The sequence below is a fragment of the Panulirus ornatus genome, chromosome 2 (assembly GCF_036320965.1).
Source record: "Panulirus ornatus isolate Po-2019 chromosome 2, ASM3632096v1, whole genome shotgun sequence".
Lineage (NCBI taxonomy): Eukaryota > Metazoa > Arthropoda > Malacostraca > Decapoda > Palinuridae > Panulirus > Panulirus ornatus.
Genome location: NC_092225.1, coordinates 53,257,202 through 53,329,290, shown reverse-complemented (window position 1 = coordinate 53,329,290; position 72,089 = coordinate 53,257,202). Strand labels below are relative to the sequence as shown.

The 72,089-nt window shown below is 40.4% G+C and overlaps 2 protein-coding genes across 2 annotated transcripts in view; one reads left to right on the top strand and one right to left on the bottom strand.

Moving 5' to 3' along the window:
* Positions 1-13,130: 13,130 nt before the first annotated feature.
* LOC139756450 (uncharacterized) lies at positions 13,131-60,906 on the bottom strand. Its single transcript, XM_071675910.1, has 5 exons — positions 60,384-60,906; positions 49,340-49,524; positions 43,803-43,961; positions 25,922-26,091; positions 13,131-13,536 (listed from the first exon to the last, which is right to left on the bottom strand). The coding sequence occupies exons 1-5, from the start codon at positions 60,808-60,810 to the stop codon at positions 13,410-13,412; spliced, it is 1,068 nt and encodes a 355-aa protein (XP_071532011.1). The 5' UTR covers positions 60,811-60,906; the 3' UTR covers positions 13,131-13,409.
* Positions 60,907-64,995: 4,089 nt separating this feature from the next.
* The window catches only part of LOC139756437 (uncharacterized), a 69,438-nt gene continuing 62,344 nt past the window's right edge, over positions 64,996-72,089 (top strand). The window contains exon 1 of the mRNA XM_071675891.1: positions 64,996-65,210. The gene's annotated coding sequence lies outside the window, so the exon portion shown is untranslated. The remainder of the gene's footprint in view (positions 65,211-72,089) is intronic.

Genomic DNA, 72,089 nt, shown 5'->3' with positions numbered 1-72,089 from the left:
GATGGAACAATGGAAGCGGAAGTGAGTCACAGGATGGGGAGGGGGCAAAGGTTCTGGGAGCATTGAAGGATGTGTGGAAGGCGAGAACGTTATCTCGGAAAGCAAAAATGGGTATGTTTGAAGGAATAGTTATATGGTTGCAAGGCATGGGCTATAGATACGGTTGTGTGGAGGAGGGTGGATGTGTTGGAAATGAAATGTTTGAGGACAATATATGGTGTGTGGTGGTTTGATCAAGTAAGTAATGAAAGGGGTAAGAGATGTGTGGTAATAAAAATAGTGTGGTTGAGAGAGCAGATGAGGGTGTGTTGAAATGGTTTGGACACATGGAGAGAATGAGTGAGAAAAGATTGACAATGAGGATATATGTGTCAGAAGGGGAGGGAAGAAGGGAGAAGCAGGAGACCATATTAGAGGTGGAAGGATGGAGTAATAAAGATTTTGAGTGATCGGGGCCAGACCATACAGGAAGGTGAAAGGCATGCAAGGAATAGAGTAAATTGGGACGATGTGGTATACTGGGGTCGACGTGCTGTCAATGGATTGAACCAGGGCATGTGAAATGTTTGGGATAAACCATGGAAAGGTGTGTGGGGCCTGGATATGGAAAGGGAGCTGTGGTTTCGATGCATTACACATGACATCTAGAGACTGAGTGTGAATGAATGTGGCCTTTTTTTCATCTTTTCCTGGTGTTACCATGCTTGGGGGGGTGGGGGGGATGCTATTTCATTTGTGGCAGGGTGGTGATGGGAAGGGATGAAGCAGCAAGTATGAATATGTACATGTGTATATATGTATATGTCTGTATGTTATGTATGTATACATTGAAATGTATATGTATGTATAAATGAGTGTATGGGCATTTATGTATATACATGCATACATGGGTGGGTTGGGCCATTCCTTGTCTGTTTCCTTGTGCTACCTCACTGACATGGGAGACGGCGATTGGGTATATAAAAAAAAAAAATGAACAAAGTATGATAGTGGATAGTAGTTTGTAGGCAGCCAATGATCAGGGAGTTATATTACTGGTACTACCCACCTAGGTATCAAAAGGGTTAGTGATGGCTGCATAGTAAGCTGAGCTTCTCTGACCCACTTAGATGTCTCATTTTTCTGCCTCACCCACATGTGAACTTCAGGTATTCTTTTCAAAAATATACAGTCACATTTGATAATACTTGACTCACACAGCTCATTCTTCATAACTAGATTTTCTTGTGGTGAGTACTATGCACTAGCCATGCCTTTTGGCAAAATTTTAGGAGTAATAGATAGAAGCAGTAGGTAGGAACATTAGACAGGAGCATTTAGACACATTAGGTAGAAGTAGTCAGAAGGAACATTAGGTGGAAGCATGAGGAAGAAGTAGAAGGTTGGAACATTTGGTAGAAGTGGTTGGTAGGAACAGTAGGTAGAGGCCTCCAAAAATACTGTGCTAGAGTTGCCATATGCTAGTGGCCTGTTAAGGATGAGGCACTAAAGGCTAAGGAGTGGCACTGGAGTTCACCAGGTAGGGAGACTTGCTGTGGCCACCTATTTATCTATATCAGAGAAATAGAAAAAGTATGATTACTGTTAGATTATGTAGCTGATATGCATGAAAGTATATTACATTTCTAATCTTTTGAAGATATTGAGTAGTCTCTTCAACAGTATTACATTAACTTGTACTAATGGTGAAAGTTTGATAATGTGTTATGAAAATAAGCAATTAGTCTGAAAAATAGATGTGATTACTAAAAGAAGTTTGTCAGATATCTGATTACCTCTTTAGTTAAAACTTAAAAAACAGTATCCACTTCCTGGTAAAAAAATAGTACTTCCATAAGTGGTCTAATATGACACTGCTCTAATCAAGTGATGAAGAGAAATATTCACAATTTTTTGCTTTGTCCATCAATGTAGTAAGATTTTCTTCTGTGTCTTCAACACTCCTAGTGGTTATAGATGCAGATAAATTGATATTCCAATACAAAGGCACATTAACTCCATTACTTACCTCATGCACTTCTTCACATACTACCCATCAGTGAATGATCTCCCATCTTCAGCAAAATATTTTGCCATGTGACAACTAGGCTTCACAGCCAACAACTTTACTATGACATGTTTATTTTGCTTTGTCGCTGTCTCCCGCATTAAAGAGGTAGCGCAAGGAAACAGACGAAAGAATGGCCCAACCCATCCACATACACATGTATATACATACACGTCCACACACGCAAATATACATACCCATACATCTCAAGGTATACATATATATACACACACACAGACATATACATATATACACATGTACATAATTCATACTGTCTGCCTTTATTCATTCCCATAGCCACCTCGCTACACATGAAATAACAACCCCCTCCCCCCGCATGTGCACGAGGTAGCGCTAGGAAAAGACAACGAAGGCCACATTTGTTCACACACAGTCTGTAGCTGTCATGTATAATGCACTGAAACCACAGCTCCCTTTCCACATCCAGGCCCTACAGAACTTTCCATGGTTTACCCCAGATGCTTCACATGCCCTGGTTCAATCCATTGACAGCACGTCGACCCCGGTATACTGCATCTTTCCAATTCGATCTATTCCTTGCAGGCCTTTCACCCTCCTGCATGTTCAGGCCCCGATCACTCAAAATCTTTTTCACTCCATCCTTCCACCTCCAATTTGGTCTCCCACTTCTCCTCGTTCCCTCCAACTCTGTCACATATATCCTCATGGTCAATCTTTCCTCACTCATTCTCTCCATGTGACCAAACCATTTCAAAACACCCTCTTCTGCTCTCTCAACCACACTCTTTTTATTACCACACATCTCTCTTACCTTATTATTACTTACTCAATCACACCACCTCACACCACATATTGTGCTCAAACATCTCATTTCCAACACACCCACCCTCCTCCACACAATCCTATCCATAGCCCATGCCTCGCAACCATTTAACTTTGTTGGCGCCACTATTCCTTCAAACATACCCATTTTTGATTTCCGAGATAATGTTCTCGACTTCCACACATTCTTCAATAAATGAATAAAATAATACATATATATATATATATATATATATATATATATATATATATATATATATATATATATATATCCAAACCTGCTGCCTTGCCGGCTTTCATCTTCCGCAAAGCTTTTACTACCTCTTCTCTGTTTACAAAATCACTTTCCCTAACCCTCTCACTTTGCACACCACCTCGACCAAAACACCCTATATCTGCCACTCTATCATCAAACACATTCAACAAACTTTCAAAATACTCACTCCATCTTCTCACATCACCACTGCTTGTTATCACCTCCCCATTTGCGCCCTTCACTGAAGTTCCCATTTGCTCCCTTGTCTTACACACTTTATTTACCTCCTTCCAGAACATCTTTTTATTCTCCCTAAAATTTAATGATACTCTCTCACCCCAACTCTGATTTGCCCTCTTTTTCACCTCTTGCACCTTTCTCTTGACCTCCTGTCTCTTTCTTTTATACATCTCCCACTCAATTGCATTTTTTCCTTGCAAAAATCGTCCAAATGCCTCTCTCTTCTCTTTCACTAATAATCTTATTTCTTCATCCCACCACTCACTACCCTTTCTAATCAACCCACCTCCCACTCTTCTCATGCCACAAGCATCTTTTGCGCAATCCATCACTGATTCCCTAAATACATCCCATTCCTCCCCCACTCCTCTTACTTCCATTGTTCTCACCTTTTTCCATTCTGTACTCAGTCTCTCTTGGTACTTCCTCACACAAGTCTCCTTCCCAAGCTCACTTACTCTCACCACCCTCTTCACCCCAACATTCACTCTTCTTTTCTGAAAACCCATACAAATGTTCACCTTAGCCTCCACAAGATAATGATCAAACATCCCTCCAGTTGCACCTCTCAGCACATTAACATCCTAAAGTCTCTCTTTTGCGCGCCTGTCAATTAACACGTAATCCAATAACGCTCTCTGGCCATCTCTCCTACTTACATACGTATACTTATGTATATCTCGCTTTTTAAACCAGGTATTCCCAATCACCAGTCCTTTTTCAGCACATAAATCTACAAGCTCTTCACCATTTCCATTTACAACACTGAACACCCCATGTATACCAATTATTCCCTCAACTGCCACATTACTCACCTTTGCATTCAAATCACCCATCACTATAACCCGGTCTCGTGCATCAAAACCACTAACACACTCATTAAGCTGCTCCCAAAAGGTTTGGATGGTATTGCAGTGGAATTTATTAAAAATGGGGGTGACTGTATTATTGACTGGTTGGTAAGGTTATTTAATGTATGTATGACTCATGGTGAGGTGCCTGAGGCTTGGCAGAATGCATGCATAGTGCCATTGTACAAAGGCAAAGGGGATAAGAGTGAGTGCTCAAATTACAGAGGTATAAGTTTGTTGAGTACTCCTGGTAAATTATATGGGAGGGTATTGATTGAGAGGGTGAAGGCATGTACAGAGCATCAGGTTGGGGAAGAGCAGTGTGGTTTCAGAAGTGGTAGAGGATGTGTGGATCTGGTGTTTGCTTTGAAGAATGTATGTGAGAAATACTTAGAAAAGCAAATGGATTTGTATGTAGCATTTATGGATCTGGAGAAGGCATATGATAGAGTTGATAGAGATGCTCTGTGGAAGGTATTAAGAATATATGGTACGGGAGGCAAGTTGTTAGAAGCAGTGAAAAGTTTTTATCGAGGATGTAAGGCATGTGTACATGTAGGAAGAGAGGAAAGTGATTGGTTCTCAGTGAATGTAGGTTTGCGGCAGGGGTGTGTGATGTCTCCATGGTTGTTTAATTTGTTTATGGATGGGGTTGTTAGGGAGGTGAATGCAAGAGTTTTGGAAAGAGGGGCAAGTATGAAGTCTGTTGGGGATGAGAGAGCTTGGGAAGTGAGTCAGTTGTTGTTCGCTGATGATACAGCACTGGTTGCTGATTCATGTGACAAACTGCAGAAGCTGGTGACTGAGTTTGGTAAAGTGTGTGAAAGAAGAAAGTTAAGAGTAAATGTGAATAAGAGCAAGGTTATTAGGTACAGTAGGGTTAAGGGTCAAGTCAATTGGGAGGTAAGTTTGAATGGAGAAAAACTGGAGGAGGTAAAGTGTTTTAGATATCTGGGAGTGGATCTGGCAGCGGATGGAACCATGGAAGCGGAAGTGGATCATAGGGTGGGGGAGGGGGCGAAAATTCTGGGAGCCTTGAAGAATGTGTGGAAGTCGAGAACATTATCTCGGAAAGCAAAAATGGGTATGTTTGAAGGAATAGTGGTTCCAACAATGTTGCATGGTTGCGAGGCATGGGCTATGGATAGAGTTGTGTGCAGGAGGATGGATGTGCTGGAAATGAGATGTTTGAGGACAATGTGTGGTGTGAGGTGGTTTGATCGAGTAAGTAACGTAAGGGTAAGAGAGATGTGTGGAAATAAAAAGAGCGTGGTTGAGAGAGCAGAAGAGGGTGTTTTGAAATGGTTTGGGCACATGGAGAGAATGAGTGAGGAAAGATTGACCAAGAGGATATATGTGTCGGAGGTGGAGGGAACGAGGAGAAGTGGGAGACCAAATTGGAGGTGGAAAGATGGAGTGAAAAAGATTTTGTGTGATCGGGGCCTGGACATGCAGGAGGTGGGGCAGAAGAGGGTGTTTTGAAATGGTTTGGGCACATGGAGAGAATGAGTGAGGAAAGATTGACCAAGAGGATATATGTGTCGGAGGTGGAGGGAACGAGGAGAAGTGGGAGACCAAATTGGAGGTGGAAAGATGGAGTGAAAAAGATTTTGTGTGATCGGGGCCTGGACATGCAGGAGGGTGAAAGGAGGGCAAGGAATAGAGTAAATTGGATCGATGTGGTATACCGGGGTTGACGTGCTGTCAGTGGGTTGAATCAGGGCATGTGAAGTGTCTGGGGTAAACCATGGAAAGCTGTGTAGGTATGTATATTTGCGTGTGTGGACGTATGTATATACATGTGTATGGGGGTGGGTTGGGCCATTTCTTTCGTCTGTTTCCTTGCGCTACCTTGCAAACGCGGGAGACAGCGACAAAGTATAAAGTATATATATATATATATATATATATATATATATATATATATATATATATTTTTTTTTTTTTTTTTCATATTCGCCACTTCCTGCATTAGTGAGGTAGCATTAAGAACAATAGGTCACAGTGATGTGTGTGATCTAGTAATTGCAGATAACCATGAAGAAAAATGAAACATAATATAATAAGCCCAAATGCACTTTCATGTATAATTACATCATTATGGGAGATATACGAATCTACCCAAAGTAATTTTACACAAATGTGCACTTGTGCTTATTTTGTTTCATTTCTCCTTGTGGATATCAGCAAATAAATATACACATCCCTAGAGGTAGGGGAGAAAGAATTCTACCTCCGTATTCACTGTGTTTCACAGAGGGTGACTAAAGGATGAGCACTCCCTGCTTGGTTTCTACTTCTGTTCCTTCTGTCCTACCTTTTCCTCCACACACACACATGTACTTATGTATGTCCCTCATTTTAAACCAAGTATTACTAATCACCAGTCCTTTTTCAGCAGACAAGTGCTCAAGCTGTTCATTCCTCTTAATCTCACAGAATATCTCGTCTCCATGTATACCCTCAACTGCCCCATTACTCACTCTTGTATTTAAATCACCCATCATTAATACCCAACCTCTTCTATCAAAACTGCTAATGCAGTCACTCAACTTCCACCATAAATCACTTGCCTCTCATCAGTTTCCTTCTCCTAGCCAGAAGCTATCATCATGAATACTCACCCCTCTTGCAATCCACTTTCATTTACATAAATAAGTTGTGTATAATTATCTCTAGTATTTGTTCTGCAATGCATTTACTATTGAATCGTTACAACTGATTAAGAAACCCCTCTGCTTGGATGACATGAAATTCACTAAGCACTCTACTTTTGTTGCATGGATTTTGAACACCTTCATTGGCTTGTGTAAGGCTTTTTGCTAGTACCCAAGCTTGGGGAAGATGGCATATTCATTAGGTTTCTCAAAACCATTTTGTTGGAAGAAATCTGATTAAAGTTCTCCCCCTGACTTTGGACCTACCCTGTGTGGTTCTGGAATTCCTCCTCCAAAAGAATAAGTTTTCCGTATTCTTCAGTTGTTTTTACCTTGGGATTAAATCTCTTCTAAATATTTTCTTTCTATTGCTCCTCCAACATGTTGGGTATACTTTCATGTTCATGGGTCAGACGATGAGGATAGAAATGCTAATTTATAAATTTGAAAAATGTTTTTTTCTTTAAGATGGTCTTTTTCAAAAGCAGTTTTTACTGTTTTTGTACCCTGGCCTGCCTTTCCCTCATTGTTTACAAAAACCTGTTCTATTGACCTTTGGCAGTTGCCTTGAGTTGGTACCTGCAATATGCAAAGTGTTAGCTCCTGGTAGTTATTGGAAGGCAGATCAATAATGTCAGCCTGGTAGAAGTTGCTGATTGGAGGAGTGGCTGTGTTAATGAGCATTGCCTGTGGACACCTTGCTTGTTCACAATGGGTGAAGGCTTTTGTCATCTTGCCAAATTATAAGAGCGAATCCTAACCTGTTAGGTTTTCAGCTTCCAAAACCTACATTGTTGGTTAATTTGACCCATTTCTATGAATAATACAAGTTCAATAAGGACAAAACATTTTTTGTCCTAGTTTTTCATTACAAGATTCAAATTTTTAACTCCAGTTGAGTGTTACATCTACATTTCATTATAATTTTAATCATAACTGCCATTAAGGTTTTCTTTATATGGGAGTGATTAACTTTCATTCTGTGTTAAGCTTCCTGCAATATCGAGCATTCCATTTAGTCAGTTTTCAATATATTTTCAGCAAATCTTTAGCTTGTTCCATCCCATTATTTCAAAATTACTTGTTGACTGACAATTATGTATGTTCACTGTTACAAAATATTTTTTGTGTATGAGTATAGTAAAAAGAAAATTTTTTAAAATACAGAAACGACAAAAACTTCATAATGTTTTATTTAGTAATTTCCACAGCACTGTATGAGCTACTTTACTAATGCCATATTCATATAATTTACAGTAACAAAATCATAAAGCACTTATGTTACATACCATTATTATTCATTTCTGATATTTCTGATATGTCCCCCTACAGTAAGGTAATGCACAAGTTTAAATCCACTGGAAATCACAATAAAAGTCAATTCATATAGAAAATACACATGTGCAAAACCAATTATTCTGTCTCTGAAATACACCAAATATTCTTTACACACAAATTAGCTTGTGTAGATGACAAATTGTTGGTCATCAGGTGAGGGCATCTCAACTTGTACATACTGCTGAGTTGAGTTGTAGTCTGTTTCGTACTGTGGTGTTGTACTTGCAGCTGCTCGCATATTGTTTCTGTGGCAAGAAAAGATATAATTGTGACTTGAATATGTGAAACTCCTAGTTACAGAAATATATACATACTTGTAAATTTTTCCATGCTTGTTTGCCATTTCCCATGTTAGAAATGTAGTGCCAGGGACAGAGTAAGGAAAGGCCTCATTTGCTCTACAGCTAGATGTCTTGTGTAATGCTCTGAACCCACAGCCCCTAGGGGTAGGGAACAAAGAATTCTCCCTCTATATTCCCAGCACGTCGTAGAAGTGACCTACTGGATTAGAAGTGGGGAGCTAAAAATCACCCTTCTTGTATTTCAATTTCTAATATATACATATATGTAACAGGAGAGATTGAGTGTGGGATGGTAAAAGGGGAGGGGAGTGGAAGAGGAATGGGATGTATTTAGGGTAGCAGTGATAGTATATGCAAAACAAGCATGTGGCATGAGAAAGGTGGGAGGTGGGCAGATTAGAAAGGGTAGTGAGTGGTGGGATGAAAAAGTAAAGTTTTAATGGAAGATAAAAGAGAGGCATTTGGATTGCAAAGGAATGGGAGATGTATAACAGGAAGTGGCAAGGAGGTCAAGAAGCTGCAAGGGTTGGAAAAGAGGGCAAATGAGAGTTGGGGTGAGAGAGTATCACTAAACTTTAGGCAGAATAAAAAGATGCTTTGGAAGGAGGTAAATAACATGCATAAGACATGAGAACAAATGGGAACATTGGTGAAGGGGGCAAGGGGAGAAATAATAATAGATAGTGATGAAGGAAGAAGGAAATGGAGAGAGTATTTAGAAGGTTTCTTGAATGTGTTTGATGATAGAGTGGCAGATGTAGGGTGTTTTGGTCAGTGTGGTGTGTAAAGAATGGTTTGGTAAAGAAAAGAAGAGGTAGTGAAAGCTTTGGCAGAGATGAAGCCCAGCAAGGCGGCAGGTTTGGATGGTATTACTGCAGAAATTATTAAGAAGGGAGTGACTGTGTTGTTGATTGGTTGGTAAGGATATTCAATGTATGTATGAATAATAGTGAAGTGCCTGAGGATTGGCAGAATGCATGCATAGTGCCATTGTACAAAGGCAAAGGGGATAAAGGTGTGTTCAAACTATTGAGGCATAAATTTGTTGAGTATTCCTGGGAAATTGTATGGGAGGATACTGACTGAGAGGGTGAAGGCATGTAAAGAGCAACAGATGGGGGAAGAGCAGTGTGGTTTCAAAAGTGGTAGAGGATGTGCGGATAAGGTGTTTGCTTTGAAGAATGTGTGAGAAATACTTAGAAAAGCAAATGGATTTGTATGTAGCATTTATGGATCTGGAGAAGGCATATGATAGAGTTGATAGAGATGCTCTGTGGAAGGTATTAAGAATATATGGTACGGGAGGCAAGTTGTTAGAAGCAGTGAAAAGTTTTTATCGAGGATGTAAGGCATGTGTACATGTAGGAAGAGAGGAAAGTGATTGGTTCTCAGTGAATGTAGGTTTGCGGCAGGGGTGTGTGATGTCTCCATGGTTGTTTAATTTGTTTATGGATGGGGTTGTTAGGGAGGTGAATGCAAGAGTTTTGGAAAGAGGGGCAAGTATGAAGTCTGTTGGGGATGAGAGAGCTTGGGAAGTGAGTCAGTTGTTGTTCGCTGATGATACAGCACTGGTTGCTGATTCATGTGACAAACTGCAGAAGCTGGTGACTGAGTTTGGTAAAGTGTGTGAAAGAAGAAAGTTAAGAGTAAATGTGAATAAGAGCAAGGTTATTAGGTACAGTAGGGTTAAGGGTCAAGTCAATTGGGAGGTAAGTTTGAATGGAGAAAAACTGGAGGAGGTAAAGTGTTTTAGATATCTGGGAGTGGATCTGGCAGCGGATGGAACCATGGAAGCGGAAGTGGATCATAGGGTGGGGGAGGGGGCGAAAATTTTGGGAGCCTTGAAGAATGTGTGGAAGTCGAGAACATTATCTCGGAAAGCAAAAATGGGTATGTTTGAAGGAATAGTGGTTCCAACAATGTTGCATGGTTGCGAGGCATGGGCTATGGATAGAGTTGTGTGCAGGAGGATGGATGTGCTGGAAATGAGATGTTTGAGGACAATGTGTGGTGTGAGGTGGTTTGATCGAGTAAGTAACGTAAGGGTAAGAGAGATGTGTGGAAATAAAAAGAGCGTGGTTGAGAGAGCAGAAGAGGGTGTTTTGAAATGGTTTGGGCACATGGAGAGAATGAGTGAGGAAAGATTGACCAAGAGGATATATGTGTCGGAGGTGGAGGGAACGAGGAGAAGTGGGAGACCAAATTGGAGGTGGAAAGATGGAGTGAAAAAGATTTTGTGTGATCGGGGCCTGGACATGCAGGAGGTGGGGCAGAAGAGGGTGTTTTGAAATGGTTTGGGCACATGGAGAGAATGAGTGAGGAAAGATTGACCAAGAGGATATATGTGTCGGAGGTGGAGGGAACGAGGAGAAGTGGGAGACCAAATTGGAGGTGGAAAGATGGAGTGAAAAAGATTTTGTGTGATCGGGGCCTGGACATGCAGGAGGGTGAAAGGAGGGCAAGGAATAGAGTAAATTGGATCGATGTGGTATACCAGGGGTTGACGTGCTGTCAGTGGGTTGAATCAGGGCATGTGAAGTGTCTGGGGTAAACCATGGAAAGCTGTGTAGGTATGTATATTTGCGTGTGTGGACGTATGTATATACATGTGTATGGGGGTGGGTTGGGCCATTTCTTTCGTCTGTTTCCTTGCGCTACCTTGCAAACGCGGGAGACAGCGACAAAGTATAAAGTATATATATATATATATATATATATATATATATATATATATATATATATTTTTTTTTTTTTTTTCATATTCGCCACTTCCTGCATTAGTGAGGTAGCATTAAGAACAATAGGTCACAGTGATGTGTGTGATCTAGTAATTGCAGATAACCATGAAGAAAAATGAAACATAATAAGCCCAAATGCACTTTCATGTATAATTACATCATTATGGGAGATATACGAATCTACCCAAAGTAATTTTACACAAATGTGCACTTGTGCTTATTTTGTTTCATTTCTCCTTGTGGATATCAGCAAATAAATATACACATCCCTAGAGGTAGGGGAGAAAGAATTCTACCTCCGTATTCACTGTGTTTCACAGAGGGTGACTAAAGGATGAGCACTCCCTGCTTGGTTTCTACTTCTGTTCCTTCTGTCCTACCTTTTCCTCCACACACACACATGTACTTATGTATGTCCCTCATTTTAAACCAAGTATTACTAATCACCAGTCCTTTTTCAGCAGACAAGTGCTCAAGCTGTTCATTCCTCTTAATCTCACAGAATATCTCGTCTCCATGTATACCCTCAACTGCCCCATTACTCACTCTTGTATTTAAATCACCCATCATTAATACCCAACCTCTTCTATCAAAACTGCTAATGCAGTCACTCAACTTCTACCATAAATCACTTGCCTCTCATCAGTTTCCTTCTCCTAGCCAGAAGCTATCATCATGAATACTCACCCCTCTTGCAATCCACTTTCATTTACATAAATAAGTTGTGTATAATTATCTCTAGTATTTGTTCTGCAATGCATTTACTATTGAATCGTTACAACTGATTAAGAAACCCCTCTGCTTGGATGACATGAAATTCACTAAGCACTCTACTTTTGTTGCATGGATTTTGAACACCTTCATTGGCTTGTGTAAGGCTTTTTGCTAGTACCCAAGCTTGGGGAAGATGGCATATTCATTAGGGTTCTCAAAACCATTTTGTTGGAAGAAATCTGATTAAAGTTCTCCCCCTGACTTTGGACCTACCCTGTGTGGTTCTGGAATTCCTCCTCCAAAAGAATAAGTTTTCCGTATTCTTCAGTTGTTTTTACCTTGGGATTAAATCTCTTCTAAATATTTTCTTTCTATTGCTCCTCCAACATGTTGGGTATACTTTCATGTTCATGGGTCAGACGATGAGGATAGAAATGCTAATTTATAAATTTGAAAAATGTTTTTTTCTTTAAGATGGTCTTTTTCAAAAGCAGTTTTTACTGTTTTTGTACCCTGGCCTGCCTTTCCCTCATTGTTTACAAAAACCTGTTCTACTGACCTTTGGCAGTTGCCTTGAGTTGGTACCTGCAATATGCAAAGTGTTAGCTCCTGGTAGTTATTGGAAGGCAGATCAATAATGTCAGCCTGGTAGAAGTTGCTGATTGGAGGAGTGGCTGTGTTAATGAGCATTGCCTGTGGACACCTTGCTTGTTCACAATGGGTGAAGGCTTTTGTCATCTTGCCAAATTATAAGAGCGAATCCTAACCTGTTAGGTTTTCAGCTTCCAAAACCTACATTGTTGGTTAATTTGACCCATTTCTATGAATAATACAAGTTCAATAAGGACAAAACATTTTTTGTCCTAGTTTTTCATTACAAGATTCAAATTTTTAACTCCAGTTGAGTGTTACATCTACATTTCATTATAATTTTAATCATAACTGCCATTAAGGTTTTCTTTATATGGGAGTGATTAACTTTCATTCTGTGTTAAGCTTCCTGCAATATCGAGCATTCCATTTAGTCAGTTTTCAATATATTTTCAGCAAATCTTTAGCTTGTTCCATCCCATTATTTCAAAATTACTTGTTGACTGACAATTATGTATGTTCACTGTTACAAAATATTTTTTGTGTATGAGTATAGTAAAAAGAAAATTTTTTAAAATACAGAAACGACAAAAACTTCATAATGTTTTATTTAGTAATTTCCACAGCACTGTATGAGCTACTTTACTAATGCCATATTCATATAATTTACAGTAACAAAATCATAAAGCACTTATGTTACATACCATTATTATTCATTTCTGATATTTCTGATATGTCCCCCTACAGTAAGGTAATGCACAAGTTTAAATCCACTGGAAATCACAATAAAAGTCAATTCATATAGAAAATACACATGTGCAAAACCAATTATTCTGTCTCTGAAATACACCAAATATTCTTTACACACAAATTAGCTTGTGTAGATGACAAATTGTTGGTCATCAGGTGAGGGCATCTCAACTTGTACATACTGCTGAGTTGAGTTGTAGTCTGTTTCGTACTGTGGTGTTGTACTTGCAGCTGCTCGCATATTGTTTCTGTGGCAAGAAAAGATATAATTGTGACTTGAATATGTGAAACTCCTAGTTACAGAAATATATACATACTTGTAAATTTTTCCATGCTTGTTTGCCATTTCCCATGTTAGAAATGTAGTGCCAGGGACAGAGTAAGGAAAGGCCTCATTTGCTCTACAGCTAGATGTCTTGTGTAATGCTCTGAACCCACAGCCCCTAGGGGTAGGGAACAAAGAATTCTCCCTCTATATTCCCAGCACGTCGTAGAAGTGACCTACTGGATTAGAAGTGGGGAGCTAAAAATCACCCTTCTTGTATTTCAATTTCTAATATATACATATATGTAACAGGAGAGATTGAGTGTGGGATGGTAAAAGGGGAGGGGAGTGGAAGAGGAATGGGATGTATTTAGGGTAGCAGTGATAGTATATGCAAAACAAGCATGTGGCATGAGAAAGGTGGGAGGTGGGCAGATTAGAAAGGGTAGTGAGTGGTGGGATGAAAAAGTAAAGTTTTAATGGAAGATAAAAGAGAGGCATTTGGATTGCAAAGGAATGGGAGATGTATAACAGGAAGTGGCAAGGAGGTCAAGAAGCTGCAAGGGTTGGAAAAGAGGGCAAATGAGAGTTGGGGTGAGAGAGTATCACTAAACTTTAGGCAGAATAAAAAGATGCTTTGGAAGGAGGTAAATAACATGCATAAGACATGAGAACAAATGGGAACATTGGTGAAGGGGGCAAGGGGAGAAATAATAATAGATAGTGATGAAGGAAGAAGGAAATGGAGAGAGTATTTAGAAGGTTTCTTGAATGTGTTTGATGATAGAGTGGCAGATGTAGGGTGTTTTGGTCAGTGTGGTGTGTAAAGAATGGTTTGGTAAAGAAAAGAAGAGGTAGTGAAAGCTTTGCAGAAGATGAAGCCCAGCAAGGCGGCAGGTTTGGATGGTATTACTGCAGAAATTATTAAGAAGGGAGTGACTGTGTTGTTGATTGGTTGGTAAGGATATTCAATGTATGTATGAATAATAGTGAAGTGCCTGAGGATTGGCAGAATGCATGCATAGTGACATTGTACAAAGGCAAAGGGGATAAAGGTGTGTTCAAACTATTGAGGCATAAATTTGTTGAGTATTCCTGGGAAATTGTATGGGAGGATACTGACTGAGAGGGTGAAGGCATGTAAAGAGCAACAGATGGGGGAAGAGCAGTGTGGTTTCAAAAGTGGTAGAGGATGTGCGGATAAGGTGTTTGCTTTGAAGAATGTGTGAGAAATACTTAGAAAAACAGATGGATTTGTTTGTAGCATTTATGGATCTGGAGAAGGCATATGATAGGGTTGATAGAGAGGCTTTATGGAAGGTCTTAAGAGTATATGGTGTGGGAGGTAAGCTGCTAGAAGCAGTGAAAAGTTTTTAATCAAGGATGTAAGGCATGTGTATGAGTAGGAAGACAGAAGAGTGATTGGTTCCCAGTGAATGTCAGCCTGCAGCAGGAGTGTGTGATGTCCCCATGGTTGTTAAATCTGTTTATGGACGGGGTGGTTAGGGAGGTAAATACAAAGGTTTTCGAAAGAGGGGCAAGTAAGCAGTCTGTTGAGGATGAGAGGGCCTGGGAAGTGAGTCAGTTGCTGTTTACTGATGATACAGCTCTGGTGGCTGATTCATGTGAAAAACTGCAGAAGTTGGTGACTGAGTTTGGAAAAGTGTGTGAAAGGAGAAAGTCGTTGAGTAAAAGTGAATAAGATCAAGGTTATTAGGTTCACTAGGCTTGAGGAATAAGTTAACTGGGACGTAAGTTTGAATGAAGAAAAATTGGAAGTGAAGTGTCTTAGATATCTGGGAGTGGACTCATTAGAGAATGGAACCAAGGAAGCAGAAGTCAAAACATTATCTCAGAGAAATAGTATTTCTAACAATATTATATGACTGCCAGGCATGGCCTATAGATAGGTTTGTACGGAGAAGGGTGGATGCATTGGAAATGAAATGTTTGAGGACAATATTTGGTGTGAGGTGGTTTGATCAAGTAAGTACTGAAAGGGTAAGAGAGAGGTGTGGAAAGAAAAAGAGGGTGGTTGAGAGCAGAAAAGGGGTTTGGACATATGGAGAAAATGAGTGAGGAAAGGTTGACGAAGAGGATATATGTGTCAGAAGTAGAGGGAATAAGAAGTGGGAGACCAAATTGAAGGTGGAAGGATGGAGTGAAAATGATTTTGAGCGATCAGGGCCTGAATATACAAGATGGTGAGAGGCAGGCAAGGAATTGAGTGAATTGGAATGATGTGGTATACCAGGATCAATGTGCTGTTAATGGACTGAGCCAGGGCACGTGAAATGTCTGGGTAAACCATGGAAAGTTCTGTAGGGCAGGGATGTAGATAGGGAGCAGTGGTTCCGGTGCATTACACATGACAGTTAGAGACTGAGTGTCAACGAATGTGGCCTTTTTGTCTGTTTTCCTGGCACTGCCTCACTGAAGCAGTGGGTAATGATACTGTTTCCTGTGGGGTGGGGTAGCAACAGGAGTGTATATATGTATATCCCTAGGGATAGGGGAGAAAGAATACTTTCCTTGCATTCCCCGTGTGTCTTAGAAGGCGACTAAAGGGGATGGAAGATGTGTGAGGAAGTACCAGGAGAGATTGAGAGCAAATGAAGTAAGGGAGTGGGGTAGGAATGGGATGTATTTAGGGAAGCAGTGATAGCTTGTGCAAAAGATGCTTGTGGCATGAGAAAGGTAGGAGGTGGGCAGATTAGAAAGGGTAGTGAGTGGTGGGATGAAGTAACAGTGTTAGTGAAAGAGAATAGAGAGGCATTTGGATGATTTTTGCAGGGAAGTAGTGTGAATGACTGGGAGATGTGTAAAAGAAAGAGGCAGGTCAAGAGAGAGGTGCAAGAGGTGAAAAAGAGAGTTAGGGTGAGAGAGTATCATTAAATTCTAGGGATAACAAAAGATGTTTTGGAGGGAGGTAAATAAAGTACATAAGACATGAGAACAAATGGGTACATTGGTGAAGAGGGTTAATGGGGAGGTAATAACAAGTAGTGGTGAAGTGAGAAGGAGATCGAGTAAGTATTTTGAATGTGTTTGATGACAGAGTGGCAGATATAGGGTGTTTTGGGTGAGGTGGTGTGCGAAGTGACTGGCTCAGGGAGAATGGTTTGATAAAGAGAGAAGAGGTAGTGAAAGCTTTACAGAAGATGAAAGCCAGCAAGGCTGCAGATTTGGATGGTATTACAGTGGAATATATTAAAAAAGGGGGCAATTGTGTTGTTGACTGGTTGGTAAGGATATCATAAAGTGCCTGAGGATTGGCAGAATGCATGCAAAGTGCTATTGTACAAAGGCAAAAGGGATAAAGGTGAGTTCAAATTACAGAGGTATAAGTTTGTTGAGTATTCCTGGGAAATTATATGGGAGGGTATTGATTGAGAGGGTAAAGGCATGTAAAGAGCAACAGATGGGGGAAGAGCAGTGTGGTTTCAGAAGTGGTAGAGGATGTGTGGATCAGGTGTTTGCTTTGAAGAATGTTTGTGAGAAATATTTAGAAAAACAGATGGATTTGTATATAGTATTTATGGATCTGGAGAAGGCATATGATAGAGTTGATAGAGATGCTTTGTAGAAGGTATTAAGAATATATGGTGTGGGAGGTAAGCTGCTAGAAGCAGTGAAATTTTTTTTATCAAGGATGTAAAGCATATGCATGAGCAGAGAGAGAGGAAAGTGATAGGTTCCCAGTGAATGTCGGGGTGTGGCAGGGGTGTGTAATCTCTCCATGGTTGTTTAATTTGTTTATGGATGGGCTTGTTAGGGAAGTGAATGCAAGAGTTTTGGAGAGGGGCAAGTATGCAGTCTGTTGTGGAGGAGAGGGCTTGGGAAGTGAGTCAGTTGTTATTTGCTGATGATACAGCACTGGTGGCTGATTTGGGTGAGAAACTGCAGACGTTGGTGACTTAGTTTGGTAAAGTGTGTGAAAGAAGAAAGCTGAGAGTAAATGTGAATAAGAGCAAGGTTATTAGGTTCAGTAGGGTTGAGGGACAAGTTAATTGGGAGGTAAGTTTGAATGGAGAAAAACTGGAGGAAGTGAAGTGTTTTAGATATCTGGAGTGGATTTTGCAGCGGATGGAACCACAGAAAAGAGTCACACGGTGGGGGAAGGGGCAAAGGTTATGGGAGTGTTGAAAAATGTGTAGAAGGCGAGAACGTTATCTCAGAGAGCAAAAATGGGTATGTTTGAAGGAATAGGGGTTCCAACAATGTTGTATGGTTGCGAGGCCTGGGCTATAGATAGGATTGTGAGGAGTAGGGTGGATGTGTTGGAAATGAAATGTTTGAGGACAATATGTGGTGTGAGGTGGTTTGATCGAGTAAGTAATGAAAGGGTAAGAGAGATGTGTGGTAATAAAAAGAGTGTGGTTGAGAAAGCAGAAGAGGGTGGGTTGAAATGGTTTGGTCACATGAAGAGAATGAGTGAGAAAAGATTGACAAGGAGGATATATGTGTCAGAGGTAGAGGGAACAAGGAGAAGCGGGAAACCAAATTGGAGGGAGTGAAAAAGATTTTGAGCAATGGGGGTCTGAACATGCAGGAGGGTGAAAGGCATGTAAGGAGTAGTGAATTGAAATAATGTGGTATACCAGGGTTGACATGCTGTCAATGGATTGATCCAGGGCATGTGAAGCATCTGGAGTGCATCATGGAAAGTTTTGTGGGGCCTGGATATGGAAAGGGAGCTGTGGTTTATTACACATGACAGCTAGAGACTGAATGTGAACGAATGTGGCCTTTGTTGTCTTTTCTTGGCGCTACCTCGCACGCACACAGGGGGGAGGGGGGTGCCATTTCATGTGTGGCAGGGTGGCAACAGTAATGGATGAAGGCAGCAAGTAAGAATATGTACATGTGTATATATGGACATGTCTGTGTATGTATACGTATATATATATGTTGAAATGTATAGGTATGTATATGTGCGTGTGTGGGCGTTATGTATAGACATGTGTATGTGGGTGGGTTGGGCCATTCTTTCCTCTGTTTCCTTGCGCTACCTCGCAAACGTGGGAGACAGCGACTAAGTATAATAAAAATACATACATTCAACAAACCTTCAAAATACTCACTCTGCCTCCTTCTCACTTCATCACTACCTGTTATTGCTTCCCCCCTTGCTCCCTTCAATGATGTTCCCATTTGTTCTCTTGTCTTGCACATGTTATTTACCTCCTTCCAGTACATCTCCATAAAATTTACTGACACTCTCTCACCCCAACTCTCATTTGCCCTCTTTTTCAACCCTTGCTCCTTCCACTTTCTTTCATACATCTCCCACTCATTTACACTCCTTCCTTGTAAGTATCACCTCTCAATCTTTCACTAACAGCTTCATCCCACTACTCATTACCTTTTTAATCTGCCCACCTCCCACCATTTTCCCGCTAAATGCATCTTTTGCACATGCTATCACTGCATCCCTAAATACATCCCTTCCTCACCCACTCCTCTCACATCATTTTCTCTCACCTTTTGCCATTCTATGCTCAATCTCTCCTGGTACTTTCTCACACAAGTGTCCTTTCCAGGCTCACTTACTCTCACCACTCTCTTCTCCCCAACATTCTCACCTCGTTTTTGAAAACCTCTACAAATCTTCACCTTTGCCTCCACAAGATAATGGTCAGACATCCATCCAGCTGCCCCTCTCAGCACATTAACATCCAAAAGTCTCTTTTACATGCCTATCAATTAACACAAGCCGATAGTGCCCTTTGACCATGTCTACTACTCACATATGTATACTTATGTATATCTCTTTTTAAACCAGGTATTCCCAATCACCAGTCTTTTTCAGCACACAAATCCATAAGCTCTTCACCATTTCCATTCACAACACTGAATACCCCATGTACACCAATTATACCCTCAACTGCCAATTACTCACCGCATTTCAATCACCTATCACTAATAATCAGTTTCGTGCACCAAAACTGTTAACACATTCACTCAGTTTCTCCCAAAACACTTGCCTCTCTTGATATTTCTTCTCATGACCAGGTACATAAGCACCAATAATCACCAATCTCTCTCCAATTCTTATAAGTGCTGGTATTACCCAGGATCTCTTTCTTGAGACTGTTGCAGCCCAAGGCGGCACTACTTCTAGCAGTACTATAATGCAGACTCTTTTGGACTGAGAAGTTCTTTAAGGAAACTGTACTCCTAATGATATAGCCTCATCCATGGTGACTTTTCACGAACAGTGTAACCTCGAGTAGGTGGAGCTTGGTAACACTTAACATGTACACCTTTCTTTTCTTTCAAACTTGTTTGCCATTTCCCATTGCAAGGTAGAACTAGAAACAGATGAAATAAGGCATTATTCACTCATCCGTTATTTGGCTGTAAAGCATCATGCACCAAAACTACGCCCTCCTATCCACAATCAGGCCCTACAGACCTTTTTGTGGTTTCCCTCAGCTGCTACATACGCTTTATTTAGTCCACTGACAACACGTGGCCCCCTGAATACTACATCGCTCCATGTCACTATATTTCATGACTGCCTTTCACCCTCCCACAAGTGCAGGCTTCAAACACTCAAAGTCTTCTGAGTCTTATTCACCCAATCCCTCCATTTCCTATTCAGTCTTCCCCTTCTCCCCTCCATTTCTGACACATATATCCTCTCTGTCAATGTCTCCTCATTCATTCTCACAATACGTCCTAATATTTCAACGCATTCTTTTCTGCTGTCTCAACTAAACTCCCCTTGTTACTATGTCTCTCTCTTACCCTATCATTTCTTATTCAATGACAAAAACAAAGAAGTCTGGATAAGTCTAATGGGCTTGGAGATCAGCAAGTCATGGAATCATCAGCCGGGTGCAAGCCTGGCAGCAAGGGGAGAAATGTGATATCATCGCTGATTGGTGACTGGTAACTGAAGGGGAGCATTCTAGAGCAAGCTATTGCTGGTACCACTGTTCAATCATTAGTGAAGGGTGAGGGGCATTAACCACACCAGATGTTAGAGGCTTCTAATCCCCACACACCATGGAGATTCTCTCATAGCTTGCATGACAAACTAACCCTGAATAGAAATCTTTTTAGTGCAGACTGCTAGACTGTATACAATATGTGGGGCATGTGATATACTGTAAAGAATGTGCTGGGATGAGTAATATATACTTGCCGAGAAAATACAATTTTGAAAGTGGACTTGAAACAGTGTGAGGGATATAAGAAGATTTACTGCATAAATGGGATCTGTCATATTACACTAATTTTGATTTAATTCTGCATGATTTCATAACTGCTTAAGTATGTTTTATATTCCTTGTAATATTATGGGTCTTTAACATGATGGTTTGTTTGTCAGTAGATGGAATGAACACAACAGCACAACACCAACACCCAATCATCACCTTTAGTGAGCCTGTGACTGTTTCCACAGGATACAAGCAGTATTGTTTTGATTTTACTTTTTCACTTTTCTGAGGTAATATGTTGTAACATTTTTTTCTTAGGGATATTTTACCAAAATTCAAACTTTATTTTTTTTGTTTTCCCTAACCACAAAGGTGGAGTGGGTGGAGATGCTATGTGCCATATGTAATGGGTTAAAAGCACCCCAGTGGGGTTACAATGGTAACCATAAGTAATCACGGGCAGAAATATATTGCCCCAACATAAAAGAATAAGTCCCAAGTCATAATCTGTTAGCCAACTTGACCACATCTAACGCTCCATCAATCAAGTTTTGTAATTCACTTACAGCCAATGATGTAAAAATTTGTATTACAGCAATGGTAGATTGAGAGATATATGAAGAGTTGGGAGAATAATAAAAACTTGCTGTGAGCTTCTAATAATGGCAATGGAAGTGAAACAGTATGTGTGATAACCAGTTTCATTACATAAAATGCCATTCTTTCTGACCATCCCTTCTGCCACAACTTGGCACTGCCCACATAGTAAGAAGATTTTAGAAGTGTTTTATAGTTTTGCAGTTATTTAGGTATGTGTAATATGGATCCCCATGGGCCTTCAAACATGTGTTTGTCTATTAGAGAGGATATATATAACTGCACAATTCCAGCACCCTCCACCCACAATCAGGCCTAGGTTTCTATTATTCAAAACACTGTTTAGGCAGTATTATATATTTTTATGTGGTTTCTTCATTGTTTCAGTTACTACAGAGTATTTTATATTTACATAAGGCTGTTTTGCCAAAATTAAGTGGATGGGAGTGGGGGGCCAGAAATCCTCCCCTCCTTGTATTTTAACTTTCTAAAATGGGAGAGACTGAGTACAGAATGGAAAAAGGTGAGAACAATGGAAGTAAGGGGAGTGGGGGAGGAATGGGATGTATTTAGGGAATCAGTGATGGATTGCGCAAAAGATGCTTGTGGCATGAGAAGAGTGGGAGGTGGGTTGATTAGAAAGGGTAGTGAGTGGTGGGATGAAGAAGTAAGAGTATTAGTGAAAGAGAAGAGAGAGGCATTTGGACGGTTTTTGCAGGGAAAAAATACAGTTGAGTGGGAGACATATAAAAGAAAGAGACAGGAGGTCAAGAGAAAGGTGCAAGAGGTGAAAAAAAGGGCAAATGAGAGTTGGGGTGAGAGAGTATCAGTAAATTTTAGGGAGAATAAAAAGATGTTCTGGAAGGAGGTAAATAAAGTGCGTAAGACAAGGGAGCAAATGGGAACTTCAGTGAAGGGCGCAAATGGGGAGGTGATAACAAGTAGTGGTGATGTGAGAAGGAGATGGAGTGAGTATTTTGAAGGTTTGTTGAATGTGTTTGATGATAGAGTGGCAGATATAGGGTGTTTTGGTCGAAATGGTGTGCAAAGTGAGAGGGTTAGGAAAATGATTTGGTAAACAGAGAAGAGGTAGTAAAAGCTTTGCGGAAGATGAAAGCCAGCAAGGCAGCAGGTTTGGATGGTATTACAGTGGAATTTATTAAAAAAGGGGGTGACTGTATTGTTGATTGGTTGGTAAGGTTATTTAATGTATGTATGATTCATGGTGAGGTGCCTGAGGATTGTCGGAATGCGTGCATAGTGCCATTGTACAAAGGCAAAGGGGATAAGAGTGAGTGCTCAAATTACAGAGGTATAAGTTTGTTGAGTATTCCTGGTAAATTATATGGGAGGGTATTGATTGAGAGGGTGAAGGCATGTACAGAGAATCAGATTAAGGAAGAGCAGTGTGGTTTCAGAAGTGGTAGAGGATGTGTGGATCAGGTGTTTCCTTTGAAGAATGTATGTGAGAAATACTTAGAAAAGCAAATGGATTTGTATGTAGCATTTATGGATCTGGAGAAAGCATATGATAGAGTTGATAGAGATGCTCTGTGGAAGGTACTAAGAATATATGGTGTGGGAGGCAAGTTGTTAGAAGCAGTGAAAAGTTTTTATCGAGGATGTAAGGCATGTGTACGTGTAGGAAGAGAGGAAATGATTGGTTCTCAGTGAATGTAGGTTTGCGGCAGGGGTGTGTGATGTCTCCATGGTTGTTTAATTTGTTTATGGATGAGGTTGTTAGGGAGGTTAGAGTTTTGGAAAGAGGGGCAAGTATGAAGTCTGTTGGGGATGAGAGAGCTTGGGAAGCGAGTCAGTTGTTGTTCGCTTATGATACAGCGCTGGTGGCTGATTCATGTGAGAAACTGCAGAAGCTGGTGACTGAGTTTGGTAAAGTGTGTGAAAGAAGAAAGTTAAGAGTAAATGTGAATAAGAGCAAGGTTATTAGGTACAGTAGGGTTGAGGGTCAAGTCAACTGGGAGGTAAGTTTGAATGGAGAAAAACTGGAGGAAGTAAAGTGTTTTAGATATCTGGGAGTGGATCTGGCAGCGGATGGAACCATGGAAGCAGAAGTGAATCATAGGGTGGGGGAGGGTGCGAAAATCTGGGAGCCTTGAAGAATGTGTGGAAGTCGAGAACATTATCTCCGAAAGCAAAAATGGCTATGTTTGAAGGAATTGTGGTTCCAACAATGTTGTACGGTTGCGTGGCGTGGGCTATGGATAGAGTTGTGCGCAGGAGGGTGGATGTGCCGGAAATGAGATGTTTGAGGACAATATGTGGTGTGAGGTGGTTTGACCGAGTAAGTAATATAAGGGTAAGAGAGATGTGTGAAAATAAAAAGAGCATGGTTGAGAGAGCAGAAGAGGGTATTTTGAAATGGTTTGGGCACATGAAGAGAATGAGTGAGGAAAGATTGACCAAGAGGATATATGTGTCGGAGGTGTAGGGAACGAGGAGAAATGGGAGACCAAATTGGAGGTGGAAAGATGGAGTGAAAAAGATTTTGAGTGATCGGGGCCTGAACATGCAGGAGGGTGAAAGGTGGGCAAGGAATAAAGTAAATTGGATCGATGTGGTATACCGGGGTTGACGTGCTGTCAATGGATTGAATCAGGGCATGTGAAGCGTCTGGGGTAAACCATGGAAAGTTCTGTGGGGCCTGGATGTGGAAAGGGAGCTGTGGTTTCGAGCATTATTGCATGACAGCTAGAGACTGAGTTTGAACGAATGGGGCCTTTGTTGTCTTTTCCTAGCGCTACCTCACACACATGAGGGGGGAGGGGATGTTATTCCATGTGTGGTGAGGTGGCGATGAGAATGAATAAAGGCAGACAGTGTGAATTGTGTGCATGTGTATATATGTAGGTGTCTGTGTGTGTATATATATGTGTACACTGAGATGTATGGGAATGTATATTTGCGTGTGTGGATGTGTATGTATATACATGTGTATGGGGGTGGGTTGGGCCATTTCTTTCGTCTGTTTCCTTGCTCTACCTCGCAAACGCGGGAGACAGCGACAAAGGAAAATAAAATGAGAAAAAATAATTCTTTAATATCCCATAGCAGCACTGGAGGAGGGGGAGGGGTATCCATGGCCATTTGCAAAAGGTTTAAGTTAGTTTTAATTGATCTCAACTCAATTATGAAACTAAAAATTAACAATGTATATTTGCAATTATTTCCCCTTGTAAACCACTTCTCTTCATCAAATTCCCAACAACTTCCTTCACACTCCATTCTGATCAGATGTTTTACTATATCTCAATTATTTCCCATACATACCTACCTAAATTACCTTTCCTGAAAAAATGTACCACTTCCAACACCATATACTCATAAATTACTCATCTCACATTCCAAGTAACCATACAAAACTGCATTTCTTGTTATGAGTGGCTGCAGACACTCCTTTCATGTGGCCACATGCACATTAATCAAACAAAACAGGTCCTGAGTCCTACCCCCAAAGACAAACAAAGGTCAGGGATACTAAATCTTGAGTCTTGCTATACTGGCATCCTTACATTTGCTATGTACTTAAAAAGTAGAAATTACACACCTTTATTCATACCTAGTGCAAATTACTGGGTTATCTATGTTTCAGCATACTTACGTTTATTTGCATAAAAGTGACCAATTTTGTGCATATGTTTATAATACATGAGTAAAACCCAGACTTTTCAAAGCATTACCACCAGGTCTTTTTATTATGGAGATATGCTGCAAAAACTGTCTACGGTAAAGGGTAAATTCTTACAAGAGCACAACTCTGCTTTAAATGTAGGAAACTCCATATACAGAATCAACAAAGAGCCTTGTCCACCAATATATATTTTCAAAGGCAATACTAAGGCTAAGATTTCTTGTTGGTGCAAGCATATGATGCTCTCAGGGTGAAATCATTGTACATCTAGTTGCTGACACGTGTTTCTATGGTATGAGCACCAGCAACCTGCCTCAGTGTGCCTCAGAGTATATTTAGGGAAGGACATGGGTTTTTTTTCTTTGCTCTTCCTGGCTGCCACTTCATTTTGGGAATCTATCTTCTGGGCACTGAATTTCTTCCACATGTGCCTCAAGATGGTTGGCTCTTACCTTTCTAAGAAGGAGAAAGCCCAAAATTTCACCTGGAGGCAAGAAAATGTGGGTACATATGAGCACTAGGTGCTCAGAAGACTCGATCTGGCAGCTGATTCCTGCAACACCTTGTTAGTGCCTTGCCTCATTCAGAGATCAAGACCCAATGGACATAAAACATGCTTCAGGAACCTTGCCAATTCCAAGCACAGATGTCTGCAGATGGTAATCAAGGACAAAAGGGAGATGAAAAAGTACTAAAATATTAGTGCGACATTGCCTTTGATAATATGGGGGGGGGGGGGCAAGGCTTTCTGCTGAAACTGTACAATGTGATGAAGAGAGAAACAAAGAAGTGCAAGTGATGTGTAATATGCAAAAATTACATCACAAAATGTGTGAATCATATTGCTAGTTTAAGCAATACTGGGAATGGTAAAAAAAAAAAAAAAGAATCTTGCAACTCAATCCGAATATTCCTAATCTAATGGCAATGAGGAAACAATTTTGAAAACTTACTTCGCTTTGGCATGGGTGAGAATATGTGATTTGAGGTTAGTACTCTGAGCAAATTTCTTATTACATCCATCAAATGGACAAACATAAGGCCGATCTCCTGTGTGAATTCGTACATGTGTTCGTAGATTGAAATCCAGTGAAAACCTCTTGCCACAGCCCTCAAACGTGCACTGAAATATAAGTAAGTAAAAGGCCATATCTATACACTTCTCTCTAGTGCTGACTCAATAAAAAATAACAATTCTGAGCCCATTATCAAATGTAAACTAAAATAAAAATAATATGAATAAAGTGCTGATGGGCATAATTATCAAACAAACCTCACTGAGATAAATAAACACTGAAATGAAAAGAATATGAGTAAAGAAATAAATTAACATGGTATTTTGTCTCTTTTGTTAAACTTGGGAATCTACTGAATAAGAGTTCATAAAACTTATTTTACATAGGAAGAGAACCCCATGGGATAGGATTTAACACTTTATTTCTTGGCCAGTAATAATCTCTTCATAACCTCTACATTTATAAAGCCCTTAGACATACAATATGAAGACAGAAACTTGATACTCAAATTTTCTTTTATTTGGAGATTCGACCTCCTGAAAGAGAAACGTTTCCTTGGTGAGGAGTCCAACAAAAAGTAACGAGATTTAAGCTTACCACAATAAATACTATATCCACAGTAGATAGTAAAGTATTGGCAAGTTATTTTCATTTTTCAGCCGAAGTAAAAACACTATATGACCAGAGTACAAAATAATTTGCAAACAAAAGTAATAGATTACATTCTCTCTACATCACATGTACTCTTTCCAATATTCAAAGATAGCAAGACCATGCAGAATTCTTCCTTAAAAATATCATACTCTTAACTTAATTTCATTTACGAATATCAAGAAAAAATCAGCAGCAAATGAATTTTTGTTTGAAAATGAAAGCTTTGAGGGGAAAAAAGTTTGACTGCACAAAAACTCAAGAGTCAGTCACTGTCAAGACCCTGAGTTAATTAAAACATTGCATTTCTCAGGTTACTACCCCAACTTCTGAGAAGTGATGTAAATTTACAAACTCTTCACCTAACAAGCAATGCCTAAATTCACAAGTAGCTAGGATAAGCAAAATTTTCTCAGATAACACTTCCAACTATGCTCCTGACATTATGGTGCTGGAACCCAAATTAAAAGTTTAGTTATTAAGGTATCTATGTATTTGGAGGTTCAGTAAGGTTAGGAAAACTATCGTTACAAGCAGTCTTACAAGAAAGAACAACTGGAGGTCTACTTAGAGATCTGATAAATGGAAAAAAATGTGTTGGGTGTCCATGAATCTTGCAAGAAAGGGGATGGGTACCTGTCCCATCTCTGATAGATGGATATGAACCCAAATTTACAAAGGTGAGGTCAAAAGCATGTGCTGTAAAGATGGTTAAACCATAAAGTATAGTTGGAATTTTGGAGAAACTGAGTAAACAAAGAAGGTATAACAAGGATACAGTATAAAGTGAGCATCAGAAACTATTTCATGATGGTACTGTCATCCAGAATGTACAAATAATTTCCTTATCAAGATGTACAGTTGTATAGCTTATGGTAAAAGGAAGAGAGGCAGACTGCATGAAAAAAAGTGGAAAGAAGCAGTACTATAAATGATTAGGTCTAATAATATTGCAGTTGATGATGCTGGTGGAATGAATTGGGATTTGAAACAATGGAAGCATACTGTATTATGGTGATGTGAATGGGGATGTTTTTACCTGACATCATATTAGAGAGCAGTAAGAAAAAGTAAGAACTGATGTTACTGTGGAAGTTCACATATCACTTTATTGGGGTAAATGGGTTGAGAATGTCTATAAAGAGGGATCTGAGTAACCAGATCCTCATAAACTTGATATGGAAGTAATGATAATGAGTTGACATACTATTCATCTAGCTGTTAAAAGTGTGCCACCTGCTTTCTGCATGAAATGTATTATATATGTGTATGTGAGTAGGTGGGCCATTCTTTGTCTGTTTCCTGGTACTACCTCGCTGGTGCGGGGAAACAGTGATTAAGTATAATAATAAATATTTTTTTTTTTATCATACTTTGCTGTTGTCGCCCGCATTAGCGAGGTAGCGCAAGGAAACAGATGAAAGAATGGCCCAACCCACCCACATACACATGTATATACATACACATCCACACACAGCACATATACATATCTATACATCTCAACGTATACATATATATACACACACAGACATATATACACATGTACATAATTCATACTATCTGCCAATATTCATTCCCGTCGCCACACCGCCACACATGAAATGAAAACCCCAATCCCCCGCATGTGTGCGAGGTAGCACTAGGAAAAGACAACAAAGGCCAAATTCGTTCACACTCAGTCTCTAGCTGTCATGTATAATGCACCGAAACCACAGCTCCCTTTCCACATCCAGGCCCTACAGAACTTTCCATGGTTTACCCCAGATGCTTCACATGCCCTGGCTCAATCCACTGACAGCATGTCGACCCTGGTATACCACGTCGTTCCAATTCACTCTATTCCTTGCATGCCATTCACACTCCTGCATGTTCAGGCCCCGATCACTCGAAATCTTTTTCACTCCATCTTTCCGCCTCCAATTTGGTCTCCCACTTCTCCTCGTTCCCTCCACCTCTGACACATATATCCTCTTGGTCAATCTTTCCTCACTCATTCTCTCCATGTGACCAAACCATTTCAAAACACCCTCTTCTGCTCTCTCAACCACACTCTTTTTATTACCACACATCTCTCTTACCCTTTCATTACTTATTTGATCAAACCACCTCACACCACATTTTGTCCTCAAACATCTCATTTTCAGCACATCCACCCTCCTCTGCACAACTCAATCTATAGCCCATGCCTCACAACCATATAACATTATTGGACCTACTATTCCTTCAAACATACCCATTTTTGCTTTCTAAGATAACATTCTCGACTTCCACACATTTTTCAATGCCCCCAGAACTTTTGCCCCATCCCCCACGCTATGATTCACTTCCGCTTCCATGGTTCCATCCGCTGCTAAATCCACTCCCAGATATCTAAAACACTTCACTTCCTCCAGTTTTTCTCCATTCAAACTTACCTCCCATTTTACGTGCCCCTCAACCGTACTGTACCTAATAACCTTGCTCTTATTCACATTTACTCTCAGCTTTCTTCTTTCACATACTTTACCAAACTCAGTCACCAGCTTCTGCAGTTTCTCACATGAATCCTGCCACCAGAGCTGTATCATCAGTGAACAACAACTGACTCACTTCCCAAGCTCTCTCATCCACAATAGACTGCATACTTGCCCCTCTTTCCAAAACTCTTGCATTCACCTCCCTAACAACCCCATCCAAAAACAAATTAAATAACCATGGAGACATCACACACCCCTGCCTCAAACAAACATTCACTGAGAGCCAGTAACTTTCCTCTCTTCCTACACGTACACATGCCTTGCATCCTCGATAAAAACTTTTCACTGCTTCTCACAACTTACCTACCACACCATATATTCTTAATACGTTCCACAGAGCATCTCTATCAACTCTATCATATGTCTTCTCCAGATCCGTAAATGCTACATACAAATCCATTTGCTTTCCTAAGTATTTCTCACATACATACATTCTTCAAAGCAAACACCTGATCCCCACATCCTCTACCACTTCTGAAACCACACTGCTTTTCCCCAATCTGATGCTCTGTACATGCCTTCACCCTCTCAATCAATACCCTCCCATATAATTTACCAGGAATACTCAACACTCTTATACCTCTGTAATTTGAGCACTCACTCTTATCCCCTTTGCCTCTGTACAACAGCACTATGCAAGCATTCCACCAGTCCTCAGGCACCTCACCATGAGTCATACATACATTAAATAACCTAGCCAACCAGTCAACAATACAGTCACCCCCTTTTTTAATAAATTCCACTGCAATACCATCCAAACACGCTGCCTTGCCGGCTTTCATCTTCTGCAAAGCTTTTACCACCTCTTCTCTGTTTACCAAATCATTTTCCCTAACCCTCTCACTTTGCACACCACCTCAACCAAAACACCCTATATCTGCCACTCTATCATCAAACACATTCAACAAACCTTCAAAATACTCACTCCATCTTCTCACATCACCACTACTTGTTATCACCTCCCCAATAGCCCCCTTCACTGATGTTCCCATTTGTTCCCTTGTCTTACGCACTTTATTTACCTCCTCCCAAAACATCTTTTTATTCTCCCTAAAATCTAATGATACTCTCTCACCCCAACTCTCATTTGCCCTCTTTTTTGCCTCTTGCACCTTTCTTTTAACCTCCTGCCTCTTTCTTTTATACATCTCCCAGTCATTTGCATCATTTCCCTGCAAAAATCGTCCAAAAGCCTCTCTCTTCTCTTTCACTAATAATCTTAATTCTTCATACCACCACTCACTACCCTTTCTAATCTGCCCACCTCCCATGCTTCTCATGCCACAAGCATCTTTTGCACAAGCCATCATTGCTTCCCTAAATACATCCCATTCCTCCCCCAATCCCCTTATGTCCTTTGTTCTCACCTTTTTCCATTCTGTATTCAGTCTCTCCTGGTACTTCCTCACACAAGTCTGCTTCCCAAGTTCACTTACTCTCACCACTCTCTTCACCCCAACATTTTCTCTTCTTTTCTGAAAACCTCTACAAATCTTCACCTTCGCCTCCACAAGATAATGATCAGACATCCCTCCAGTTGCACCTCTCAGCACATGAACATCCAAAAGTCTCTCTTTCGCACACCTATCAATTAACACATAATCCAATAATGCTCTCTGGCCATCTCTCCTACTCACATACGTGTACTTATGTATATCTCTCTTTTTAAACCAGGTATTCCCAATCACTAGTCCTTTTTCAGCACATAAATCTACAAGCTCTTCACCATTTCCATTTACAACACTGAACACCCCATGTACACCAATTATTCCCTCACCCGCCACATTGCTCACCTTTGCACTCAAATCATCCATCACTATAACCTGGTCTCGTGCATCAAAACTACTAACACACTCACTCAGCTGCTCCCAAAACACTTGCCTCTCATGACCTTTCTTCTCATGCCCAGGTGCATATGCACCAATAATCACCCATCTCTCTCCATCCACTTTCAGTTTTACCCATATCAATCTAGAGTTTACTTTCTTGCACTCTATCACATACTCCCACCACCCCTGTTTCAGGAGTAGTGCTACTCCTTCCCTTGCTCTTGTCCTCTCACTAAACCCTGACTTTACTCCCAAGACATTGCCAAACCACTCTTCCCCTTTACCCTTGAGCTTCATTTCACTCAGAGTCAAAACGTCCTGGTTCCTTTCCTCAAACATACTACCTATCTCTCCTTTCTTCTCATCTTGGTTACATCTGCACACATTTAGACACCCCAATCTGAGCCTTCGAGGAGGATGAGCACTCCCCGCGTGACTCCTTCTGTTTCCCTGTTTAGAAAGTTAAAATACAAGGAGGGGAGGGCTTCTGGCCTCCCGCTCCCGTCCCCTTTAGTGATAATTTTAGAAGTCAGCCACAGAAATAAAAAAAAAAATAGCAAATTATAAATGGTTAAATGAGGGAAAAAAAAATGAAAAGTATGAAAATACAAGGCTGATCAACCATGAAGTGATTCCAGTGTGCAGGTGTGGCTAAAGAAAGTAAATCACTGATTAGAAAAGAGTAGAAGAAAATCCTTCTTTTTGACAACTTATGGCCATATTCTTCCATTGGTGGTGCTTTTCTGGGTGATTGAGTGATCTATTACAGTACTGCAAAGAAAGTTATCAGAGGACAGTGTAACATAATTCTTAGATCTTTCAGAGCATCATAAATGCTACTACTACAGTATTTTTCTCAAGAATGGTAATACAAGCAGATATGATCATGTTCCAATATATTTTAACAAAAGGTAATGTCTAAAGCTAAAGTTTAGCTTATGGACATGAGTTATCATAAAATTAACAATCGGTAACCAAATTCTTATCAGTGTAGGTACTGATGGATATGTGAATATGTAAGTATTCTCTACCTTCAATCCTATGTCAATGATTTACAAAAAAATTTTCTTAAAAAATGTCTTCTAGTCACCCGAAGTCTTGCATGTCAGTGGTTACCCTTAAGTCATCATCACTGTCATGTTTCTAACAGGGTGACTGTTTTAAGTATCATATGAGATGAATTATCTGCCAGTCATATACTGTATAAATCATACTTATTATTACTCCCAGCAGGAATTACCAGGTAAAAAATGTAACAGTAATCAGTACAGAGAATCAGTGATATTATAGGGACAACACCTTGGAGTTACGAATTTAGCTAAAGACATGGTCCAAGCATACTACATTCGTATTTTTTGTTTGGTGATAGTAAGAGTAAAAATCAAATGTTGTATGAACTATGGGATTTTTTGCCAAATATTTCTTTCTAAAATCACGGTGCATCCAATGTGCTTGTGCATCTTACATGCCAGAAACATAGTAATGATACAAAGCCCCAGGAAACATTGTATGAGGCTCCTGCAGCTTCGAGGCTGAACTTCAGTCAAAAGTGAGAAGTTCCTCATCAAAATGACTTCTTTTCATCCCTTAACAATGATGCAGCTATACCAAAAGATGACTTTTTCACTTATCAAATAGCAACAAGCCAGCAGAGTGCAGTAACATCTCCTTTGCAAGAGGTCAAGATGAACATGAAAGGGCCGAAAAAGATGGAAAAATGAGTCTGAGTGTATGAGTACCAGTAAACTTCAGGCTGAATGAGATGTTTTGGAAGGAGGTTCACAGTGACAGAAAAACAAGAGAACAAATGAAAGTTAATGTGAAAATTACATAAGAAAGACAGACAACAAGCATAGATCAAATGAAGTGATGTACTGATTACTTTGAAGGAGTACTGAATTTGTATAATGAGAGTGGCAGCTAGGGGGGTGGGGGTGTTGTTTAGGTTGGAGAGATTATGCGAAATGAGATGTTTACAGCCAGTGGTTTGGTAAAAAGAGAGGAGATGGTGAAAGCCCTCAGTGAAATGAAGCATGGCATGATGACTAGGATAGATGGGACTGCAGCTGAATTTCTCAGGAAAGAAGATTGTGTTGTTGACTGCTTAGTTAGAATTTACAATGCCTGTATGACTCATGGTAGGGTGTCTAAGAATTAACAGAATATCTGTGCAGTGCCACTGCATAAAGGCAAGGGGGACAATATTTGACGGTTGAAATCACAGAGGTAAAATTTTGCCGAGTGTACCTGGTAAGTGGTATGAGAAAGTGATGACCGGGGTGATAGTATGCAAAGATGGGAGAAACAATGTGGCTTCAGGCATGGTAGAGGATGTGTGGATCAGGTGTCTGCTTGAAAGTGAAAGAGAAATACAGAAAAACAAAAGAAATTGTATGTGCATTTAACGATCTGGACAAATCTTATGATCGGGTTGATGGAGATGCTCTGTGGAAGGTGTTATGAATACAAGGTGTAGAAGGCAAGCTTCTAGAAGCTGTGGAAAGTTCTCAAGAGAGCATGGCATACATGTGATCAGGAAGACAGGAGGGTGTGATGCCAAGAGAAAGTGGGTCTATGGCTTGGGTATGTGATGTCAGCATGGCTGTTAAATTTGTTTATGGATGGGGTGGTGAGGAAGGTGAATGCAAGGTTCTTGGAGAGAGGAGCAGGTTTGTAGTCTGTCAGTAGCTGAGTTAGTTGTTGTTTCCCAATGATATGGCACTGGTAGAAGATTCAAGTGAAAAACTACAGAAGATGGTGTGAGAGTTTGGGAGTGTGTGTGAAGGGAAAAAGGTAAAATTAAAAGTGAATAAAAGCAAGGTTATAAGGTTTATGAATGGAACGAGACATGCTAGTTGTAGGGTCAATTTGAATGGACAGAACCTGAATGAAGTATGAAGTTTTAGATACCTGAGAGTGGAATGGCAACAAATCGAACTAGGAAAGCTAAAGTAAGCCACAGGGTGGGTGAGGGGGATAAGGTCCTGGGCACAGTGAGGTGTGTGTCAGAGAGGGTAAAAATGGGTATGACTGATGGTACAGTAGTTCCAACAGTGTTGTATGGATGTGAGGCATGGTCCTGTATAAAAAAAAAGTACAGGAGAGGGCAGATGTGGTAGAATTAAATGTCTGAGAATAATATGTGGAGACAGAAGTATGTATGAGAGATCAGAAGAGGATGTTCTGATGCGGTAAGGATAAGTCAGGTGAGAATGACCAAGACAGTATACAAGTCAGAAGTGAAAGGAACAAGAAAAAAGGAGAAGGTCAAAGGATGGATTGAAAGATGCTTTGAGTGTTTAGGGTCTGAACATGGAGAAGGGCTTGAGGCGTGCAAAGAATGGAGTAAACTGGAGTGATTTGGTATGATGGGGTCTTTATAATGCTGTCAAATGGCTGAACCAAGGCATATGAAGGCAGTGGAAACCATGGAAAGGTCCAAGGAACCTGGTTGGTTTTAGCGCATTATACATGACAGATAAAGAGTGAACATGAGTAAATGAGATTATTTCTTCCTTTGTTCCTGGTACGACTTTGCTAATGTGGGAAATGGTAAACAGGTACGAAAGAAAAAAAAATATTTATATATACAGTAGTCTCACGATATAACTAAATCTAATACAACAGTCTTGATACTGCATGGGCACCCAAAGTGATGCCATTTTTCATTATAACATAAGCTATTGAAATATAATGTGAGCCTAGCTGGCCATGTTCCACCTGGTGCCAATGATGCACATGCCACCCTGCCCTTTGCATCAGTTTTCTGCTAACATGATTGTGTCATTTGCCATGCGTATATTTCTTAACTTTTACCAATCTGAACCAGTCCCCACTATGCCTAAATGTCCAGCAAGCACTCCTACTACACGTGAGCCTGTTCAAGATAATGAATGAATTCGAGTGTGGTTCTAGCACTTCAGCAGTTGCACATCATTATGGAATTAATGAAAGGAACATAAAGAAGAAAAGCTATTCTTTGAGAAAAGTCTTTTCTCAGCCACCTATCTCAAAGATGGGAATGCATCTTAGGACATCAACTTATGTGAAGATGGAGAATTCCCAGAAAATCAGAGAGCAAGGAATGTGGATGTGACACTTTGCTATGACTGGGCAAATAATAAAAAATAAAGCAACTGAAATTCAAGATGAAATAATGAAGAAGGAAGGTAAGCCTGCCAATGAGAGAGAACTTACAGTTAGCTAAGGCTGGCATCATAATTCTAACAGGTGTTTCTGGCTGAGAAATGAGATTCTGTTAGGTAAGGTTGCAACAGCTGATGTACAAGTTGTAGAGCACACAAAAGTGGAACTCCATAAAATTGTAGAGGAGAAAGATTACACACCAGATCCAGTATAGATCAGTATCAGATCTGAAATCAATAGTAACCAGTTTACTAGCTCTGTGTTGATTTCATTCTTGATATTTTGCAGGTGTGTTGTCTTGTGTTTCTTATAAATTTGTATGTTAATTCTAGGGCTTCCTTTGATGCTTGACCTACACAATTCAGCTATTATTTGTTTCCATCTATCAACATTTTATTGTAAGGACATAGGCATATTATACCACTCATACAGTTCAGTACAGCATCAAGCCATATCTTTGGCATGAGAAGTGCATTTATCTGTCTAATTCATGGTCACAATCAAAAGCAATTTTTCATCTTGCCCTGATATCTTTGACAGTGTTTTCTTGTCACTGACAACTCTCTTGCTGTGTTATGATTACTTGTGCCACTCCTGTGTGTTGGTTTGTTAACATTTACTCTTATTTGGGATTTAAAATCAGACTGAATTTATTTCTCATCCTCATTAACAATGCTTTCAACAAACATTTCATACTTTCATGTAATAAGCATTGTGGAAACACTCCATTAAATTCATAAAGTGAAGGAGAGGGGATGGTGCTTCTCTTCCAACATTTGTACTCTCAATTTCTCTAAGATTATTCATTCCTAAGGGATTCGTGCTCGGTTGACACAAATACCATGAAGTAGCAGAGGGGGTCTGAGTTACAGTCTGACACATCTTCCCATCAACCATCAATATTATGAATTTATGGCTTTCAGCTGTTTCACAAACTGTGGCCATGAGACCTTCAATTGCTTCCATATGTAGATAGGGAGCTGTGGTTTCGATGAATTACACATGACAGCTATCTGTTTTCCTGACATTACCTTGTTGATATTGAGGGTGGCAATGCTGTTTCCTGTGGGATGGGGTTAGGTGGTGCCAGGAATAGATGAAGACAAGCAAGCATGAACATGTACACATGTATATATGTATATCTACATATATGTGCATATGTGTGTATATGAGGGGATGGGTCTTTCTTCCTCTGTTTCCTGGTGCTACGTCTTTGACATGGGAAATGGAGATCAAGTACAATATTAATACAGAGGTTTAAGTTTGTTGAGTATTCCTGGGAAATTATATAAGAGGGTATTGACTGAGAGGGTAAAGGCATGTACAGAGCATCAGATTTGGGAAGAGCAGTGTGGTTAAGGATGTGTGGATCAGGTGTTTGCTTTGAAGAATGTATGTAAGAAATACTTGGAAAAACAGATGGATTTGTATGTACCATTTATGGTTCTGGAGAAGGCATATGATAGGGATGATAGAGATGCTTTGAGGAAGGTATTAAGAGTATATGGTGAGGGAGGTAAGTTGCTAGAAGGAGTGAAATTTTTTATCAAGGATGTGAGGCATGTGTACGAGTAGGAAGAGTGGAAAGTGATTGGTTCCCATTGAATGTTGGTTTGTGGCAGGGGTGCGTGATATCTCCATGGTTGTTCAATTTGTTTATGGATGGGGTGGTTAGGGAGGTGAATGCAGGAGTTCTGGAGAGAAGGGGCAAGTATGCAATTTGTTGTGGATGACAGGGCTTGGGAAGTGAGTCAGTTGTCGTCCGCTGATGATACAGTGCTGGTGGCTGATTCAGGTGAAAAACTACAGAAGTTGGTGACTGAGTTTGGTAAAAGGTGTGAAAGAAGAAAGCTGAGAGTAAATGTGAATAAGATCAAGGTTAGTAGGTTCAGTAGGGTTGAGGGACAAGTTAATTGGGAGGTAAGTTTGAATGGAGAAAAACTGGTGGCAGTGAAGTGTTTTAGATATTTTAGAGTAGATTTAACAGCAGGTGGAAACATGGAAGCGGAAGTGAGTCACAGGGTGGGGGAAGGGGTGAAGGTTCTGGGAGCACTGAAGAAAGTGTGGAAGGTGAGAACATTTTCTCAGAGAGCAAAAATAGGTATGTTTGAAGGAATAGTGGTTCCAACAATGTTATATGGTTGCAGGTTGCAAGGCATGGGCTATAGATAGGGTTGTGCGGAGGAGGGTGGATGTGTTGGAAATTAAATGTTTGAGGACAATATGTGGTGTGAGGTGGTTTGATCAAGTAAGCATTGAAAGGGTAAGAGAAATGTGTGGTTGAGAAAGCAGAACAGTGTATTGAAATCATTTGGTCATATGGACAGAATGAGTGAGGAAAGACTGACAAAGAGGATATATGTGTCAGAGGTGGAGGGAACGAGAGAAGTGGCAGACCAAATTGGAGGTGGAAGGATGGAGTGAAAAAGATTTTGAGGCCTGAACATACAGGAGGGTGAAAGGCAAACAAGGAATAGAGTAAATTGGAACGATGTGGTATACCAAGGTCAATGTGATGTCATTAGATTGAACCAGGGCATGTGAAGCGTCTGGGGTAAACCATGGAAAGTTTTGTGGGGCCTGGATGTGGAAAGGGACCTGTGGTTTCGGTGCATTACATATGACAGCTAGAAACCGAGTGTGAACGAACATGGTCTTTTTTGCCTTTTCCTAGCGCGACCTCACGCGAGCGGGGGGGAGGGGAGTGCTGTTTCTTGTGTGGCAGGGTGGCGACAGGAATGGATGAAAGCAGCAAGTATGAATATGTACATGTGTATTTATGTATATGTCTGTGTATGTATACATTGAAATGTATAGGCGTGTAAATGTGTGTGTGTGGGCGTTTAAGTATATGCAAGTGTATGTGGGTGGGTTGGGCCATTCTTTCATGTTTCCTTGCGCTACTTCGTCAATGCGGGAGACAGCAACTAAGTATAATAAATGAATAAATATCTTTCTTTAAATCTAACTGCCATTCCCTGTGTTAGCAAAGCAGCACCAGGAACAGATGAAAAAAGTGGCAAACACTCAAATCCATTCTCTAGCTATCTTGTGTAATGCACCAACACCACAGGCTCCACAGAACTTTCTATGGTTTCCCCAAGCTGTTTCACATGCCCTGATTCAGTACACTCACAAGATTTCAACCCCAGTATACCACACTGTTCCAATTCACTCCATCCTATGCACGCCTTTCACCCTCCTACGTGTTCTGACCCCAATCATTCAAATGTTTTTCATTTCATCATTCCATATTCTGTTTGGCGTCCCCCATCTCCTTGTCCCCTCCACTTTCAACACATATAACCTCTTTGTCAACCTCTCCTCACTCATTCTCTCCATTTGTCCACACAATTTTAGCACACCCTCTTCAGCTCTCTCAACAACACTTTTATCACTACCACACCTCTTACCCTTTATATTACTTATTCAATTCAATCAAACCACCTCACAACTGTGTCCTCTTAACATTTAATTTCAAACATATCCACCCTCCTCTGCACATCTCATCTATATCCCATTTTTGGGACTACTATACCTCCAAACATACCTATTTTTGCCCTCTAAGACAGCAACCTTTCTTTCCACACAGTCTTCAATGCTTTCTGAACCTTCACCCCCTCATCCACCCTATGAACTTCTTCCATGGTTCCATTTGCAGCCTTGTCCACTTCCAGGCATATAAAACATTTTACTTCTTCCAAATTTTTCCCATCCAAACTCACATCCCAACTAACCTTTCCCTCTACCCAGCTAAATCCAATAATTGTGTTTTTATTCTCATCCTCCTCCTTTCATACACTCTCTTCCAAATTCAGTCAACAACTTCTGCAGTTTATCACTAGAATGTGCTGTCATTAGCAAACAACAACTGAATCATTTCCCAGGCCATTCCACATCCCCTACTCACCTCTCTTTCCAAGACTTGCTTTTACCTTCCTCACCACCCAATTCATAAGCCCTGCTACAGACCAATCTTCAATCAGAACCACTCACTCTCCCCTCTTCCTACTGATACACATGCATCACACCCTTGATAAAGACTTTTCTGTTTCTAGCAGCTTACCTCCTCCTGGATTTGTGCTTACCAGTACAGTAACAACAATCAATCACTTCTGAAGATACATGGGATGTCTCAAGGATTTTCTAAAATCATCATTTACTGTAATTACTCTTGCATTTCTTGTTTGCTTGCACATACATGACATTATGTCACATGGATGTAATGACAAGGAGCATGCAATGACAATATGGGTATTGTGAAAATGAGAATATAGTGAAGATAAGCGTAATAAAGACAGTGTATAGAGATGTTCATCCTTATAAGCCTGGTAATGTGCAATGTTGCAATTATGATTTGAACAAAAAATAAAGAAGAAAGGCCTCTAAATTTTGTTTCCCATTATAAAGTGAAATAAATATATATATTAGTAGAGGGCTTTGAGGGTGGTGTCCTGCCACTGCAGTGAAAAAGATTTTGAGCGATCAGGGCCTGAATACACAGGAGGGTGAGAGGCATCCAAGGAATAGAGTGAATTGGAATGATGTGGTATACTGGGGTCGACGTGTTGTTAATGGACTAAACCAGGGTATGTAAACATCTGGGGTAAACTATGGAAAGGTCTGAGGGGCCTGGATGTGGATAGGGAGCTGTGGTTTTGGTGCATTACACACGACAGATGGAGCCTGAGTGTGAACGAATGTGGCCTTTTTTGTCTGTTTTTCTGGTGCTACCTCACTGAAGCAGGGGGGTAGCGATGCTGCAAGCAAGTTTTAATATGTACATGTTATATATGTATATTATCCCTGGGGATAGGGGAGAAAGAATACTTCCCACGTATTCCCTGCGTGTCGTAGAAGGCGACTAAAAGGGAAGGGAGCGGGGGGCTGGAAATCCTCCCCTCTCGTTTTTTTTTAATTTTCCAAAAGAAGGAACAGAGAAGGGGGCCAGGTGAGGATATTCCCTCAAAGGCCCAGTCCTCTGTTCTTAACGCTACCTCGCTATCGCGGGAAATGGCGAATAGTAAAAAAAAAAAAAATATAAAAAAAAATAAAAAAAAAAATATATATGTATATGTCTATGTATGTGTATGTATATATGTTGATATGTGCATGTGTAGGAATTTATGTATGTATGTATGTATGTATGTATGTCTGTTGTGGATGAGAGAGCTTGGGATGTGAGTCAGTTGTTGTTCGCTGATGATACAACGCTGGTGGCTGATTCGGGTCAGAAACTGGTGACCGAGTTTGGTAAAGTGTGTGAAAGAAGAAAGTTGAGAGTAAATGTGAATAAGAGCAAGGTTATTTGGTACAGTAGGGTTGAGGGACAAGTCAACTGGGTGGTAAGTTTGAATGGAGAAAAACTGGAGGAAGTGAAGTGTTTTAGATATCTGGGAGTGGATTTGCAACGGATGGAACTATGGAAGTGGAAGTGAATCACAGGGTAGGGGAGGGGTGGGGGGTAGTTCTGGGAGCGTTGAAGAATGTGTGGAAGTCAAGAACATTATCTCGGAAAGCAAAAATGGGTATGTTTGAAGGAATAGTGGCCCCAACAATGATATATGGTTGTGAGGGGTGGGCTATGGATACGGTTGTGCGGAGGAGGGTGGATGAGCTGGAAATGAGATGTTTGAGGACAATATGTGGTGTGAGGTGGTTTGATCGAGTAAGTAATAATAGGGTAAGAGAGATGTGTGGTAGTAAAAAGAGTGTGGATGAGAGAGCAGAAAAGGGTGTTTTGAAATGGTTTGGTCACATGGAGAGAATGAGTGAGGAAAGATTGACCAAGAGGATATATGTGTCAGAGGTGGAGGGAATGAGGAGAAGTGGGAGACCAAATTGGAGGTGGAAAGATGGAGTGAAAAAGATTTTGAGTGATCGGGGCCTGAACATGCAGGAGGGTGAAAGGCGTGCAAGGAATAGAGTGAATTGAAACGATGTGGTATACAGGGGTAGACATGCTGTCAATGGATTGAACCAGGGCATGTGAAGCATCTGGGGTAAACCATGGAAGGTTCTGTGGGGCCTGGATGTGGAAAGGGAGCTGTGGTTTTGGTGCATTATACATGACAGCTAGAGACTGAACGTGAAAAAATGTGGCCTTTGTTGTCTTTTCCTAGCACTACCTCGTGCTCGTGTGGGGTGAGGGGGTTGTCATTTCATGTGTGGCAGGATGGCGATGGGAATGAATGAAGTATGAATTATGTACATGTGTGCATATGTATATGTCTGTGTATGTATACATATGTATACGCTGAAATGTATAGGTATGTACATGTGCGTTTGTGGAGATGTATGTGGGCGGGTTGGGCCATTCTTTCGTCTGCTTTCTTGCGCTACCTTGCTAACGCAGGGCACAGCGACAAAGTATAATAAAGAGGGGCAAGTATGAAGTCTGTCGTGGATGAGAGAGCTTGGGAAGTGAGTCAGTTGTTGTTCGCTGATGATACAGCGCTGGTGGCTGATTCATGTGAGAAACTGCAGAAGCTGGTGACTGAGTTTGGTAAAGTGTGTGAAAGAAGAAAGTTACGAGTAAATGTGAATAAGAGCAAGGTTATGAGGTACAGTAGGGTTGAGGGTCAAGTCAATTGGGAGGTGAGTTTGAATGGAGAAAAACTGGAGGAAGTGAAGTGTTTTAGATACCTGGGAGTGGATCTGGCAGCGGATGGAACCATGGAAGCGGAAGTGGATCATAGGGTGGGGGAGGGGGCGAAAATTCTGGGAGCCTTGAAGAATGTGTGGAAGTCGAGAACATTATCTCGGAAAGCAAAAATGGGTATGTTTGAAGGAATAGTGGTTCCAACAATGTTGTATGGTTGCAAGGCGTGGGCTATGGATAGAGTTGTGCGCAGGAGGATGGATGTGCTGGAAATAAGATGTTTGAGGACAATGTGTGGTGTGAGGTGGTTTGATCGAGTAAGTAACGTAAGGGTAAGAGAGATGTGTGGAAATAAAAAGAGCGTGGTTGAGAGAGCAGAAGAGGGTGTTTTGAAGTGGTTTGGGCACATGGAGAGGATGAGTGAGGAAAGATTGACCAAGAGGATATATGTGTCGGAGGTGGAGGGAGCAAGGAGAAGAGGGAGACCAAATTGGAGGTGGAAAGATGGAGTGAAAAAGATTTTGTGTGATCGGGGCCTGAACATGCAGGAGGGTGAAAGGAGGGCAAGGAATAGAGTGAATTGGAGCGATGTGGTATACCGGGGTTGACGTGCTGTCAGTGGATTGAATCGGGGCATGTGAAGCGTCTGGGGTAAACCATGGAAAGCTGTGTAGGTATGTATATTTGCGTGTGTGGACGTATGTATATACATGTGTATGGGGGTGGGTTGGGCCATTTCTTTCGTCTGTTTCCTTGCGCTACCTCGCAAACGCGGGAGACAGCGGCAAAAAAAAAAAAAAAAAAAAAAAAAAAAATAATGATATGTACATACAGTAATGAATGACATATCCCCAAGTCCTCAGGACTTCTTCAACATTGTCCTCTGACTGTAGATACTCCAACTCCATAATCAAGTCCATCAAGAATTTTCACTTTCTCCTCCATTGCAAAGTTTTTCTTCCTCTTGCCACTAATAGTAGTAACACTTCCTATTGCCACTAATAATACTAACAGAAGTAGCTGGGTGCTTTCACATGATTAATACAGTGCTGCACCACATAGATAACAAAAGCAATATATGACAGCTGACCATTCATGTTGTCTGTGCTGTGGCAGCTAGAAGAAGACTGAAGCTTTCAGTGGCTGAACACTATCCTCAAAGCCCTCTGGTAGTGAGACAGAATGCATCCACCCAATTGGCATCGCAAACTTGAGTATTTTATTCGCAATTATTAAAATAATGAGGGTGATTCAGGTTGTCGCAACTTATCAAAATTAAATAATAAAATCACAAATAATTTACATTTTCATGTTATTATATTCATTATGTAATTCTGAGGCTTCCTATAGCTTCTAGGTTGTGCTACAAGATTTTAATCTGTAAATATAACCTTGCTGATGGTGGCCATTCATCCGTGGTGTAAACAAAAAGTGATTCATCTTTACTTTCATATATACTTACACTTCAAAACTGCTTACAGAGAATGTTAGTCTCTGAAGCAAGCACCTCCAGTAACCAAGGTGAAACTTAGCAACCATATAGTTGTCAAAATATTGGCAAGGGGATATAGATGAAGCCTGCAAGCATTATAATGGATCCCAGTCCCTAGCAATTATGTCGTCATATGAAAACATCCAGCATTTGAAGGTTAAGGTGAATATGAGGGTGTCAAGAAGCATGTAACAAAGTTGAGAATGTAGTTATGAAGGCCTGTGCCTTGAACTGCAAGGCTCAGATCAAAGGCTAAATGTGTTGAACATATGGTGAATATGTCCTCTGACATGACCCTTAAGGGTAAGATCAAAGGTCAGTGGTTAAGGATGTAGATTACCTTTGTCCTGACCCTATGTAAGGTTCATCTCAAAGGTGAATGATGTCACAGGTGTAGTTAAGGTGAGGGTGTTGTGAAAATAGCCTTTTACCTGATCCATATGACTCAGGTCAAGGACAAGTAGTGTAAAGAGGGTAGTGAAAATGTACTTTAGTTAAGATGGCCTTTAACCCAATCCCCAAAATGATTCAGGCTAAGTTTAAGGCCGGCTAAAGAAGTTAGTAACTGTAAAATTTCACTAACCTGAAAAGGTTTCTCTCCTGTATGCACAAGCTGATGTCTTTTAAGTTTTGAAGATTCCACAAAAGCCTTTCCACATTCAGCACAAACATGTACTCTGGGGCCATGAGTATGTAAATGCTTTCGCATAGCTGAGTTGTCACGAAACATTTTATTACAACCCTGTTGGAAGAGTTATGATACATAAGATGCCCAGTATTGTGAAAAATTGAAAAGCATAACTTTCATCACTTATACTATAATTTTAGAATTTTTCTTACAATCTAATTTTACACAGTAATATAGCAGACACAAAATAGATCTTCTAAAAACAATGGTTCACAGACATCTGTGAAAAGTTTCCATCCTTACTAAGTTCTTTTATTTCCCAAACATTGCATCATCCTTCCTTTTTTCTCCCTTATTTCAATTTACTCATTCTTGCCATCCATATCTGGTCTCACTAGATATCAACAGCATGACAGAATCCCATGTTGTGTTTTATCAAACAATCCCATCAATATAAGTGATCTTCATTTCATATCGTATTCTATGTAAGGATCACACACAAAAACACACACACGTCATGAACATGAACAACAGTGGGCAGGTAGATGTAATAGAAGCAATTTCAGCAGCTGTTCAGTTTGAAGGATTAAAAATGCATACAAAATCTTTTCATTTCAAGCTAGAAGTTTCAGTTTTCTAAATTGTTTCTTACATTTTATAATATGTATATATATGTATGTGTGTGTGTGTGTATATGTGCGTGTGTGTGTGTATGTGTATATATATATATATATATGTATATTATCCCTGGGGATAGGGGTGAAAGAATACTTCCCACGCATTCCTCGCGTGTCGTAAAAAGCGACTAGAGGGGACGGGAGCGGGGGGCCAGAAATCCTCCCCTCCTTGTATTTTTTTTAACTTTCTAAAATGGGAAACAGAAGAAGGAGTCACGCGGGGAGTGCTCATACTCCTCGAAGGCTCAGATTGGGGTGCCTAAATGTGTGTGGATGTAACCAAGATGTGAAAAAAGGAGAGATAGGTAGTATGTTTGAGGAAAGGAACCTGGATGTTTTGGCTCTGAGTGAAACGAAGCTCAAGGGTGAAGGGGAAGAGTGGTTTGGGAATGTCTTGGGAGTAAAGTCAGGGGTTAGTGAGAGGACAAGAGCAAGGGAAGGAGTAGCAGTACTCCTGAAACAGGAGTTGTGGGAGTACGTGATAGAATGTAAGAAAGTAAATTCTCGATTAATATGGGTAAAACTGAAAGTTGATGGAGAGAGATGGGTGATTATTGGTGCATATGCACCTGGGCATGAGAAGAAAGATCATGAGAGGCAAGTGTTTTGGGAGCAGCTGAATGAGTGTGATAGTGGTTTTGATGCACGAGACTGGGTTATAGTGATGGGTGATTTGAATGCAAAGGTGAGTAATGTGGCAGTTGAGGGAATAATTGGTATACATGGGGTGTTCAGTGTTGTAAATGGAAATGGTGAAGAGCTTGTAGATTTATTTGCTGAAAAAGGACTGATGATTGGGAATACCTGGTTTAAAAAGCGAGATATACATAAGTATACTTATGTAAGTAGGAGAGATGGCCAGAGAGCGTTATTGGATTACGTGTTAATTGACAGGCGCGCGAAAGAGAGACTTTTGGATGTTAATGTGCTGAGAGGTGCAACTGGAGGGATGTCTGCTCATTATCTTGTGGAGGCTAAGGTGAAGATTTGTATGGGTTTTCAGAAAAAAAGAGTCAATGTTGGGGTGAAGAGGGTGGTGAGAGTAAGTGAGCTTGGGAAGGAGACTTGTGTGAGGAAGTACCAGGAGAGACTGAGTACAGAATGGAAAAAGGTGAGAACAATGGAAGTAAGGGGAGTGGGGGAGGAATGGGATGTATTTAGGGAATCAGTGATGGATTGCGCAAAAGATGCTTGTGGCATGAGAAGAGTGGGAGGTGGGTTGATTAGAAAGGGTAGTGAGTGGTGGGATGAAGAAGAAAGAGTATTAGTGAAAGAGAAGAGAGAGGCATTTGGACGATTTTTGCAGGGAAAAAATGCAGTTGAGTGGGAGACGTATAAAAGAAAGAGACAGGAGGTCAAGAGAAAGGTGCAAGAGGTGAAAAAAAGGGCAAATGAGAGTTGGGGTGAGAGAGTATCATTAAATTTTAGGGAGAATAAAAAGATGTTCTGGAAGGAGGTAAATAAAGTGCGTAAGACAAGGGAGCAAATGGGAACTTCAGTGAAGGGCGCAAATGGGGAGGTGATAACAAGTAGTGGTGATGTGAGAAGGAGATGGAGTGAGTATTTTGAAGGTTTGTTGAATGTGTTTGATGATAGAGTGGCAGATATAGGGTGTTTTGGTCGAGGTGGTGTGCAAAGTGAGAGGGTTAGGGAAAATGATTTGGTAAACAGAGAAGAGGTAGTAAAAGCTTTGTGGAAGATGAAAACCGGCAAGGCAGCAGGTTTGGATGGTATTGCAGTGGAATTTATTAAAAAAGGGGGTGACTGTATTGTTGACTGGTTGGTAAGGTTATTTAATGTATGTATGACTCACGGTGAAGTGCCTGAGGACTGGCGGAATGCGTGCATAGTGCCATTGTACAAAGGCAAAGGGGATAAGAGTGAGTGCTCAAATTACAGAGGTATAAGTTTGTTGAGTATTCCTGGTAAATTATATGGGAGGGTATTGATTGAGAGGGTGAAGGCATGTACAGAGCATCAGATTGGGGAAGAGCAGTGTGGTTTCAGAAGTGGTAGAGGATGTGTGGATCAGGTGTTTGCTTTGAAGAATGTATGTGAGAAATACTTAGAAAAGCAAATGGATTTGTATGTAGCATTTATGGATCTGGAGAAGGCATATGATAGAGTTGATAGAGATGCTCTGTGGAAGGTATTAAGAATATATGGTGTGGGAGGAAAGTTGTTAGAAGCAGTGAAAAGTTTTTATCGAGGATGTAAGGCATGTGTACGTGTAGGAAGAGAGGAAAGTGATTGGTTCTCAGTGAATGTAGGTTTGCGGCAGGGGTGTGTGATGTCTCCATGGTTGTTTAATTTGTTTATGGATGGGGTTGTTAGGGAGGTGAATGCAAGAGTTTTGGAAAGAGGGGCAAGTATGAAGTCTGTTGGGGATGAGAGAGCTTGGGAAGTGAGTCAGTTGTTGTTCGCTGATGATACAGCGCTGGTGGCTGATTCATGTGAGAAACTGCAGAAGCTGGTGACTGAGTTTGGTAAAGGTGTGTGAAAGAAGAAAGTTAAGAGTAAATGTGAATAAGAGCAAGGTTATTAGGTACAGTAGGGTTGAGGGTCAAGTCAACTGGGAGGTGAGTTTGAATGGAGAAAAACTGGAGGAAGTGAAGTGTTTTAGATATCTGGGAGTGGATCTGGCAGCGGATGGAACCATGGAAGCGGAAGTGGATCATAGGGTGGGGGAAGGGGCGAAAATTCTGGGAGCCTTGAAGAATGTGATTATGTCGAGAACATTATCTCAGAAAGCAAAAATGGGTATGTTTGAAGGAATAGTGGTTCCAACAATGTTGTATGGTTGCGAGGCGTGGGCTATGGATAGAGTTGTGCGCAGGAGGATGGATGTGCTGGAAATGAGATGTTTGAGGACAATGTGTGGTGTGAGGTGGTTTGATCGAGTAAGTAACGTAAGGGTAAGAGAGATGTGTGGAAATAAAAGGAGCGTGGTTGAGAGAGCAGAAGAGGGTGTTTTGAAATGGTTTGGGCACATGGAGAGAATGAGTGAGGAAAGACTGACCAAGAGGATATATGTGTCGGAGGTGGAGGGAACGAGGAGAAGAGGGAGACCAAATTGGAGGTGGAAAGATGGAGTGAAAAAGATTTTGTGTGATCGGGGCCTGAACATGCAGGAGGGTGAAAGGAGGGCAAGGAATAGAGTGAATTGGAGCGATGTGGTATACCGGGGTGCTGTCAGTGGATTGAATCGGGGCATGTGAAGCGTCTGGGGTAAACCATGGAAAGCTGTGTAGGTATGTATATTTTGCGTGTGTGGACGTATGTATATACATGTGTATGGGGGTGGGTGGGGCCATTTCTTTCGTCTGTTTCCTTGCGCTACCTCGTAAACGCGGGAGACAGTGACAAAGCAAAAAAAAAAAAAAAAAAAAAAATCTACTGACAATAGTGGGCAGGGAAGTGCAGAAGGAGCAGTTTGGGCAGCTAATCAAGACACAAAAGAGGTAGGTTGAAGTAGAGGAAAACAGACCTGGGGTTATACTAACTGAGGCCCACGGGAAATTTTGTGAAGTTTTAGAAAGAACAACATGCACTGTTAGGGATGGAGCAATCAAAAAAGTTTCTGGCCTGGCTGATGAAAGATTTAGTAATGTAAAAAGCATATAACACCAGAGCTGAGTTTTTTCGTTATAAGAAAATTTTTAGCGACAGTCAGGCATGGAGGTTGACAGTTCCACACCGAAAGATCCAGCTGAAAGTGTGTGGTACCAAAATTAGAAAGACTGTAAAGCAAGAAGTCAAAAGATGTAAATTGCTGATTATCTTTGGTATGAGAGATCATACACCAGATAATGAAGAAAGGGGAAAGAAAGATATGCTTATCATAGGATTACTAGAGGCTATAAAATTACCAAATGCAATCTTTGGAGATAAATGAAAAGAGAATTAGTGGTTCAAACCAAGACATTACCAGTTAAGGTCATATTTAACTTGGAGTCACCTAGCTAGGAAGTACCTAGGCATGCTAAGAAACTTTGAGACAATGTGAAATTCAGTTGGGTATTCATCAAACGTGATATAGGAAGAGAAGGAGAAATGCAAAGAATACAATAAGAAGACAGAAAAATTGCAATGCCAAATGAGGCAACAGGATGGAACAGCCCCACTTACTTTAAAATTACTGTTAAAATCATGTTTCACATGCATAAATCTGGATAAAGCCATATCAAGTTCCATAAAATAAATATAACTCTTTCTTTAACACTTTCAGTACTCTGAAAATCAATTTCACTTTTAAACTTTATAAAGCAAACATCACATAAACTTAACCCCTTCCAGTTCTCCATAGTTTGGCTTCACTCTTGAATTTCAGTATCTTTTAGCTTTTGGAAAAAAATATCACATACATTACACAATCTGGAACTCCATCATCTGATTATTCATTATAGTTTTACACTGTCTTCCCTTTCACATGCACTATTCTTTTTTTTCCATCTATATATAACTTTCAGTACTGTACATGCAATTCCTTCCCTACCTTTTCACAGTACCTGTACTCTTAGCAAGCTCTAGTATCCATTTTTGTAAGCATTACAAAGTATGCATTACATAACCTACATGCTTTTCATTACTCCTCAAGTCAGTTTCTATTCCCAGTTTCAAAAATACCTTCAAACAAGTTCAGCAATGAAAATCTAGTGACAAAATGAACCCTTGCTGAACTCAAAAACAAATCACCCATATGATTCAGTGGTAACAAAATTTCCACAGAAAGAACTCAAGTATTGTATCTTCAAAGCCCTAATCTCAGATATCACTGATTTTGTAATAAATTCATCTTGCACACACAGCACAAACCTTGTGTGGACAGGCAATTGTTCTGGCAATGTCATCACTATTGGACTTCTTTGGCTTAATCTTTGCAAACTCTGCAAGTTGTTTAGGATCCGAGAGGTCAACCCCAGGTATGCCAGCCAACTTCTTATTTGACCCAGCCATATATTCTGTGTAGTCTGGGTCTGGCTCTGGATTACTTAGGTCATCTGAAAAAGTGAGAAATTACCATGAAAAGAATTTCTTCATATCCAATCACTTCTAAAAACTTTAAAAGTAACTACTTCTACATGACAGGAATTATCTTCAAGATATACTAATGTAGATGTAGGTGGTTATGGTAAAAGTTAATTTCAGTTTTGTAACAAAACTAGTTTTTGAAAATTATTTTGCAGTGACAGTACAGTGTTTAGATTGTAGAAAATTAATGAGAGGGAGATTTGGAAAATTGTGTTCTGTTATGTAATTTAAAATAAGGCAATATTTGGAAAAGGTTATGAAGATTATGGAAAGTGTGAAGTTAAACAATGTAAGAGTAGACAAATATCTTGCGGAAAAAATCAGTAGAACCAATGAAAACCTCACTTACCTTCCCCTGGCAGTCAAAATTTAGAGCATATATACCACTATAAAAACATTAACATGGTCCACTGTTGGGTACTGTACGAAATGGCTGTTTCTGAGGAGCCAAGGCAGTGGCCAAAAAGCCAATCGGTCTGTCATCTATTTGTTTATATTTGGGGATAGTTAGCATAATCAATAATGGGTATCTATTCTACTTAAAATATTGAGACAAATCATTTTCAGCTGCTGGGGGAGGTTAGGTGACTTTTTTTTATGACACCTGATATTTCATAACTGTTTCATGTATCTTTACATTAATCAACCCTACATTTTCCCTCATTGTCATGAGCCTTAATACTAAGATGTTATTTAGTAACAGAGAAAAACGTACTTTTAATCATGCTCTACCTCTCTTATTCTATTCTCTAAACTCTATAATATCACTGAAATAGACAAGTAATTTTAAAAAGGTAATTTTGTTGCATAGCTAACTCTTAACCTAATCACAAATCAGAATATTCACCTTCTATCTACATTCCATCTACTTAAAAAAAATTACTCTTCCATTTCTATAAAGGCTTGTACCTACTGTGGGCACTAACTTTGCAAAATTGTGATTCCAAAACTGCAAGCTTGCAAAAGGCAGTTAGTTAATTTCTTGGGGTAAGTTTACTATCATAAAAAAATTCATAATCACAACAATGCATTCAAAAATTTCATTAACCTATAGGTTAACTGATTTGATTTTGTGTGACTTTTAAAGAGCTACAATCTAATGGCGATTCAAACCTTTTTGGCAAGAAAAAGATATCTAAACTAAAAACATTTTATCTTGAGTGATTTCTGTTTTGGTTTACTTGAAACTGCTATATTGAATTACATATTTTGGCTTCATTATTTTAAGTTATTACATATAGATTTATGTGCTGAAAAAGGACTGATGACTGGGAATACCTGGTTTAAAAAGCGAGATATACATAAGTATACTTATGTATTATGTGGGTGATTATTGGTGCATATGCACCTGGGCATGAGAAGAAAGATCAAGAGAGGCAAGTGTTTTGGGAGCAGCTGAATGAGTGTGTTAGTGGTTTTGATGCACGAGACCGGGTCATAGTGATGGGTGATTTGAATGCAAAGGTGAGTAATGTGGCAGTTGAGGGAATAATTGGTATACATGGGGTGTTCAGTGTTGTAAATGGAAATGGTGAAGAGCTTGTAGATTTATGTGCTGAAAAAGGACTGATGATTGGGAATACCTGGTTTAAAAAGCGAGATATACATAAGTATACTTATGTAAGTAGGAGAGATGGCCAGAGAGCATTATTGGATTACGTGTTAATTGACAGGCGTGCGAAAGAGAGACTTTTGGATGTTAATGTGCTGAGAGGTGCAACTGGAGGGATGTCTGATCATTATCTTGTGGAGGCTAAGGTGAAGATTTGTATGGGTTTTCAGAAAAAAAGAGTGAATGTTGGGGTGAAGAGGGTGGTGAGAGTAAGTGAGCTTGAGAAGGAGACCTGTGTGAGGAAGTACCAGGAGAGACTGAGTACAGAATGGAAAAAGGTGAGGACAATGGAAGTAAGGGGAGTGGGGGAGGAATGGGATGTATTTAGGGAATCAGTGATGGATTGCGCAAAAGATGCTTGTGGCATGAGAAGAGTGGGAGGTGGGTTGATTAGAAAGGGTAGTGAGTGGTGGGATGAAGAAGTAAGAGTATTAGTGAAAGAGAAGAGAGAGGCATTTGGACGATTTTTGCAGGGAAAAAATGCAATTGAGTGGGAGATGTATAAAAGAAAGAGACAGGAGGTCAAGAGAAAGGTGCAAGAGGTGGAAAAAAAGGGCAAATGAGAGTTGGGGTGAGAGAGTATCATTAAATTTTAGGGAGAATAAAAAGATGTTCTGGAAGGAGGTAAATAAAGTGCGTAAGACAAGGGAGCAAATGGGAACTTCGGTGAAGGGCGCAAGTGGGGAGGTGATAACAAGTAGTGGTGATGTGAGAAGGAGATGGAGTGAGTATTTTGAAGGTTTGTTGAATGTGTTTGATGATAGAGTGGCAAATATAGGGTGTTTTGGTCGAGGTGGTGTGCAAAGTGAGAGGGTTAGGGAAAATGATTTGGTAAACAGAGAAGAGGTAGTGAAAGCTTTGCGGAAGATGAAAGCCGGCAAGGCAGCAGGTTTGGATGGTATTGCAGTGGAATTTATTAAAAAAGGGGGTGACTGTATTGTTGACTGGTTGGCAAGGTTATTTAATGTATGTATGACTCATGGTGAGGTGCCTGAGGATTGGCGGAATGCGTGCATAGTGCCATTGTACAAAGGCAAAGGGGATAAGAGTGAGTGCTCAAATTACAGAGGTATAAGTTTGTTGAGTATTCCTGGTAAATTATATGGGAGGGTATTGATTGAGAGGGTGAAGGCATGTACAGAGCATCAGATTGGGGAAGAGCAGTGTGGTTTCAGAAGTGGTAGAGGATGTGTGGATCAGGTGTTTGCTTTGAAGAATGTATGTGAGAAATACTTAGAAAAGCAAATGGATTTGTATGTAGCATTTATGGATCTGGAGAAGGCATATGATAGAGTTGATAGAGATGCTCTGTGGAAGGTATTAAGAATATATGGTGTGGGAGGAAAGTTGTTAGAAGCAGTGAAAAGTTTTTATCGAGGATGTAAGGCATGTGTACGTGTAGGAAGAGAGGAAAGTGATTGGTTCTCAGTGAATGTAGGTTTGCGGCAGGGGTGTGTGATGTCTCCATGGTTGTTTAATTTGTTTATGGATGGAGTTGTTAGGGAGGTAAATGCAAGAGTTTTGGAAAGAGGGGGCAAGTATGAAGTCTGTTGGGGAGGAGAGAGCTTGGGAAGTGAGTCAGTTGTTGTTCGCTGATGATACAGCGCTGGTGGCTGATTCATGTGAGAAACTGCAGAAGCTGGTGACTGAGTTTGGAAAAGTGTGTGGAAGAAGAAAGTTAAGAGTAAATGTGAATAAAAGCAAGGTTATTAGGTACAGTAGGGTTGAGGGTCAAGTCAATTGGGAGGTGAGTTTGAATGGAGAAAAACTGGAGGAAGTGAAGTGTTTTAGATATCTGGGAGTGGATCTGGCAGCGGATGGAACCATGGAAGCGGAAGTGGATCATAGGGTGGGGGAGGGGGCGAAAATCCTGGGGGCCTTGAAGAATGTGTGGAAGTCGAGAACATTATCTCGGAAAGCAAAAATGGGTATGTTTGAAGGAATAGTGGTTCCAACAATGTTGTATGGTTGCGAGGCGTGGGCTATGGATAGAGTTGTGCGCAGGAGGATGGATGTGCTGGAAATGAGATGTTTGAGGACAATGTGTGGTGTGAGGTGGTTTGATCGAGCGAGTGACGTAAGGGTAAGAGAGATGTGTGGAAATAAAAAGAGCGTGGTTGAGAGAGCAGAAGAGGGTGTTTTGAAGTGGTTTGGGCACATGGAGAGGATGAGTGAGGAAAGATTGACCAAGAGGATATATGTGTCGGAGGTGGAGGGAACAAGGAGAAGAGGGAGACCAAATTGGAGGTGGAAAGATGGAGTGAAAAAGATTTTGTGTGATCGGGGCCTGAACATGCAGGAGGGTGAAAGGAGGGCAAGGAATAGAGTGAATTGGAGCGATGTGGTATACCGGGGTTGACGTGCTGTCAGTGGATTGAAGCAGGGCATGTGAAGCGTCTGGGGTAAACCATGGAAAGCTGTGTAGGTATGTATATTTGCGTGTGTGGACGTATGTATATACATGTGTATGGGGGGGGGGGGGGGGGTTGGGCCATTTCTTTCGTCTGTTTCCTTGCGCTACCTCGCAAACGCGGGAGACAGCGACAAAGTATAATAAAAAAATATATACTTATGTAAGTAGGAGAGATGGCCAGAGAGCGTTATTGGATTACGTGTTAATTGACAGGCGTGCGAAAGAGAGACTTTTGGATGTTAATGTGCTGAGAGGTGCAACTGGAGGGATGTCTGATCATTATCTTGTGGAGGCTAAGGTGAAGATTTGTATGGGTTTTCAGAAAAGAAGAGTGAATGTTGGGGTGAAGAGGGTGGTTAGAGTAAGTGAGCTTGAGAAGGAGACCTGTGTGAGGAAGTACCAGGAGAGACAGAGTACAGAATGGAAAAAGGTGAGAACAATGGAAGCAAGGGGAGTGGGGGAGGAATGGGATGTATTTAGAGAATCAGTGATGGATTGCGCAAAAGATGCTTGTGGCATGAGAAGAGTGGGAGGTGGGTTGATTAGAAAGGGTAGTGAGTGGTGGGATGAAGTAGTAAGAGTATTAGTGAAAGAGAAGAAAGAGGCATTTGGACGATTTTTGCAGGGAAAAAATGCAATTGAGTGGGAGATGTATAAAAGAAAGAGACAGGAGGTCAAGAGAAAGGTGCAAGAGGTGAAAAAAAGGGCAAATGAGAGTTGGGGTGTGAGAGTATCATTAAATTTTAGGGAGAATAAAAAGATGTTCTGGAAGGAGGTAAATAAAGTGCGTAAGACAAGGGAGCAAATGGGAACTTCAGTGAAGGGCGCAAATGGGGAGGTGATAACAAGTAGTGGTGATGTGAGAAGGAGATGGAGTGAGTATTTTGAAGGTTTGTTGAATGTATTTGATGATAGAGTGGCAGATATAGGGTGTTTTGGTCGAGGTGGTGTGCAAAGTGAGAGGGTTAGGGAAAATGATTTGGTAAACAGAGAAGAGGTTGTGAAAGCTTTGCGGAAGATGAAAGCCGGCAAGGCAGCAGGTTTGGATGGTATTGCAGTGGAATTTATTAAAAAAGGGGGTGACTGTATTGTTGACTGGTTGGTAAGGTTATTTAATGTATGTATGACTCATGGTGAGGTGCCTGAGGATTGGCGGAATGCGTGCATAGTGCCATTGTACAAAGGCAAAGGGGATAAGAGTGAGTGCTCAAATTACAGAGGTATAAGTTTGTTGAGTATTCCTGGTAAATTATATGGGAGGGTATTGATTGAGAGGGTGAAGGCATGTACAGAGCATCAGATTGGGGAAGAGCAGTGTGGTTTCAGAAGTGGTAGAGGATGTGTGGATCAGGTGTTTGCTTTGAAGAATGTATGTGAGAAATACTTAGAAAAGCAAATGGATTTGTATGTAGCATTTATGGATCTGGAGAAGGCATATGATAGAGTTGATAGAGATGCTCTGTGGAAGGTATTAAGAATATATGGTGTGGGAGGAAAGTTGTTAGAAGCAGTGAAAAGTTTTTATCGAGGATGTAAGGCATGTGTACGTGTAGGAAGAGAGGAAAGTGATTGGTTCTCAGTGAATGTAGGTTTGCGGCAGGGGTGTGTGATGTCTCCATGGTTGTTTAATTTGTTTATGGATGGGGTTGTTAGGGAGGTAAATGCAAGAGTTTTGGAAAGAGGGGCAAGTATGAAGTCTGTTGGGGATGAGAGAGCTTGGGAAGTGAGTCAGTTGTTGTTCGCTGATGATACAGCGCTGGTGGCTGATTCATATGAGAAACTGCAGAAGCTGGTGACTGAGTTTGGTAAAGTGTGTGGAAGAAGAAAGTTAAGAGTAAATGTGAATAAAGAGCAAGGTTATTAGGTACAGTAGGGTTGAGGGTCAAGTCAATTGGGAGGTGAGTTTGAATGGAGAAAAACTGGAGGAAGTGAAGTGTTTTAGATATCTGGGAGTGGATCTGGCAGCGGACGGAACCATGGAAGCGGAAGTGGATCATAGGGTGGGGGAGGGGGCGAAAATTCTGGGAGCCTTGAAGAATGTGTGGAAGTCGAGAACATTATCTCGGAAAGCAAAAATGGGTATCTTTGAAGGAATAGTGGTTCCAACAATGTTGTATGGTTGCGAGGCGTGGGCTATGGATAGAGTTGAGCGCAGGAGGATGGATGTGCTGGAAATGAGATGTTTGAGGACAATGTGTGGTGTGAGGTGGTTTGATCGAGTGAGTAACGTAAGGGTAAGAGAGATGTGTGGAAATAAAAAGAGCGTGGTTGAGAGAGCAGAAGAGGGTGTTTTGAAGTGGTTTGGGCACATGGAGAGGATGAGTGAGGAAAGATTGACCAAGAGGATATATGTGTCGGAGGTGGAGGGAGCAAGGAGAAGAGGGAGACCAAATTGAAGGTGGAAAGATGGAGTGAAAAAGATTTTGTGTGATCGGGGCCTGAACATGCAGGAGGATGAAAGGAGGGCAAGGAATAGAGTGAATTGGAGCGATGTGGTATACCGGGGTTGACGTGCTGTCAGTGGATTGAATCAAGGCATGTGAAGCGTCTGGGGTAAACCATGGAAAGCTGTGTAGGTATGTATATTTGCGTGTGTGGACGTATGTATATACATGTGTATGGGGGGGGGGGTTGGGCCATTTCTTTTGTCTGTTTCCTTGCGCTGCCTCGCAAACGCGGGAGACAGCGACAAAGTATATAAAAAAAAAAAAAAAAAATTTTATCTAATATTTCTTTAGTACTTTTATATCAACCATTATCATTAAATATATTATCTAAAATTTCTTTAGTACTTTTATATCAACTATTATCATTAAATGATTCATATCTGACTTTGAGCCTTCTATTCTATTTGCATTTAATTTGTAAATGCTACATATAATACTCAAGAAATTGAAGCCTTTGCAGGTATAACTTACTGGAGCATGTCCTTAAAGTTACAATGGATCAACATATTATGAACAATCCTAAATCTACAAAGAACTGTCTCAAGAGATCTATTCCTGTTGAAAGTCCACATTTCAGAGCCTTTCTTTAACTTCTGCACTTTGTTCTTTTAGATTTCCAAGGCCCATCCACTTGCCATTTACAGGTAACAGATTTATTCATTCTGCACATTAAAATCATTGTATTCCAATGGTTAGGAAATTGGCTAAATGGCCATAAAAAGAATAGCGATTAATACTCAAGCTTCTGTAAGATTAGGTGTAAGTGGTGTGTCACTGGGCCAGTCTTGGGACTAGTTTTCATATATATATATTAATGATATGGAAAATTGGCTGCATTGTAATATATCAAAACTTGCAAATGATTTTAAGTTGGAATATACATCTACAATAGAAACTGAACAGCTGCAGCTTCAAATTGACATAGACAGACTGATGGAGTGAGCTTACAGGTGGCAGATGAGTTCTAATACAGATAAGTGCAAAGTTTTACATATTGGTAGTAAATATGAAAATGCAAGCTAAAGCATGAATTCTGCTGAGCTACACAATGTAAATGATGGAAATGAATAATGTGTAATAATCTCTGATGACCTATAATTAAGAAAGCAGTGCACAAGAGCAGTAAAACAGGGCAACCAAAATTCTTGGATTCATTGGTAGGGCTTTCGCATTTACGTCAAGGGAAATTATCCTCACTCTTTACAACACACTGGTACATCCCCATCTTCAATATTGTTTACTTTTAGTCACCTTTTTGAGGAAAGACAGACAAAATGGAAAGAACATAGAGGCAAACTACCAAGAGCATATACCAGCTTCAAACACAAATCCTGTTAGAGCTTACCAAACAAATTCAAACGGGTAAAAGGTGATCTAATGCAGGTATCCAAAATCATTAAAGGCTTTGATAATCTCAGTCTAATGAACTATCTTTTTTTTTCAACTGGAGGCTTCTGTCATGAACAGAAGTTCACATCAAGGCCAGGCCCTAACTGAAATGTAGAGAGGATCATGAATGGCAAAGTATTTACGAATTTGGAAGAGGAGAAAAACTTGTCTTTTAAAATACATCAGGTCATAGTTATTGAGAAAGACATGAGAAGGTAAAGAGTTCCAGAACTTTCTAGTTTAGGGAAAGAAGCAGTTATCAAAACAGCCCACCCTTGAGTTGCCAGACGGCCACATATTAATCATGTGACACAGCAGCTTGCTGAGCATTGCATGGTCCAGCTAGTGGTGGGGGTGCACAGGCAGCCAACCAGCTCTTGGGAGCGAAAAACCAAAGTAATACCAATTGAATGGGGAGAGTGTACCAACATTGCAACACAAAGCTAGGGGATCAAGTTTTGAAGTTTGCATGGGATAGTTTACATTAGACCCCTTTCAAATATATCAGGTAAGGATGCAGAGATTGAACCACCCTAGATGTGACGGCAGTACTCCACACAAGGGCAAATCAATCTTTTGTATAAACGGTGCAACTTTTCAGAAGCAAAAAAATTTTGACATCTAAACAGGATGGAGAAATTTGATTTCAATTGAGTTAATGATTACAAACTTTTGGACAAACATTTTACCTCGAATGGGGTGAAGAACTTTTTCTTCAACAGGATCATACGGAATGAATCATCAGTTACAGTAATTGAAAGTAGTGCCATAGATATGTTTAAGCACAGACTTCATAAATATCTTGCTTAAAATTAACCATTGACATTATCTGTACCTTATTAGCTACAAGAAAAGTTCACATTTCTAAAAAAAATCTGCTTTCTAATCCTACTACGCTAATCCATAACTTTCTGTTCTCTTCCACTATCACACCCTAATCAAAGCCTGTCTGTTGCTATCAGAATTCATAATATCTATGCAGACAGCCAGAAATTTTTGAGCACCAGCTGTCTTTTGACACCAACATCTCCAGGACACCAGCAGAATTTTACACTCAAATGCTTTAAGTGAATTCTAGACCCAACATTGGACTCTGTGAACAGTGGGATGCATTGGAGCATTGTGATATAGCTTGGAGTGCACCCTCGTATTCAAAAACTAGATTTCTTTTACATAAGATTTTACTTTCAGCTTTTTTTACTTTTGCTGTCTGTTTTGTCATAATCAAAATGATCTTTTCCCTATTTTCCTTAATGATTCATACATTTGGTCTATCTTATATTCATGTGAACAGTCAGTATATTTGTATAAGACATCACTTGATGACCTTGTTGATGAGGAATGTTCATCTTCAAGAGACCATGATAATTCAGAAGTATATACATGCCTCAAATCACGTATTATAAAAGGATATAATGAATAAGAGTAAAGAAAATTCAAATTTAAAATGTTTTAAGATACTGCATTTCTTAAATAGCTTACACAGTTTTGTTAAAAAAAACATAAAGTAACCTAAAATTATGCACTAACATGAGAGATATGACTACAATATTATTTTCTTTACAGTATCATTTTCATGAAAATAATACCAAAAATCTACAACCATCAGTCTGTAAGCATTACAAGATGGGTCAAACAAGTTATGCAAATCATGTAATAATAGCTGGGAAGGTCCAACATGCCTATTATACCGTAATTACAATCATATATATATTTTCAACATTTAATTTCCAAATATATGGCAGAGTGCCTCATGAATCTTACTAGAATCACATATATATATATACAATAATTATGCCACAACTCCCTAACAATTTCAATTGTGGATAATAGCGTCAAACTTATAATAGATAAGGTATACTGGACTGGGCAAGTGAATTAATTACAAGAGTACATGTGCAACTGGTTCTCCTAAAATCATGTTATCTAGTACATATAAAGATCACGGCAATCAATTCATACATTTTAATGTTATGCATTAAAGTATACATTTCATAATGACTAATTTGCAAATTACCTGTGAATAATCGGTAAATTGCTACTCTGCTGGGATGGATTAAATTTATACAAATACATACTACTGAAAAAGAAGACTAACTCAATTCAATTAATAAAATCCAAACTATATATAGGAAGCATGACTAAAGCTGCTACGGATATGAAAATCAAGAAAAACTACATTTGCATTATGAATAAACCTAAGGGCAATGGAGGTAAGAGTTCATAGGTCTACAAGTGGTGCACAATGTATCGATCAGTTTATTTTCTCCGTCCATAATTCACTCTTATGGTTCTAGAGTAACAGAATCAATGAAATTGGATATTATTTATGATATATAAACACTCCTCGGCGGCATAAGTTTCCTTCATTGGTTATTCCTGTCGTCCTAATGGGGTGCCCCACCGGAGATGTGGCACAGGTGCATTTCCACGAGGCCGAAGGTCGGTCCGTCGGAAAGAAATGTTTGCCTACTCTTACATTCAACAGTGTCCTAAATACTTTCTGGGACACGTGGCATCCCAAAACCAACACATATCCTACACGTAGGGTAGTGTATGGGGATGTATTGACTTTCCGGGGGATTTCTACATCAATTTGGAGTGGAAACAGTGCAAAATACAGGGAGCATATCCACGCGTCCACATGAAAATGGCGACCGTCCGCCATTGTTGCTTTTCCGCCATATTTCGGTGCCATATTTAACATGGCTGCGCCCAGTCCTTCATGGCGGACACAAAACAAAAACAAACATTGAAACTCCCATCATAACACATCGAAATCAGGTGAAATGAACAATAACAGGCCACCATGTGGCCAACAGGGCAAGCTTATCGATCTTTTGGCAGGAAGACAAAGACTTCTACGCCGTATTCCCGTTATACAGAGAATCCTGGAGGACAGAGGAATTAGGTCCGTCCAACTCCACGATAAATCGTGCAACTTTCACTGTTATTACGAATCCTTACCTTCATCGACACCAGAAGACCACATCGTAACGGAGAATTCCCCCTCTAAAGTCTTGATCTGGACTTGTTTTTGTTCCCATTTCTGACCCACACCACCGATCGAGTTGAACTCGTCCATATCTCTTCTACGTTTCTGTCCCTTTTTCTGGTGTTTTTTAGACGGGCCCGGGGAGGATTCTACACACACATCATTGTCCACTGGTACTGGGATTTCGTAAGGGATTTCCTGTTCCCCAACAACTTCCTCCTGAGTTTGGAAAATAATCTCTTCCCGTCCTGGTTCGGGCAACTGTTGGAGAGCGATAATCGGCTCTCCATCATATGTTTCAATCGTCTCGACAGGCATGTCCACTGGTATTGCTTCTATTTCAACTTCCTGTATTTCTGGTTGGACCTCTACCTCCGTTACAAAGTCGGAGGAAGCCATTTTCCAATGGGCACCAACGGTATTTACCTCACTCACCCCCAACACCACTACCACTCTCGCCAGTTGTCCATTCTTACTCCAACACAACAACAGTTGCCCCACGTCACAACATTCCTCCTTATTTTTATATTTGAGGGATAAATACATAATATTACCCTGAACTATTCAATTGATACGCCATATAGTACTTAATTTTCGATTATTCTTTATTTCGTCAGTAATTTGAAATGCCATGGTTTATGTAATTATTACGAACATGAACACTAGTCGAGAACTCTTCACTCACATCACAGAATCTAGCTTGGGCGCATGACGTCACAAGCGGCAAGTTTGACTGACGTATTTCAAGAACTGATGTCGCACATATGCTGATAGAAATTTTGATATATATATATATATATATATATATATATATATATATATATATTAACTTTGGATTATAAAGAACGCTAAGATATTTTACCATTAATGTTGCAAGATATCTAAAGGAAAACTGCATTTATTTTCATTTTAATGCAATTCCATTTATGAATATTTTTTTTCAGTTATGGTGAACAACAAAATCTGAGCCCAGTAGCTGACCAGCAACTAGATTAATATTCATGGTTAATCAACGATTTTATCTGGTAATGTACAGGTAAGCTTACTGTAAATCATAGTTAACCTGCATTAATTGCATGTTAATTCAAAAATTGGTGCTGGGTCAGTTCTCAGGTTAGTATTTGAGAAAGAATTATCAGAATTTATCAGAATCTTATCAGATGGATGGATGAATACTCACTGACTGTAACATTCTAATTCTATGAAGGCTTCCCATCGTGTGGAATATCTGTCAAACGACCCAGTCGGTAAACAGACAGCTGTCAGTCGAATAAATCTGCAAAATAACGAAGCCAAAAAAAAAAACAGTGAAAGTTTACTGAAGAATGTGTTGCTTGTAATTAATATTCATACGAAAAGTAGTAATTTTAGCATTTATATGACTGTCTGATTCATTCATTCATTCATTCATATGGTCATTTTCTTTTCCTTAACATCCTACCTATGTATTAGCTCCCTACCCTTTAATCTCTAGTTTATCTTGGTATTATTTTTTATGACGTTTGACATAGACAGTTATAGGGAAGAGGAAACGAGCAGTAATTTCAATCGTAGAAGTAGCGGGGGCAATATAAGCATCCTCACTTTTGATGGCAGTAGCATCAATAACAGTAGAAGTAGTGATGACTGTATAATGATTATAGTGATAATTGTGATTATAACAGCAATGATAGTGATGCTAACAAGAAACGTAGACATTGAAAACAGATGGGTAGTGGGAAGTATTCTCAGAGGCCAGTTAGGCGAGCTTAGACCGGGTTGATTTGCAAGTATTTTAAGAGAGGACTGACGTAAGTAGATGATATATCTTTTTTTATGTTGAAGGCTCCAGTCCCTGACAAAAGTCCACATCAAGGCCGGGCCCTTCATTGAAGTATAGAGATAATTATGAAACGGAAAAAGAAAAGTGAAAGTATTTATTATTATTTTTTTTTTTTGAGAAAGTAGAAAAACCTGTCTTGAAATGTGCCTGGTCATCCTTGGGGAAAACATGAGAAGGTAGAGAGTTTTAAAACTTCGACGTATAGGGAAAGAAGCAGATGTCAAAACGGTTCACTCTTGAGTTGATGGTCACACAGTAATCATGTAACTACTAAAAAAAAAAAAAAAAAAAAGAAAACTAAGTCTGTTCCAGGGAGCGAGGATAATAGGAAATTAAACCACTGCAGCTTATACAAACGGTTACAGGGGCTGGTATTTGTTATATTCATGTAGGTCCATAGCAACTTTTATAGCTGCCACGACACCCTTTTATGGGGCTCCTGCACGCGGAAGCAGGGTAAGGATGGCGCCTTTGGGGTAGAAGGAACCTTGATGACACTATTCTCGCTCATCCGCCGACAATGGAAGAACCTTGTAGATAATGACTGGTGTCCCTTGATGTGTTATCACTTGCAGGCGGAGTCCGGAAAATTCTCTCTCTCTCTCTCTCTCTCTCTCTCTCTCTCTCTCTCTCTCTCTCTCTCTCTCTCTCTCTCTCTCTCTCTCAGGACCAAACCAACTACTCCAGTAAAATCTACAGCCTTATCGAAAGTGACAAGACATATGGATCACACATTCTTTAATTCTCTGGCAGTGACCCAGGATGTGGAAATTGGATTTGACCTGACCCTAATGTACCACCACAGGCGTTACAGGTAGTGACCCAAACTCAATCAGTAATTACGTGCCGTGTTGAGGAGCGTTAACTGGGAGAGGCCACTTTCATTATATCCCAGGTCAGGCCAGGTCAGGTCAGTGTTCGTGAGGATGAAGTCATCATTACGACTAGGCTGCTCGAACAATAGTATTCATAGTGTGGTCAAGATTCCACACACCCTTTCCCAGATCCTATCTAAGTATTTAATATCCTAGGCTTCCTGACAATAATATTCATACAGGGGTTTAGATTCCACACACACCCTTTCCCAGATCCTGGCATGGTCTTAATATCCTAGGCTTCCTGACAATAATATTCATACAGAAGTTTAGACTCTCTACATTTTCCCCCCAGATCCTGGCTACACCCTTAATATCCTAGGCTTCCAGACGGTAATTTTCATACGGGGGTTTAGACTGCTTACACCCTTTCCCAGATCCTAGCCACACTTTTGATATCCTAAGCTTCCAGACAATAATATTCATACAAGGGTTTAGATTCCACCCACACTTCCCCAGATTCTGGCTGCGGTGTTGATATAGCACTTGCCAGTAAGGTATGCACGATCCTTTTCCCAGACTCCATCGCTGACACCCGACCCTCTCCAACCATCACCTGAACCTTATCCAATACGTTTCTGCAACATTTTGCGACTGTCACCTCTTACCATTGTAATCCCCACCCCCATGTAACTAGCCCACTCTATCTCGTACAGAACGTTTCCAGATAGCACCAGCAATTATTAGATTATAAATCAATGTCCACCCCAGTACTTGTGGGCAGAGTCGGTTTAATAACCTATTTTTATCTTAATAACTCCAGTACTCTAGTTCTATCTATTTTAATTATATTTCAAGTCTTTGGTTGCAGTTGATAAACCATATCATTATTATTATCATTATCATTATTATTATCATTTTTTTTTTTTATTATTTTGCTTTGTCGCTGTCTCCCGCGTTTGCGAGGTAGCGCAAGGAAACAGACGAAAGAAATGGCACAACCCACCCCCATACATAATGTACACACACACACGCCCACACACGCAAATATACATACCTATGCATCTCAATGTACACATATATATACACACACAGACACATACATATATACCCATGTACACAATTCACAGTGTCTGCCCCTATTCATTCCCATCGCCACCTCGCCACACATTATTATTATTATTATTATTATTATTATTAGTAGTAGTAGTAGTAGTAGTAGTAGTAGTGAGAGTAATAGTAATAGTAGTCATACAAACAGCAGTAGAAGTAATAACAGTCGTAGTTGTAGTAGTAGCATAGAAGTAACAGTAGTAGTATTTACCCTAAGGGACAGAGAAGAAAGAATGATACCTTAATATTTCTTCCGTAGTTGATGATTACAGGTGAGGGAGATGGGCAATCCTTTCTTGTATTATCACTTTTCATACGTCTTAACAAGGAGGAACAAGCGAGGAATTTTCCTTTCAGGCTCAGTAATCTATTCCTGACGCTACCTTACTTGGGTGAAAAGGGGAACAAAGGCTATTATTATTATTATTATTATTATTATTATTATTATTATTATTATTTAGTAATAAGATATTGAAAAACGTTATTTTTCACACATTCATGAAATTCTATAAGGCCAGGAATATGGCGGTACTTCGGAACAAGGGAAGCTATACTAGGTGAAAATAGCAATTCTTTTTACATCATCTTCGTGGATGAAGACGTTTGCGAAACAAATTTGTTGATATTCACGGTCAGGAATTGTTGATCTCGACGGGAGGAGTCATCTCAGGTGTAGCAAAGTTACAAATGCTTTTATAAAAAAAAAAAAAAATCGCCAGCAACCTTCCCACAACTAAAGCAATAACTTTAACGACCGTTGACCCTACTGCCACCCAACACACGGGAGCTTGTCCAACCCGACCACCAGTCCTGGCTGGGGGTGGACGAGGCAGTTGACCCTGGATGACGTCAGGACAATTGTCGTTACATTAAGAGCAGTGGCGATGCCTGATCGTGGCAGACTAAGTGTGTGGCCGTACGTGACCGTATTATGTCATTAATTACCTCGTCAGGACAACAGGATTAGCTGCGCCTTTTGTGTGGTCCAGCCCCACAAGCAACAGGAGTAACGGTTGGAGACTTGTGGTCCAGCCCCACAAGCAACAGGAGTAAGTATATAGATTTTGAGATTTTCTCCGCCGTCTTTTGTCAATTATGGTTGACGTGATTCTCACGCGATGTGAGAATTCTCCAGATAATTGGCCCTTTTTTTTTTTTCATGTGGTTTTGCTAACAAAAACATGCCAGCTTGATGTTCACGATTTCGTTTCAGTCACTTCTTTGGTAATATGTATTTTGGTGATGCATGCAGGAAATTTTTTGCTTTGCGCCATTTGATTAATAACTTATACATTTCAGATGGTGTCAATAATTCTGAAATATACGTATACTTAATGGTCACACATATATATCAAATGACAAGAAAAACTGATTGTTCGGAAGAAACTCTATGGTTATGGAAATAGCTTACCAGACATATTAAAGTATTAGTATACTTGTATGCCAGAAACAAAGCTGGAACCCACTTGTTATCCTTCGTTATAAAATACGGAGATTAAAGATACACATAGTTTGGTTAACGTTAGCTGTAGCTATGCACAGTCTTATCGCATTTAACAGTCATACTTTAGAGCATAGCATATAAGTTATAGATCATTTCTGAAATGATCAAAACATCGAGAAAAGTATAGTTTAGTCGCGATGTATTAGATATTCCAAGAGGTTGCAAAACATTTACGTCCATGTCGGAAACAGACACCGGAACCTTAACCCCATAACCCTGGTTAAGGCTGTTGCTTGTTTGGTTTCGTTAAGTGTTGTTTGCGTGAGTGGTTTATACCCCCCCCCCCCCCCCCCCCCCCCCCCCCCCCCCCCCCGCAGACAGGACAAGTCTGTATATTGTATCCATTCTCGACGACTAAAAAAAAAAAAAAAAAAAAGTTTACAAGTTTGTCCCTTGTTGCTTCACCTCGCATCACTCCCCTCAAAAGAAAACCACATCACCAGAATTAACCTGAAACTTTTGACAGTTCAGTCTGTCAGTTGAAGCTATGAGCCGTTATTATACGGGACTTCCTTCTAAATGGGTTTGTTCGTTTCATGGTTAATCCTAAAAGTGGCAGTTACATTTGTTTTTTTGATGCACTGTTGGGTAGTGTTCCATATGATTTTCATCGTAATACGAATGAGATTTTCACCGATTGTGAGTTTGTACTGGATATCTTTTTATTACAACTCATTATTTTTCACGAATTACTAGGGCTAGTCGATTGTTTCTGTTGCCTATATAAACATAGACTTTAAAAGATCACAATTTACAATGTCTTTTATAGTTTCGTAAGTTTCAGAGTGGAGGATAGGCTTCATCATAATGTAACATTAACCCCTCAGCATGACGGTATGACTAACCTATGATGACCTGACCTTTGACCTGACCATTAAGGGTAGATCTTAGGTCATTTATTTCAGTCACACCAGAGTGACTCGCGGTGAATTATTTCTGAAACTGATATTGGTTGCTGAACATCAGACCTCTGTGTCTGCTGAATATATGCATACAGTGATAGTGAGTGAATTAGGCTATTCAGGCTGTTGAGAAGGAAATAACGTGGAAATAAGGGATGATTTCCGAACTTAGAATAAAAAAAAGCCCCCTCGGCAAATATTTCGTTACCCCCACCCCCTTCCGTCACGCTGAATAAATTTTTTAAATGAATATAACAAATTGAATATTTTCTGCATCTGTTATGTTGTGCCGCCCTTAAATATGGTAGTTTGCTATACGTTTTCTTTGTATATTGTCAATTGATATGAATTGTTAACTTTTCATATGCTTAATGAAAGACGATGGGTTTGAAATGCTTATTAGATAAGCGATTGATTATCTAGAACGTATGAATGCGAAAATAGATCGAAATTTTGGAGAGCAGTGGTATGTTTACGTTAACGTTGTCATTAACACACGCCCGACAAGTTTGTAAACCACTGGCTTGGTCCTTCCGCAGGTGACCAGGGCCAACCAGATTCATAGTGAGAGCGTACGTGGTCTTAGAATTATACTAAGATCTGATGGTGTTTAAGATTTTTTTTTTCAAGTGGTGAATATAACTTGGCGTTAGCGGGCTTACTGATACTGGCATTCACTAGGTCGAGAACTTGAGCAACCAGCCACGCCAACCAGTCTGCATTCTGACTAGGCTGTACATCGGATATATTCAAGACGAGTTTTCGCAGAGCTGCTACGTAGACTGGGCCAGTGATGACATTTAAATGAGGTGCTAGTGAATTAATTTAAGGGAACCTTATATATATATATATATATATATATATATATATATATATATATATATATATATATATATATATATATATATATATTGTGATTAGTCGCTGTCTCCCGCGTTAGCGAGGTGGCGCAAGGAAACAGACAAAAGAATGGCCCAACCCACTCACATAAATATGCTTAAACATAAACGCCCACACACGCACATATACATATATACATATGTACATATTCATTCTTGCTGCCTTCATCCATCTCGTCGCCACCCCGCCGCACATGAAACAGCATCCCCTTCCCCCGCAAGCCCGCGAGGTAACGCTAGGAAAAGACAACAAAGGCCACGTTCGTTCACACTGTCTCAAGCTGTCATGTGTAATACACCGAAACCACAGCTCCCTTTCCACATCCAGGCCCCACAAAACTTTCCATGTTTTACCTCAGACGCTTCACATGCCCTGGTTCAATCCATTGACAGCACGTCGACCCCGGTATACCACATCGTACCAATTCACTCTATTCCTTGCACGCCTTTCACCCTCCTGTATGTCCAGGCCCCATCGCTCAAAATCTTTCCCACTCCATCCTTCCACCTCCAATTTGGTCTCCCACTTCTCATTCGCTCCACCTCTGACACATATATCCTCTTTGTCAATCTTTCCTCACTTATTCTCTCCATGTGACCAAACCATTTCAATACACCCTCTTCTGCTCTCTCAACCACACTCTTTTTATTACCACACATCTCTCTTATCTTTTCATTACTTACCTCACACCCCATATTGTCCTCAAACATTTTATTTCCAGCACATCCACCCTCCTCCGCACAACCCTATCTATAGCCCATGCCTCACAACCATATCACATTGTTGGAACCACTATTCCTTCAAACATACCCATTTTTGCTGTCCGAGATAACGTTCTCGCCTTCCACGCCTTCAACGCTCCCAGAACCTTCGCCACTCCAACACCATGTGACTCACTTCAGCTTCCATGGTTCCATCCACTGCTAAATCCACTCCCAGATATCTAAAACACTTCACTTCCTCCAATTTTTCTCCATTCAAACTTACCTCCCAATTGACTTGTCCCTCAACCATACTGAACCTAATAACCTTGCTCTTATTCATTTTTACTGTCAGCTTTCTTCTTTCACACAGTTTACCAAATTGTCACCAACTTCTACAATTTCTCACCCGAATAGGCCACCAGCGCTGTATCATCAGCGAACAACAACTCTCATCCGCAACAGACTGCATACTTGCCCTTTCTCCAAAACTCTTGCATTCTCCTCCTTAACAACCCCATCCAGAAACAAATCAAACAACCATGCAGACATCACGCACCCCTGCCGCAAACCGACATTCACTGAAACCAATCACTTTCCTCTCTTCCTACTCCTACACATGCCCTTCATCCTTGATAAAAACTTTTCACTGCTTCTAACAATTTACCTCCCACACCATATACTCACAATACCTTCCACAAAGCATCTCTATCAACTCTATCATATGCCTTCTCCAGAGCCATTAATGCTACGTACAAATCCATCTATTTTTCTAAGTATTTCTCTCATACATTCTTCAGTGCAAACACCTGATCCTTACATCCTCTACCACTTCTGAAACCACACTGCTCTTCCCCAATCTGATGCTCTGTACATGCCTTCACTCAATCAATACCCTTCCATATAATTTCCCAGGAAAACTCAAGAAACTTATAACTGTAATTTGAGCATTCGCCTTTATCCCCTTTGCCTTTGTACAATGGCACTAAGCATGCATTCCGCCAATCCTTAGGCACTTCACCATGAACCGTACATACATTGAATATCCTTACCAACCAGTCAACAACACAGTCAACCTCTTTTATAATCAATTCCATTGCATTACCATCCAAACCTGCCGCCTTGCCGGCTTTCATCTCCCGATATGTTTTCACTACCTCTTCTCTGTTCACCAAACCATTCTCCCTGAACCTCACTTTGCACGCCACCTCGACCAAAACACCATATATCTCCCACTCTATCATCAAACACATTCAACAAACCTTCAAAATACCCACTCCATCTCTTTCACACTTCACCACTACTAATTATTATCTTCCCATTAGCCCTTTCACCGATGTTCCCATTTGTTCTCGTGTCTTACGCACTTTATTTACCTCCTTCCAAAACATCTTTATTCTCCCTAAAATTTAATGATATTCTCACCCCAACTCTCATTTGCCCTCTTTTTCACCTCTTGCACCTTTCTCTTGACCTGCTTCTTTCTTTTATACATATCCCAGTTATTTGCACTACATCCTAGCAAAAATCGTCCAAACGCCTCTCTCTTCTCTTTCGCTATCTTACTTCTTCATCCCACCACTCGCTACCCTTTCCAATCTGCCTACCTCCCACTTTTCTCATGCCACAGCCATCTTTTGCGCATGCCGTCACTGCTTCCCTAAATACATCCCATTCCTCCCCCATTCCCTTACGTCATTTGCTGTCACCTTTTTTCCATCCTGCACTCAATCTCTCATGGTGCTTCCTCACTCAAGTCTCCTTTCCAAGCTCACTTACTCTCAACACTCTCTTCATCCCAACATTCTTCTTTTCTGAAAACCTCTACAAATCTTCACCTTCGCCTCCAGAAGTTGCCCCTCTCAGCACATTAACATCCAAAAGTCTCTCACGCGCCTATCAATTAACACATATTCCAATAACGCTCTCTGGCTATCTCTCTTACATACATGCGCATACTTACGTGTGTTGGAAAAAATCACAATTTTGTGCGTGATCAAGTATATTCCTATGAGTCCACGGGGAAATTGAAACGCGATAAGTTCCCAAGTACACTTTCGAGTAATAATCACATCATTAGGGGAGATACAAGAAATCACTTGTTTTCCATATGGCGTCCTAGCTACGTCTCTTCGTTGTATATAAACTGACTTATATTTCTTTCATGTATCTCCCCTGATGTGATTATTACACGAACTTGGGAACTTATCGTGTTTCTTTTCCGGGGGCTCGGAGGAATATATATATATATATATATATATATATATATATATATATAGTCATTTATATATCATACTTTGTCGCTGTCTCCCGCGTTAGCGAGATAACGCAGGGAAACAGACGAAAGAATGGCCCAACCCACCCACATACACGCCCACACACGCACAGTTACCTACCTATACATACACAGACAAATACATACATACACATGTACATATTCATACTTGCTGCCCTTAGCCATTCCCGTCGCCACCCTGCCACTCATGAAAAAATGTCACCCCCTTCCCCATGCGCGCGAGGTAGCGCTAGGAAAAGACAATAAAGGCCACATTCGTTCACACTCAGTCTCTAGCTGTCATGTTTAATGTACCGAAACCACAGCTCCTTTTCCACATCTAGGCCCCACACAACTTTCCGTGGTTTACCCCAGACATTTCACATGCCCTGGTTCGATCCATTGCCAGCACGTCGACCCCGGTATACCGCATCGTTCCAGTTCACTCTATTCCTTGCACGCCTTTCACCCTCCTACATATTCAGGCCCCGATCGCTCAAAATCTTTTTCACTCCATCCCTCCACCTCCAATTTGGTCTACCACTTCTCGTTCCCTCCACCTCCGACACATATATCCTCTTTGTCAATCTTTCTTCACTTATTCTCTCGATGTGACCAAACCATTTCAATAAATCCTCTTCTGCTCTCTCAACCACACTCTTATTACCACACATCTCTCTTACCCTTTCATTACTTACTCGATCAAACCACCTCAGCACATATTGTCCTCAAACATCTCATTTCCAGCACATCCACCCTCCTGCGCACAACTCTATCCATAGCCCACGCCTCGCAACCATACAACATTGTTGGAACCACTATTCCTTCAAAGATACCCATTTTTGCTTTCCGAGATAATGTTCTCGCCTTCCACACATTCTTCAACGCTCCCAGAACCTTCGCCCCTTCCCCCAACCTGTGACTCGCTTCCGCTTCCATGGTTCCATCCGCTGCCAGATCCACTCCCAGATATCTAAAACACTTTACTTCCTCCAGTTATTCTCCATTCAAACTTACCTCCCAATTGACTTGTCCCTCAACCCTACTGTACCTAATAACCTTGCTCTTATTCACATTTACTCTCGGCGTTCTTCCCACGTATTCCCAGCGTTTCGTGAAAGGTGAGTAAAAGGGGAGGGAGCGGGGGTTGGAAATCCTCCCCTCCAGTTTTTACTTTAGTAAAATAAAGAACGGAGGATGCGGCCAAGTGAGGATTTCCCTGCTAAACTCAATCCTCTTTTCTTAATGTTATTTTGCTAATGTGGGTAATGGCGAATATATATATCATAGGGTGGGGGAGGAGGCGAAAATCCTGGGAGCCTTGAAGAATGTGTGGAAGTCGAGAACATTATCTCGGAAAGCAAAAATGGGTATGTTTGAAGGAATAGTGGTTCCAACAATGTTGTATGGTTGCGAGGCGTGGGCTATGGATAGAGTTGTGCGCAGGAGGGTGGATGTGTTGGAAATGAGATGTTTGAGGACAATGTGTGGTGTGAGGTGGTTTGATCGAGTAAGTAATGGAAGGGTAAGAGAGATGTGTGGAAATAAAAAGAGCGTGGTTGAGAGAGCAGAAGAAGGTGTTTTGAAATGGTTTGGGCACATGGAGAGAATGAGTGAGGAAAGATTGACCAAGAGGATATATGTGT

What these genes read in the sequence shown, in the direction of transcription:
- LOC139756450 (XM_071675910.1), bottom strand. Translation starts at nt 60,810, where the DNA reads ATGGCTTCCTCCGACTTTGTAACGGAGGTAGAGGTCCAACCAGAAATA. An exon ending in CAGGAGAGAAACCTTTTCAG is followed by an intron (nt 26,092 to 43,802) that starts GTTAGTGAAATT and finishes CTTATATTTCAG; the next exon opens with TGCACGTTTGAGGGCTGTGG. An exon ending in CTCACCCATGCCAAAGCGAA is followed by an intron (nt 13,537 to 25,921) that starts GTAAGTTTTCAA and finishes TTCTTGCCACAG; the next exon opens with AAACAATATGCGAGCAGCTG.